Source organism: Grus americana, chromosome 17, assembly GCF_028858705.1.
Source record: "Grus americana isolate bGruAme1 chromosome 17, bGruAme1.mat, whole genome shotgun sequence".
Lineage (NCBI taxonomy): Eukaryota > Metazoa > Chordata > Aves > Gruiformes > Gruidae > Grus > Grus americana.
In genome coordinates this window covers 14,936,218-14,998,732 of record NC_072868.1, presented here as the reverse complement: position 1 = coordinate 14,998,732, position 62,515 = coordinate 14,936,218, and the positions used below count along the sequence as shown (strand labels likewise).

The window sequence follows — 62,515 nt, the reverse complement described above, 5'->3', positions numbered from 1 at the left end:
CATCAATCCAGGCTGCATGTAAATCCTGCTTTGTATGAGTCCTAATAAGTTTCAAGGGTTTTGTGCTCCTCATGAAGAATGGGAAAACCTTCTTACACCAGAGTATAACAGGTCCTTTCGTTCTCCTGCTGGTGTTGCTGGTTTAACACACCCACCCAAGGGAATAATATCACCTGGGGGAAAAAAAAAAAAGTGAATTTTCATCCCCAAGAAGTGTTCAAGAAAAGCCACTCCTATTCTAGTACCTCTTGGGCCAACATATCATGATTGGCTTGAAAAATCACCGTAAATAATCAAGGTTCACCAGACAGGATAACAGGACTTACCTGCTTTCTCTGGGAATGGGAGATGAAGCTGGACAGGAAAGGAGAGGAACACCCGGACTCGCGCCCGCATCCAGGTGAGATGATCTGACAGATCATTTGGATACGGTGCATATTAAACAGGGCTGTTCAGAGCATCCCTCAGGTGAAAAGGAATAGGAAGTACTATGTAAAAATTAAAAAAAAAATCTATTTGCTTGAATGGGCTACATTTTCAATATTCTATCTGGCTACTGGTTGATAGGAAACCTTCTAGGCAGGGAGCAGCTGTGGTACCCAGTGCTAACCAACCCGCTTGTTTTGTAAAGGAGGGGAGGCTTTCTCTGTGTCCATCTCTCTTTGTCCAAGACTGTAGCTTGGTTTGGGAGCACGGGTAAAGTTCAGGAATGTTTTTGCTAAGGCTGCAGGCCAAAGCTGGCGGTGCTGCAGGATCCAGGGGTTGTCATCTTCTCACCAAGGCTGCTGAGGATGGAGTTTCTGTGCTGCCCCGCTCTACCTGCTCCTAGCAGGGTGCAGTAATCCTTGCCCATGTGCAGATCTGCTAAGGATAGATCAACAAAAAAGCACTGCAATCTTTGGGCTGAGCTTTTAGGTAATTTTATTTTTTTCCCCAAAAAGCCTGAATGTGTGAAGCTCTGAACCTGACAATTTCCTCTATACCAGTATCTTACCACTGTTTCCGTAGCCAAAAGCTAATCGTGACCATGCAAGCTGCTTTGGGTTAAGGATATGAATTTAAAACAACCTATCTAGTCCTAAGTAGCCTGTGTATGATTCCTTACTACTATTAGTCTGAAGCAGGCTCAGAGTGGTCACCCACAGAAGTCCTCAGGAATGGGCAAATCTTTCCAGACACCTCTGTACGTGAGCAAAGAGCTGCAGCAGCTCTGCTTTTAACGATTACACGCATGCTCATAAGCTTCTCTTAGTTCTTTCATTTTTATTGTCTGCGTTTACCAAGGAATGATCATAAGGGGATTTGCTTAGAAAAATTTGAAGAAATATATACGGGATTTGGAGGAGGGAGGGAGGGAGAGTCCCCCAGCCGCAGTGTCAGGCTTCGTTGTACGAGCTGGTGACTCGGGTATCAATACAAGTGACAGGGCCACCACCCAGGCAGCGATAGCATCCTCCCTGCAAGGAACAGAGGGAGGTTCCCACCCCATGTCAGTTCGGCCGGTTCTTTGCTCCCTTTCTGGCTCATCGTTCACTTTTAAGTATATTTGGAGTGTTTATTTGCCAATCTGTGCGGATAAGTAGGGCACGGGGATGTTAATTTTTGTTGCTACTTGTCCTTCAGCCCTGGCCCGCGAGTTCTGGCGCAGGCTGATGCCTTGCTGGCAGCCCTCTAACCAGAGGCAGTTTGCACTCGGGTGCTTCTCTCTGTAGAAATACAAACACAGTATTTCATATGGTCACCCCTTAGGAAATACAGTAATTCACATTAGTTTAATTAACCCGGAGAAGCCAGTGTACTGAAATGTAGCTACCTGTAAGGGAGAGCAGGGCAAGCGCCAGGGTTAAATGGGAGAAAGGTCCCAACTTTAAACCAGAAGAGTAGGTGTAAATCTTCCCCTTAGAAGGGGGGGGATTAGGACACACAGGCCCAGCAGGGGCCCAGCTTATTGCATCTTCACATTTTAGCTGTATTTAAAAAAAAAAAAAAAAAATCCTGGAATATTTAATGTCCCATTTCTTCACGACTAGAGAGATTAATTGGGAAATGAAAGTAACTGGGGGGAGAGACCAGAACAGCACAGGGAGGTGCAGGTACGGCACAGGTACAGGTACAGGTACGGCACAGGCACAGGTACAGGCACCTGCCCTGCCCTGCCGCTTTGGGCAATGGAGAAGCCACCTTCAAAGGTGAGGGGTTTGCTCTTCTCCATCTGCCTTTCTCCTCCTCCTCCTCCCGTTTTAATAATTCCTGGGTGACTGATACTGACCTCGAGGTCAGGAGTCTCCAGTTAACAGCCAGGAAATGCCCTTCCCGTTGGTCATTATTGCCTAATTAACAACTCGCAGGATTTCCCAACCGATGGGCATGGGATGGGCACGTTGAGGGGTGGGGGCGCAGAGCACTTGGCAGCCTTTGCATGTGAAAGCCCGGGGGGAGACGGGCTGGGGGGCTCAGGAGGTGCCGCCAGGCTCACGTACACCGAGAAGAAAGTGTCGAGAAATGTCCGGGTTTAAGGGCAGGTATTTCCAACCGCTGCCACGGTGTCAGAAAGAGCTTATAAAAGCTGGGAATGATGAAAAGGGCTGGGAACAGCCCATTGCCCTCCTCCCCCCCCCCGTTACCCCTCTGGCCTCAGACAATGAATCCTTGGCTTGAATCAACACCGGGCAGGGGCTGAGAATGAGCAGGAGCAACTCCAGCCCTTCACCCACCCTCACCTGCCAGCCGGGACACTCTGCCACCAGCGATGTGCCCTCTACACCGAAATCTATACCTGTCTTCTGCGAGGGACGCTCCCCATCCGAGGGGTTTTACAGCGTTTGTGGCATGTTGAAAGGTTTGTTAAAAACCCTGAGTTTTAGAAACAGCCTCCCTCTCCATCTGAAGAGGGATGTAATGGGAGAGCGAAGTGCGTTTTAATGTCCTGGGTGGCTGGGATGGAAAAGCAATGCAGAAAGTGCTGCGGAGTAAAAGGGTTTGAAGGCTGGGGTTGGCTGCTGGGGTCAGGGCTCCGAGGGAGTCCTCCGTGGGCTGCTGTAAGTCACTGATCTGGCAGAAAATTCACCCAGCAGAGGCAATGCAGGGAGGGGTCCAACAAGTGCCAGGAGCTGGATCCTGCTGCTGGGAGCCCAAAAAAAGGAGAAGGAAGAGATGAAAGAGAAAGCCCCCCCCTCCTTTGGCACTGGTGCAGCTGCCCGCAGAAGAGCAGCCTGAGGCCACATTCGCTACCAGTGAATCCGGGCACTGCCGCAGCGTCCAGTATCACCCATCTGATGAGCATCAGGAGTGCAAGGACACGCTTATCTCTGCCGAGATGGAGCACATGGCATAGCACGTACAGCAGCACGATGCTTTGTCCTGCTCTAGTAAGCACTTCACCACTACCCCAGCCAATTCACTCCTTAAAAATTATAATAAAATAAAACCAACAAGGGAATTTGCTTCAATGTGGACATGGAATTGCTCGTCTGGCACCCAGATGCCTTCAGATTGGATTTGGCATCTTCTTGCAGCACAGCCTTACACTGAGAATTAATATGGAGCAGCTAACTTCATACCATTGTAATTTAACATTAACTTCCATCTGCAGGCACTGAGTGCGCTGTGGTGATGTATTGATAGCAGTATAAACGTATCTCACGTGCCTATAGAATGAATAAGTTTATACTGCTCCTGGTGATGCTATCGTGGAGGGCCCGGAGCAGATGAGCCTGGTGCGAGCGCTCGGTAACTGGCCTGTGCCTTTCAGGGCAGGATCACGAGGTGTGTAAATGTTCTCCCATGCCACACCACCAAATTAAAGATGTCAAGCCACACAGATACAGCTGAAAAAGGACTTACTACTATAAATGATACTGAAAATTAATATGGATGAAATACAGCTGAACCCTTTTTTAATGCATTTTGCTATTTACATTTGCTCACTGGGGGGATACGCGGGCTGCAACCAATGTCACTGTTTCCTTTGGAGAACCAGAGTCCTTTTATTTGTGTCAATCATCCACCTGCAATCAGAGAAAAAAATAATAGAAATAAAAGTAGCCTGCCACTGTAGCATGATTAAGGACAGGAAAAAGAGTGCAAAGTAACAGACGTTTTTCTGTAGAGAGCGTGCTTTTAAAGGGTCACGGGGCTGATCGGTGAGGAGCGTAACTGGGGCATCCCGACAGCCCTGTTCCTGCTCTATCCATCACAGTGACACCTAAACCCTGAATAAATCCCTGGGTATTCCTGGGTCATGTTTGCTTTTTCTCAGACTAGTTTTCCAGCTCATGCTTTCAGAAACAGGTTTGAAATTAAGATTTCCATATTTATGTTCCTATTAACATAGATGCATTAAAAAACTTAATGAGCTTATGTAACAAATTGCTACATGACATTGTTAACAATTCAAGAGAGGATCTGTACTTAGGTAGATAAGAATGGCATTTGCAATGGCACCAGCTCTGGTAAAATTACAAGGAGCATCAATTGCATGCTTCAGGTAGACTGTCCTGAGACTGGAGCCTAAAGGTCTCCACCACGGTCCAGTCCCGCCGGCGAAGGGTGTGCGTGGGGAGCCGTGTGCCATAACCCACTTGCAGAGCTTCAACAGGGTGATGCGGGCAGCAGCCTCCACCCAGGGACTTCCAGCGTCCGAGGGATGAGATGAGGTTGTGGTTGCAGCCCAGGTCTTGGCAGAGCTGGCATCACCTCTTTGCCATCACAGCCTTCCGGTGTTGAGCAAGACTCTTTGGGCATGTCTGCAGAGACCGGAGCTTTCTCTGTGCCTGCTCTGAACTGGCTCCGTGTGTCAGTGGGTTTGGGAAGCTGCCAGCCGCTGCTCTGCCGGAGCCAGTGTGCCTGCTCCAGTAGGGAATTGGAGTCTCAGGTGCTGCGAGGGCTCCTGGAGCTCCCAGATCACATCTGGCCAGCTTGGGGCAGGGGCAGGGCGAGCTGGAGGTGTTTGTAGCTTGTAGATATGCTTTACATTTCCATGTTTCCTGCTTCCCCACTATAAACAAGGAAATACCGTGTCCCCACACTTTTGGGACAGGAAGATGCATGTCGTGTACGTGCGTAGGTAGTGCAGAGCTGGCGAAGACTGACAGCGTCACAGACGTTCAGCCAGTCTGAGACTGCTGAAGATGTAAATTCTCCCTTGCTTGTGTGCAGACACGGTCCTGGCTACTGCCCAGGCTCGTGGGCACAACACGCTTTCCAGAGAAGCGGGGGCACAGCTTTAAGGAAGGCAGAGCTCAGTATTTCAAAAAGCAACTACCCCGACCCTTCCCCTCCCCAGTTAGTAAAAACCAGGTTTATACGGACAAGTCAATAGGCTGGGGCTCTCTTGCCCAGTCTCCCAGGAAGCCACCACTGGCCAACAGCTGTGGCACCAGAGGCACCAGCTCATCCCTCCCATTCATTGCAAAGCCTCCCTGTGACTATTTACATGCCACCATTATTAAGCAGGGCCAGGTTCGGGCTCCAGAAGGCACTCCAGGCTTGACGAGGTTTGGCTTGCTTTGCTGGAAGAAGCCACAGGCGTAAGCGGTAACGGGTGCCCTGGGCACAGACAGGAGCCCGGGCGCTCCCAGGGCACTGGGGGCTCTAGAAGACCCCGACCTCGTGGCCGTGTTTTGCTGGCCATGTGGTGGCTGCCGTGGCTTGGTATGATGGCTGAGGAAGAGCAGGCGATACCTGCCGCACCAGAACAACACTGTGCCTTGGAAACCTGGGAACTGGCGAGGAGATTTCTGCTGTTTGCGGTGGTGTTGCTCTGAGCAGCTCCTAACCACGCTACAACAGATTTACAGTCTCGGTGAAATGCAAGCGAGGATTCCTTTGGCAAAACTACGCTGGGATAAGCTATGCTGACAGAAAAGCACTTTAGCTGGTGTATTCTGTGTTTACACAAGAGGAGCGCTTTATCGGTCTAGCTATACTGGCAAATCTCCCCTCGGGCTAGTTAGTCTTCTCTGCAGCTTTGCTGTGTAGCTGTATGGGCAACGTCTCCAAGGAGAGATGAGTTTGGCACTCGGCGAGGGGACTTGCGAGAGAGCCTCGCCGTGCCTGCACGGGGCAGTTTGCCAGCCTTCCCCCTGGGGCAAGCATTGCCCGACAGCCTGGACCCAGCCCGGGGTTCAGGTCATTCTGGCAGCACACCAGCACACACCCTCGGTGTGGACACGGCGCGCTCTGGGGTAACCCGTAATTTGCATGGGTGCAGCTTGACCTGGTTTGAGCCCATGTCTGCCGCTGGATTTGCATCTGTTCAGCTGAGCTGGTTTTGTTTCGCTGCTGTGATTGTTTTCAATTCTAATGCAGCCCAGCACAAGGAAGTGGTGGCCTCGTTCCTCTCCTCCCAGCATCAGGGCTGGCTTTCAAAGGCAACCATCCGTCTTGCACCGATACAACTCTCAGTTGTAAAAACTGCCTTCCCTGCCCTCCACGTTCCCTTTCGTTCCTTGACAACCCTTGTCCCACGGCTCTCCAAAGCAAAACTTCCCAGTGGCCCAGAGGGAGGGGGCAGCCCTTCTCACATCCCCTCCTGGGCTCCCCTCAGCTGCTGTCCAAGGCTGTGCTCCCAGGGCCGTTAATCCCAGCTCTCTGGACCACCAAGGCATCTAACACTACAGATCTGACCTGACTCAGGTGTGGAGCCAGGGCTGCCTTTCTGCTGAGCTGGTCCAAGCACGTGGTTAGGGTCAGCTTCAGAATTTTTGTGAATTTGCTTTGGTGACAGGATGATGGACCAGGTCTGGCTGCAGTGGTGTGGGCAAATGACATCTTACACTGCATAAAACTGCTGCTACCAAGCAAATGTCAGCCTCTTTTTTAATGCACTTTTATACTGACTTAGTGCTTTCCAGTGACGGATTTTGGTACTGGTAGTAGGAGATTTAAAGCTGCTTGCATGGTGTTGCTCAGTGGTGTCTGGACTGTGGCTCCTAAATCCCATGGGATGGGAACTCTTGGCTCTTTCCTAAACCAAGTGCTATGTCAGAGGTTGGAAATCCAGCAAATACCTTTGTTACGGCACTTAAACTTCTCTGGGCTGATACGTACGGGGCACTTTTCACTACTCCAGCAGGTAGAAATATAGCACAGGTGAAGAAAGAGCTGGGGATCTGGCGTGGAGAGCCATAGCTGCCTGACCACGGGGGGGTTCTGGTGCAAAGCAACGACAGGAAATCTTGGCACATGGGTGCATGCGTGCAGGCAGAGGGGAAAAGAGGTGACAGAGGAAAAGCTGGAAGCCCAAAAATGAAGATGCCTGAACGGCTGCCTGAACTCAGATTTGAACTGAAGCACTCTGAGTTGTATTGCTTCCATGCTGTTACTGAATAGCGAAGAGTATGGGGTTTTAATACAACAAAAATCACCTGGACATCCCAAGTCTGCGTCCTTCTGCAATCATACCTGCATGCAATTAGCCAAACATAGATAAGTAGTTTCTAAGTGGTGTGAATTCTTTCACCTCAGAGTATCTCCTTTGTGCCTTTGCAGCAGTAGTGCTGCATGAAGTTTTGCAAATAATTTTGCCTAGAAAAAAAATAGATCTATTAAAAAAACCCAGACCCTGCATATATTTGCTACAGTAACCACGCAACATCATCCTGGACTCCTGCCTCTGCAGATACACCTGAAAAATCAAGTCCTTGAGAATGCAGCTTGGAGCAGGTTTGGAAGAATTTGGAGGTATTTGCTGGCACCTGATATTTTATGATGCTGACAGCCCTTCCCTGGTGCCTTATTAGCAGGCTTATAAATGACAGAGTGCATTAGGTGTAGAGTTTTGACTGATGTAATTTTTGCCAGCAGTTCAATTTTTTTTTTTTTTTTCCCCGCACAGCTCTGCTTCCTCTTGCCACGTAATGGAGTTGCAGCTCACGAGCGTACCAGCAATGGAGAAACACCACAAAGGAGAAAACGTGGTGTCGCCAAACCCTCTGTATTTTCCAATGCATCGCAATTAAACAAACCTTACCTGTGGTAATCTGTTAACGGGGACATGGAAGGGAAGAGAGTGTCCTTGTGCTCTGCTTTGCTGCTAAGTGATAAAAAGGCCAAAGAGTTCAGGAATTTTGTATTTGTCTCTAAATTTTTTGTCCTTCTGAGTTTCCCCCCCCCATATGTGATACTTAGCAGCTTTTGCCCAGCCGAGCTTTGATGGAGGTCTCTGGGGAAGACTGGCTACTCAGAGGGATTGGGAGTTTTCGAAAAACTGGAGTATGAAAGTAAGCGAGTAACTGAATTTTGGTTTCTTTACTTATTTAAATTGCCTACGGGGAAAATCTCGGCTTCAGCTCACATGCCCCATCTCCCTGTCACTGAGGTCAGTTTACTGATTTCATCGCCCCTTTAAGACACTGAAGAGTGAAAGGTAACTAAAAAAAAGGCATCAGACTGTTCTGTAAATTCCTTTCCTACTGTACAAGTACTGTCTGCATCTCTGCTGAATTCCTTTATATTGTGCTCAAAATCATTGTTGAAAGTATTCAGATTATTTATCTGTTAGGATTTTAAACCTGGCATGTCAGTGTATATGTATGTATGTACATGGAGAAGCGGATATTTTAAAAAACACACTTAACACACTTGATTGACTCCCTGAAGGTGCACAGGCTGTACGACCCCTCGAAGCTGGGGATGGAAAAGGCCTTTTGTACCTGGTGCTCATCTCTGTCATGGAGAAACCTTCCCCAGACCATCACCGTTGTGCCTCAGCAGTTTTCTTAAAACGTGGTGCATCATTTAAGGTATCATATAGGCTGTATATACCCTGGAAGCAGAGGAAAGGATAAAGAGAGCATCTCACGGCAGGTGTTTTTACAGTGCAATTATAGCTCAGTGACAGTGCCCGCTCCTTTGTCTGAAAGGGCAAAAGGAATGGAGGGCTCATATTGAAGGATTTGTATTATCTACAGCCTGAATTGGGCTGAGTAATTTTTTTTTCAGCTCATTTCTGTGTCTGTATTTGAAATATTTACTTTTCTGCTGCTTTAGCCTATGGGATTCTTTCTTTTTGTGGTAACAGTTTTTGTTTTGTTTTGTTTTTTTCTTATTGAGGTATAAGTAATTAGCTGTAGGAATGTGTGATCCACGAAGACTTTATTTTTTAAAGTATGAATTATGTATATTGTGCCAAGAGCCTGTTTATCTTTTTCTTTCAGAAAAGAGCCTAACTAAATACATGAGTCCTGATTTCACATTTAGCATGGTAGTGTTTTGACTGTTTGGTTTTTGGTTTTTTTGTCTTGTTTTGGGGGGTTTTTTGGGTTTGTTTTGGGTTTTTTGTTTGGGGTTTTTTTTTGCTTTTTATGTGGAGTCTGCTTCCTGCACTAACAAACTGAGTTCAATTACACACCGTCCAGCAACAACATCCTTTAGAGCAACACTCCCTGGCTAACAGCAATGAAATTCATGGCACTGCTGCTACTAAAGGACATAAAATGGAGGGAATAACAAAAAAAAAAAAAATCAGAGTATGTCTCCAGAATGGAGTGATCACACCACTGCAGGCAGAATGTCAGAGCCCCGAGGAGGCACCTCAGGATCATCGGGCAGAGGTGCAAGGGTCTTGGGGACCGTGGCTCCCACTTCTCATGAGGTGGTCCCACCTGATGGGAATCCAGCTCTCACCAGCACTGGGATCATTACCCTTGTTTTATGAATGAGGAGACCGAGGTAAATGCAGCTGCCATCACATTTGTGGTCATCCCTTGCCTCAAGGACAGCAACAGGCAGGGAATTTGGGTCTTCCTCTCCACTGTCCCATGCTGTGCCTACAGGCAGGCTCGTGTGAGCTCCCTCCCAGGTATCCGTCTTCTGCCACGAACCATCCAGCTTTACAAAACTTCTCGTGTACAAGAGCCAGAGAAACTCCTTGCAGGAGCCCGAGGCAGCTGCGCCTCGCTGCTGAACCTCTGCCACATGCCATGAAGCATCTAACCCAGGGCCCGAAAGTGCCTGGTGTCAAAGCCTGTCACTTCTGCCCGTGAATTGCTAAACACATCCTCTCTGCTGCAGGGTCACGGCACACTATGGCCGGGGGACTCTGCTCCTCCAGCTCCGTCGGGAAGGAGCAGGAAGAAAACGTAGCTGGAATCGTGTTTATTAAGCAAATTAATAGGTTGGGAAAATACTAGCCGCGGTGTGGGCACGCTTTCTTCTCGCCTCCTGCGGAAGCGGGGTTGGGAGCTGGGCGGGTGACGAGTGCTCGACGGCGTGTGGGCACACTCAGCCCCCGCCGGGGCTCCTGCTGCCCCACCACACCTCGGACACGGCTGTAATACCGGTGTGGTGCCCGGAGCCCTGCTGGAGTCCGGCGTTGCCAGCCCCTGGGGATGCGGAGGCAGCTCGGACCGCCGCCGGGGCCGTGCAACCGAGCCAGCGCCTCCCGAGCGGCCAATGCCCCCCCCGGGGGAGGAGGGAGGGGGGACCAGAGGGCGAGGAAGAGGTTCCCGTCGGTCAGGGATGCTCCCGGTGCGAGCAGCCACGGGGAAACACGCACAAACACACCCCCATCCCCCGGGGCGCCGTGAAGGGAGGAGAGACGACAGATCAGCGGCAAAAACCTCCTTAAAATGCCCCGGCTCGGCGGGATCCGTCCAGCAGCGGGAAACGACCGTGCGAGGCAGCCACCGAGAACAGAGCCCGGCGGGGGAAGCCCCGCGGCGGAGGGCCCGTCTTTTCGTCCCCGTCCCGGGGCAGGGGAGCCCGCGGGGCGATGGGCTGCCGGGACCAGGGTTTGGGAGAGGAGAGGAGAGGACAGCCTGGGGGGGGTGGGGGGGAATGAGGTGCGCAGGCGCGCTGCTCCGCACTGCTCCGCGCCCAGGTGTCCGCGGCTCCGCCACGGAGGCAGCAGCCGGCGCCGCGCCCCATGGCTCTGCTGGGGAGGATCGGCTGGCAAGGGCAAGCAGGTCTCTCTGCACTTGTCCTGGCACCCCCGGGAGCCCCCCACCCCGCCTGAGCAGGGACCCTCTGCAACCCAGCCGGGGCGGGGGGAGGTTCTGTCCCCCTCCGGCTTTTGGGGGGGGGAGGGTGTGTCCTGCCCATCCGGGCTGTGGCAGCCCGGGCGGGATCCGCTGCGTGGAGCGGGGGGAGGTGGAGGGACGACAACACCCCGCTTTCCGCCCCTCCCCGCGGACTCGGTGTGGAAGTTACGTGAAAAGTCTCCCGGGGCAGCAGCTCCCTTTGTAAAGCTCTGCAGGAGCCGAGGCGACAATCCGGACAGGTTGCTGCAGTCTCGTTAATGATACAGATATGTCTGTGTTTAAATATTTTTTTTAGAGGAAGAGGGATGTAACTAATTAGCATCCCCACGCTCTCTTTTAATTGCTGCCAAATAGGAAAACTACTGAATGTGACAGAGGCTTAGCAGTGGGCTCTGGCTCCCCTCCCGAGAGCGTGTTCACACCTGGGAGCACTTTATGGTCCCCCGTGGGAAACTGCATCCTCGTAAAAAGATAGACAGACGTGCAGGGGAACTGAGCGCCCAGGAAGCAAGAAACCACTTCTCCTTGGAAACGGGGGATGTCCCGAAGTAATGGCAACAATTTTTATTTTTTTCTTTTTTTAAATAAGTAAATAAAGCTGCCACCTGTCAGGAGCCACCTCCGTGGCTGCTCCTCGGTTCCTGCAGAGCTCTGACCCGTGTCTCAAAGGGAGTGCCCAGGGAGGTGCCGTGTCTGGCTGCCTGCGCCTTTCCTGTGCCCGGGAGTTCCCTGGAAAGGGAGAGTTTCGCCGGGCGTGGGAGGGCACAGTCGGGCGGTGGACGGGCGCTGCCGCCGCTGTACTTTGCAGTGGCCCCGGCCCGCCCGGCTGCAGCCCGCTTCTCCATCGGTTTGCGTATAAACGGAGAGGATTGCTCACGCTTCGGAGAGGGAGCGTCTCAAAAAGCGTTATTCCCCCCACCCCAGAAAAGGCCCGAGCCGCTGAGCTGCCCAGATGCTGCGCCGTTTAATTAATCAAAGCATCCCTCGACAGAAGCACCCGGGGCAGCAGCCTCGCTCGGCCCCGGGGCGGCATCACCTGCGCGGCGGCGGCGGCCGGGGCTCGGGGGACACCGCTCTCGGGCCGGACACCCCGCGGGAGGCGGCGGGCAGTGCCTGCCCTTGCCTTGCCCGGCTGTTTGCTCCCCGTGCCGGTCCCTGGCAGCTGCTGCGAGCAGAGACCGAGGAGCAAGTGGATGTACGGGAAAGTTTGTCTGAAACTTCCCCGTATTTAGCCTCTTCTCTGCTTTCTTGGTTTGTTTTCCAGGAAGCCAAGTGCTTATTCTGGCCGCCTTGTTTAGGTAATTTCTTATGAATCCGTCATCCTCTTCCACGCCTTTATCTAGAAATATTATTTATATATACACACCAAATAAGAAATTGAATTCATCTTCGTGATTTTGGCCACCAAAAGAAACAAAACGAAGGCGTTCAGACCTTGACAATTCCAAAGAATGAGAAAATCATGGTCGCCTCTCTGTGGCATTTCTGAGCAGAAAGACAATCCGGTTTTTTATGATAAAAATGACCAACTTTGCTACAATACAGGGTCTCTTTGGAAGGAAGAAGAGCTGATCCCAAACCTGGAAGCTCGACGGTTCCCTTCCTCGTTTCTTTCTAAATCCATCTTGTCCCTTTAATACAAATGAACTTTAAGCTCCCCCTGTCTTTTATTATTTAGATTCCTAGTCTTAATGACGCCAGGAGCAGCGCAAGCACACTGGCTAATAATCGTCGCGAACTGCATTTCAAAGAAACATCCCTGGAAGAAAAACACCGTCGTTTAAAAAAAATAAATAGAGACTCCACCAAAAATGATAATGCGGAGTCCCTGCTGATGATGGGCTTAATGCAACTGCTGCAAATCAGCACCTGCGTGCTAGATAAGGCAGATAACACCTCCAACAGTTACTTCCAGCACCCCCATCCTCCTCGGTTTTATTTTTAGATCATTCATGTAGTCGGATAGAGGGGTTTGTTGGTGTTTTGTTTTTTTTTTAATTATTATTCTCGTTATTTTTCTTCCCTGATCCTTAGGGAAAAAAGCGAGGGAAGTGTGAACTGCTTTAAATCTCGAGACGTGGGTCTATCCCGGGCCTTTAATAACAGCTCTTGGGCGGCTCGTCCCCGGGCATCGAGATCGCCGAGATGCCCGCAGCCAGCACTGTCCAGGGCCATCTTTTGTCCCTGCCACAATAAACAAACACTTGCTCCTCTCATGTAAATGAGCAGTGATCCGGATGCACCTTAAAACACTGGGAGAAGTCGTTGCTTTTGAAAACGATGTTCATTTTGTCTGACACACATAACTGCATAGATCAAATGGCTGCAGAAAGGTAGCAATTTGGCAGGGAAGTATTTTCTAAGCTTAGATGAAAGTGTGCTCACGGCGTCCGAAAATGCCTGTCTCACCTCCCACCTGCTTCCCCAGCCCCAAGTTTGTGCGAAAAGATGAGACAAGCGGCATTTTCGTTAAAAAAAAAAAAAAAAATGATGATGCGAGGAACCAGTGACACAATTCAGACAGCCTCGAATCGGGGGCGCTGAATCAGTGCTGCTTTACCTACGAGGGATTCAACACAACTGCAATAATCTTGTCGGATAATTAAGTAAATTATACCTTAAACATTGGTAGCTTACAAGTTGTAATCAGTAATTCAAACTCTTGACAATTATGCAAATTGAGCTCAGGCTGGCGCTCGGACTTTCTCGCTTTCGCAGCGAGGACTTTTTCCGAGTTTATTTCGCCCAGAAGCCGTCGGACCCGCCGAAGTGTTGGGGCACCGGCGCTGCGCCTCCCCACGCGGATTTTAGCAAAGCCTTTCCGTGTGTGGTGGGGGGGAACACCCCACACTGCTCTTCCCCCCCAAAAAATAAAACCCACCCACGGCGGGGGTATGTGTGTGTGTGTGCTTTTTGGGGCAACCTCAGTTGCACTGTAGGTGCGTGTGGGATGTCCACGCATGACCCCTTCCCCGCGGGACAGGGCTGCCCGCGCCCTGAGCACTCTGGGGGTGCGGGGGGGCTGTCCGGCTCTGCGCTGCTTCCCCACCCCTCCGCGGGCGCGGAGCGGCAGCGCGAAAGGAGTGGCTTGAGGCTGCGCGCTCCCTCCTGAGTGGCTGGCGGCCGCGGCGCCCAAGCCATCCCTGGGGAGGAGTTATGATAATCCTATTGCCATTAAGGGCGTCTGGGCAGGGAAAAAAACCCGAGTGACCATTAGCGCGGAGGTTTAGTCCGTCATCTGCCTTCATGCCAGCCAACTGAGCTCCGTCTGTGGGGGCAGCTCCTCTTCCCCAGCGCCGACGTGGATTTACCGCCCGTGGGGGGGGCCCTGAGCTCTCGTCTGTTTTCGGCACCGCACACCTGGTTTGGACGCTGGACGCCATGTTGTGGAAACTAGCAGATAATGTCAAGTATGAAGAGGACTGCGAGGTGAGAAGCGCGGGGAGGGGTCGGGAGTGGGGAAGGGGGGGTCCAGCGTGGGGCAGCGCGGAGCTCCGCCGCCCCCCCGAGCCGCGCTGCCCTCCCTCCCTGCTCGCTTCCCGCCGGCGCCCGGCTCTCCTGCCTCCCCGCCGGGCGGGGTCTGTCCCTTCCCGAAGACCGCCGGTTTGCTTTTTTTCTTGGTTTTTTTCTTCGGAGGTGCGAATTTTATTTATTTTTTTTTTCCCCCGAATCTTTTGAACTCTTAAATAAACCGGGTGAAAGCCGCGGCGGGAGAAAGGAGCCCGCGTCCCCCACCCGCCCGTGGAGCAGCGCCTTAGGGACCGGGGTGTCCCCCCGCGGAGTGGGCAGGAGAACCCACAGCCGGGCCGAAGGCAGAGGCGGGCAGCCCACAGCCCGCCGGGGGTGGCGGTGCCGAGTGCCCCAGCCTGCCGGGCCGGGCTGCGGGGCGCCGAGCGGCGCCGGCCCCGCTCCGGGTGCGAGCGGGCCGGGGCGTGCAGAGGATCCGGCCGACAGGTAGGAGCTGCTGCGGGGATGAGCTCGGCCGCCTTTCCCGGGCCACGTTCCCTCCGCTGCGGGAGCGTCTCCCACCCCCCGTGAGGTGCTCCCCGGTTTTGATGTCTCCGAAGGCGGCTGTGTCCCCCGTTCCCCCCCCCCCGGCTCCATTGGTCGCGGTCTGCCTGCTTGGCTCCCACAGATTAGCTGCAGTCCCCGCTTCACGCTCCATTGGGACCCCATTCACCTCTTATTAACTAGCCCTGTTATTTTAATGACCGTGAAGCCAGAAGCTGCTAAATCCCTGGATCAGCTCAATGTAGACATTGAAGCTTTGACTGCTGAGACTTGAAATCGGGGGAGAAGCAGAGATGGGAAGGCTGGAGGGAGAAACGCCGTCCTTCCCTGCCGCGCCAGCAGCCGTCGGGCGAGAGCTGGGCGTCCCGGACGGCCCCTGGGGCCGCGGGGGGGGGACGACACGAGGTGCCGGGGGCCTCCGGCCTGCTCTGCCCGGGGCCCTTTTCCCAAGGGCAGGGGTCCGCACCGCCCGGCCTCGGAGTCTGCTCCCCAGCCGGGGCAGAGCGGCGGAAGTCGGGCTGCGTCGCCAACTTGGATTGTTTTTCTCGTTTTAATGATTCGTCTAATGACTTGCACAAGCGTGAGGGTCTGCGCTACTGGTGATGAGGAGAGCAGTGAAAACTAGCTTGCAGTTTCTTCCGTGGGAGCGGGGCTGATTTCCTACGCGGAGTGCTTTAAACAGAGGAGACCCCCCGGGGCAGGACAAGGACAGGGCGGCTCTCTGCTCCTCTCTTCTCCCCCGTGGCACCGAGTGCCGCAGCCCCGAGCGGCCGCTGCCCGGCGCGTCCCCCGCAGTCTGGGCTGCCCCGCTGCCCGACACCCCCCGCTGACGGCCGCCTCCCTTCTCCCCCACCCCTCTGTGCTTTCCAGGACCGGCACGATGGGAGCAGCAACGGGAACCCGCGGCTCCCGCACCTCTCGGCGGTCAGCCAGCACCTGTACAGCCCGGCTCCGCCGCTCTCCCACTCGGGCGCCTCCGACTTCCAGCCCCCCTACTTCCCCCCCCCGTACCAGCCGCTGCCTTACTCCCAGTCCAGCGACCCCTACTCCCACCTCGGGGACCCCTTCTCCATCAACCCGCTCCACCAGCCGCCGCCGCCGCCCCCCAGCCAGCAGCAGAGCGCCTGGCCCAACCGGCAGAGCCAGGACCCGGCCGGCCTCGCCCCCCACGGCCGCCCCGGCCTCGTCCCCCACCTCTCGGCGCTGGAGAGCGGCTCCGCCGGCGGCCGCAGGGAAACGTACCGACGCTCCGAGCTCCTCCTGCCCCATGGGCACGGGCTGGACGCCTCCGCGCTGGCCGATAACCTGGGCCTGCATGACATGGCTCACCAGATGGAGGAGGTGCAGGTAAGCCCCCCCCTCCCCACCGGCCCCGGACCCCCACCGGCCCCCCGGGCCCCCCTGCGCGTCGTGGGAGGCGGGCGGGATGGACGCAGAGAGATGTCCGAGCGCTCCGCCGCGGAGCCAGGCACCGTCCCCGGCGGCATATCCCAGCTTGACGTGCCCCATCCCCGTCCGTGAAGCGAAACCCGCCGTTTCTCCCCTTCTGCCCTTAATATGGAACGCGCGGGGAGGGGGTGGGTTTCACAAAAGCCCCCCCGGCTCGTTCCCTCTCAGCTTTTCAAGGTGCGAAACTTTCTCCCCTTTCTCTTTCCAGAATGTGGAAGATCAACACTTATTAATGCATGACCAGACAGTCATTAGAAAAGGTCAGTAAGGTGGCACTGCAGTTTACTTTCCCTTGTCAATAGTTAAAAGTTTAATGACGCACCGGTGAATTGACGCCTTACTATCTTTTAAAAGACAGATCATTTCGGATCGGGCGGGCGGAGGGGTTTTATTACCCTCTCTCCGTCGCTGGATATTTCTAACGCCGTCCGAGGGGCAGTGGCGGCGGGGACAGACCCGGGGCTGCCCCGGTCCGGCGGCGGGTCCGGGTGCGGGACTCCTCCGGGGGACACTGGCTGTCCCCGCACGGACGAGTCCGGGGTCTTGTGCATGCTTTAATCGAAACCAGGACCTTGGACCGAATTTAAGAATACGTGTGTGTAAAGTGACACGGGGCGCTTTGTTGTTGGGTTTTTTGTTTATTTGTTGTTGCTGGCACTCGACAGTTTGGGGGGTTTTGGTTTTATATTTTTTTTTCCCCTTCCACTTCTTTACAAGACTTGGAAGGGAAGGAATGAGTTTGCTGGCATAAGCCTGCCCGGCTTTATCTTAACCGAAATGGTTTTGTAGCTGAGGTTTTAAGGAAGGAGAAAGACGTATTGACTCAATTTACAGTCATTTAGATCCCCCCCACCCCCGTTTTTGTTTTTAAACAAATTTGTGCTTAAAAAAAATCAGTGGAAGTTTCACTCTGAAGACTTCAAACAAATACCTAACTGAGGCAAAGCAGAAGTGTTTGTCAGAGTGCTGATTGCCGCGTTTAGCTCATGGGAGAATAATTTCGCTGTCAGATGCACCACTGAAAAATCTTTTCCCCCTCCGGGGAGCGGGGCCGACCTCGGCTCTTTAACCCTTTCCGATCGGTGCTGCGAGCCAGCAGCAGAGCACTGGGGGTTAACTGGGTGGATTTGCACGGGGATGGAAAAGCTGCATCTGTGGTTTGCTCCTTGCAAAGCCTTTGTTGTCCCTGTTCACCCAAAGGCTGAAGCCATTGACGAGCAGTGGTTTACTTTCAGTTCTCTTCTGGGCTGCATCCCCCTCTCTGTGCTGTCTGTTATGAATTTGTTGGGATTAAATTCCGAAGGCGGTTTCTCATATCTGCGTGTGCGAGGTGGAAGATGAACCTGGCAGGAGCTGGGAGGTTTCTCCCTGCCCCGGCTCAGGAAGAGTTTTTGGCAGTAGCTGAAGGATGCTAATTTGGAGTCTTGTAGTTGTATCGGGTTTTCTATAAGCGTGGATTTGCTAACTTGCAGCGTGCTGCTTCAGAGATGTGGGGTTTGTGTGTTTTAAAAAGTATTCTTAGTTGTGTTCGGCAGCTCATTGAAATTTAGCGTGGCAAAATCTAGCTGTGCAGGAGTAGTTGGGACCTTTAGGTTGCAGCCGAGCCTTGTGCTGCAGAGAGATGCTGGGGACGGGGTCAGTAGTGTGAGCATTTAAAGCAAAACGAAATCCTGTCTCCTGGTCTTTTTTTTGTAGAAAGGAAATTTCTTGCCACTTCCTATTAATTTTTCCCTTTTATAAAATACTTGCTTTCCCTCCTCCTCCCGCAGGTCCCATTTCCTTAACGAAAAACAGTGCTCTGAGTCTCCCCTGCCAAAAAGATGGATTAATTGGAGTGGTCATAAACCCCAATGAAGTTTTCTGTTCAGTTCCGGGGAGACTTTCCCTCCTGAGCTCCACGTCGAAATACAAAGTGACAGTAGCAGAGGTTCAGAGGCGGCTCTCGCCCCCCGAGTGTCTCAATGCCTCTTTGCTAGGAGGAGTACTCAGAAGGTAGGCTGGACTCCCCCTACAACCATCCCGTCGTGTCTATTGTTTGTGATTTTTCTTTTTTTCCCCCCTGTGCCTGTGTGTGTGAGCAGCCAGGTTAGCACAACAAAGTGCTAAGAAAGCCTTTTAGCAAACTTCTGATTTTTAAGAAGCCCAACAACACTGAATCCTAATAGGCTTTAGAAATAAAACTTCTTTGCACTTCTGCTACTTCTCCAGAAGTGCTATTAACAGCTCTGACAGCAATTCTCATTCTCTGTTTAAAGTCGCATTTTTGTTCATGGAGGTTTCTTATTCCTGTGGCAAATTTGTCTCCCCATAGAATGATTTTTTTTTTTATTAAATCTCTTGGCCTTGATTAATGATTACAAGGACACTTTATATGTCCTTTTTTGCATACACTTAATTTGGCTTGCGATAGTTCCACAGCTGTTGGTTTCGCTCGTGCAGTTTGAAACATTTTGATTTTGACCTCTGCTGTGTTTCGTCCCGGCTGGTTTGTAGTAGAGCATTTAAAAACTAGGTCACTCGAAAAGAGCCTGGTTTTTATCTTCCCCTTAGTAGAACCCTATTGAATGTCAGTAACTGGAATTTCTCATCTTTAAAAAAAAAAAAGACGTGTTCCCTAAAGATAAATAAAGCCATTTCTTTTTCACTTTAATTGCAGAGCCAAATCTAAAAATGGTGGCAGATCATTAAGGGAAAAACTGGATAAAATTGGCTTGAATCTTCCCGCTGGTAGAAGGAAAGCTGCAAATGTGACGCTATTGACATCTTTGGTGGAAGGTCAGTATTGAATGTGTCTTAAAAATAAACTCTCTTTTTCCCCTGAGTATAGCTTTTATCCTCTAGGCAAAGCATGGAAAGGCTAGAAAGTCGATGAACGTTTTATTAACGAGTTTTTTTGTTTATTCTAAAGTGAGTGTGATGGGGATGTTGCAGCAACTAACAGCTCTGTTGCCTCTGAGGGGCTCCTCTCTCCTTCTCTCTTCCAATCTGGCCATTAAGCCCTCAGCCTCGGAGCTCTGCCCGCACAAACCCAGCTAATACTCCTCTTCCTCACGGCTGCAGGGATGCTGGCAGGGATGCAGTAACTCCTGCGTGCCGAGATGTTCAAAACACATGTTTGTCTGCTGTGTTTCCTGAGGGGGGTGGGTTGTTTTGGGTTTGGTAAGGGTGTGTGCAGGGACAGGCAGGGATGGCAGAAGGGTGAAACTCATCACCTCAGTGGGTTTGGTTCCTTACTGGGAAACTTTGAAAGTCTGGGGCAGCTGACTCCAGTGCCTGGCCCTACCTCAGCGGTATCCTCAGAAGCTTTTCTAATAAACAAGCATATAAAGTGAGATTTATAGCTTTTTGACTTCCTGATAGGAAACTGGAGCCCCTTTAATCTGCAACAGGTTATGTGGGCCCTCTATCAGTTAAGCTGACTTGAAGGCTGTGTGTCTATGCACTTGTGTGGTGATGTTTTGTGTTTCTGTTTAAAGCAGGTCCTGGTAGTGGTACGATTTAATAGGAATAGAGGCAGCCATTGGAAAGTGAAAAATGATTTAACAATATTACCTTACTGCTATTTCACTTCTACATCAGCTCAAATAATACAACCACTTCCATTTAAAACCTTCCTTTGGAAGTTGGGTTTCAGAGCGCTTATGCATGCGCACATGCACGCATCTACATTACAGTAACGCACTGATCATGCCAATCCATTTTTTTTAAAAGTCTGATGAAATAGCCTTAGTGAAAAAATAAAGTGGGCTAGTTAAATAAAATTAACCTTTACAATTTTATTTTCTATATGAAAATGCTTATGAGAAAGTATTTGGAAAAATATACTAAACTGATAAACCCTTTATTATATAAGTGGAATTTAGTTGCCAGGTTTTTTTTAACTATCAGTGGACAATTTGATCTAGACTGAATTCTAGTCTTTGCTGCACAGTTAATCTGGATAGAGAGCTTTTCTTTTCCAGCATAAAGGCAAGAGAATTATTTTTTTGTAGCAGTCACCACGTAGGTCGTATGTTTGTTTCGTTTCTTGATGCAAACTTACAAAGAAACTGTTCTCTTAATTAGAAAATGGTAATAACTCGTATGGTGATAAAATAGCAGTGTCCCTTTCTACTAAAATAGGAATACACTTCAAAAATTCACAGTACTTTGCTTAATTTCCCTGATCTCCTTACAGTAAATGGATGTAACTACATTTAATAAGCATTCCCTTTTACCCACGCCAGGTGAAGCTGTACATCTTGCTCGTGACTTTGGTTATGTATGTGAGACAGAGTTTCCTTCCAAAGCAGTAGCCGAATATTTAACTAGACCACACATGGGCCGCAACGAAATGGCAAACAGGAAGAATATGCTTCTTGCTGCAAAGTAAGTTTTGGGCTTGGATTTTTTTTTTTTTCCTCTTTTAAAAGATGCTTTTGTCTGACCATGAATATCTGTGACTGGGGACAGTTTGGTACATTTTCATGTGTAATTTTAATCAGGGAGATGAAGCAATTCTTTTTATCTGGTTTTGGTTTGAGTTCAACTATGTCAGCAGTTATTTTAGTATGGACCAATACTAATCATAACAACCACCCTGTCTGGTCCAAACTGCTTTAGGGTTATCAGTTCTGTTCTTTTTTCTTTTAACTGTAGTAAAAACTTCAGAAAAAGCCCTGTACTGGGACAGCTGTGTATCTAAGACATCCCTGCATCTGCCCGGGTTGAGGACCTGGAGAGCAGGTGTGGGCTGGCAACGTGAACCAGTGCTGGGCCTGGGAGCAGGAGATGGGTCAGCCACCTCTGCGTACGTGCAGCCCAGAGGGGCATCTGCAAGGAGTTATGGGTGGGCGTGCTGGGTGCAGGGAACCTCCGCTGCGCTGCCCTGTCCTACCTCTGGGTGCAGGGAACCTCCGCTGCCCTGCCCTGTCCTACCTGCTTTTGGCAATAGCAGCACCCAGGTCCCCCCCTCGCCCTGGGACGCTAGGAGTCAAGAACGGAGGATGGTCCCTTTTCACAGTTATGGCTGAAGATTTTTATAGCTCAGTGAAAGCCAGCCGTTGGTAGATGTGAAAAGTCCCTGTACTTGACTGAATTCCTATTGCAAAGCTTGATGAGGAGGGGGAGGAAGGGTAAAGGAGAAGCTTTGTTACGGCTGTTCTGCGGATGCTTGTACCTGTAGACAAACCAGGTACTGAGCAGGTCTCTGGCAGGAAATACCTGTGTCCAGTTACACTTATCTTAAGGTGGCTGGAGTGCTCGCTGTCCCCTCCCCCAGCCTTCCCAGGCTGAGGTTTAACAAAGCCTGCAGTTCCTGAGCCGTTCTGGTCTGGGACGTTTTCTGGTTCGGGGTTGGGGCAGTTCTCTGCTTTCAAGGCACCCTCGCTCTGCAGAGGATCTGAGAAAAGCCTGCTTGAACTGCTGAGAAGAGTTGCCCTGCCTTTGGGCTTGGATCAGGCATGCAAAACACGCTCCTGTTGCTGAATTAATCCGGCCTTCCTGAAAGAGAGACTTTCTTGTACAAGAATGTATCTCTCGGAGATTTAGAAATATAGACTCTCTTTTGCCTATAGCTTGAACCTTACGCTTTTTAACAAGCGCTACTCCTTCTGCTCGTCAGTAGTGCCAATAACAATACCAATAAAGGTAATAATAATCTTTTGGAAGATGTTTGCGATGGAGAAACGATTCCGTTAAGATTGCTCAGCTCCTGTGAAATCCCATCGAGGGGACAGATTTCCAAGCAGCAAACAACATATGCTTGAGCATTATTAACCATTCATGTTTTGCCAGGCATATGTGTTAGTGTTTGCAGGATCAGGGCCTGGGTCTCTGTTAAAGAGAACATATACATATAATATGCACAACTAAATTAAATCTCCTGTTCAGCTGCTTTAGTCTTTCTAAATCACGTAACTGCAGCTGGGGAAGTTCTCATGGAAACTGGCCCCGCGTTCCCACTCCCCCCCTTAAAATCTATGGAGTAAATGATGCAGAGCCAGCCAGGCACCAGAGGTGGAGAGATCGTTTTGCAGAGCACGTGTGTGGTTTTGTGACGTAGATGTAACAGAAGGTTCATCAGAAACTGGGGTTAATAAATAGGCTTTAAATTTAGGCACTGCTGCTGATGGAGTAACGAATTTCTGAGAATTCCCACGTAACCGCCAAATGTTTGATATGGACTTTCTCTGTCATTTTTATTTATTTATTTGCTTTTGCATAAATTCCCACCGTGGTGTAAAGTGTGATCGCTTTGTGTCTTGCAGGCAGATTTGTAAGGAATTCACAGACCTCCTCACTCAGGACAGAACTCCTCTGGGAAACACGAGACCGAGTCCCATCTTGGACCCTGGCATCCAGGGCTGTTTGACTCATTTTAGCCTGATCACACATGGCTTTGGGAGCGCTGCCATCTGCGCTGCCATGACATCCGTCCAGAACTACCTAAATGAAGCATTAAAAATAGCAGACAAAACATACATGAACGCTGGCGACCAGAGCCCTGCAGAAACCAACAAAACCATTGATAAAATGGATAAGCACAGGAAGTAAAAGGAGAGAAAAGAGAAACCAGACTTGAAACTCTTCCTCCTAAATACAGACTGGGATCTTCTTGCCGGGGGGAACATAGAGATTTGGGGGTTTTTTTTTTGTTGTTTTTTTTTTTTTTTTTTTAAAGAAAGGAGGGGAAAAAAGGAAAAAAAAATCCTCTTATTCAGGATCTTCACTCCCCTGGATCCATGAGACGAATCTTTCTAAGAGCTGCAGTATCCCTTCTCTGTGGAAGCAATTACCAGAAGATAAGTACTCGGTACAAGCGTGTTGAAATCCTTTGCTGTAAAAGTGGTGCTATAAAGGGGGTTTGATGGAAATATACAGAGATATATTTAGATTTCTTTTCCACATCTACGTATCTAGTGGTGACCAGCTTCGTGTATAGTTTTTAAGGTACAGATTTTAGATGGAAGCCTGTTTGTTATCTGATACAATTTCAGGGTTTTATTCTCTCTAAATGCAACAGTAACAATAAAGCAGTATTAAACAATGGTATATAGATTTATGTACATTAAAATTTTTTATAAACACCTGAAAATAGTAAGATTATTCTGTGGGTTGGTTTTTCGTTTTTGTTTTTTGGTTGTGTTGGGTTTTTCCCCCCCCCTCTTCATTTTCAGATTACCATAGGAGAGTATTAAAATCCTGCTAGACTTAAAAGTTACCTGATGGCATTTGACATGCTTATTTTTATGGAAATATTCAGGCTTTTAAAAACTGCAGCAATGTTGGCCGCAGTGGATATTATCTTGATATTTTTTTAAAAAGGAATAGTTCAAAATGAAAATGCTTTTAGAAAAATTCACTTTCTGTGTCTATGGATATTGCAGCTTTATTCACATATTTATATTGTCTTGTTTTTAAATTGGGGGGGAAACTTGAAAGAATAGGCACATAACTTTTTTTTTTTTGCCTATTAAGGCCAAAAAATATTTCCAGGGAGGCTTTATGTGTATTAAGGGAAGCAGTGTGTTGAATGTAAATATTTATTTATGTGTAATTTAATCGGATTTGTAAATAATGGTGAACTTTTTAATACTTTTTTTTTATAAATGGGTTTCAAATTTTAATTTTGGTAAGTATTTCAAAGGTAATGGGTAAGGTAAACATATCTTTAGGTTTATGCACAGGTATGTTATACAGGGTATTTAAGACTTTTTTTTTAAATATCTCAATTCTTGCCACTGAAGATTAAATCTAATCTGAGGTGTATGTTCACAAAGCAATAATTTTGTGCATCATTCACCTGATAACTGACTAGACATGCAAAAACGAGTGTGTGAGTTAGTGTGTATGTGAATAATGGAGGTTCTGAACTATCTTTACATATTTGTAAATGTTCCCAATATAATTCTGATGTACATGATAACCATATAATAAAAGTATTCTGGATAGAAGCATGGAATGGTTTGTTAACTGAAAACAGTTTTGTTTTCTTTCTGTACTTTGGGAATGTGGGGCGAGTAGCACTAGAGGACATTGTGTATTGAGTCATAATTGCAGCACTTTGTTCGGATTAACAGAACAGAAATATGAAGCTGTTTGCCAGTAAAACTAATGGTTTCAATTAAACACGTTATGTATCTCCAAGAATCTTTTTTTTTTTTTTTCCCCCCCTTCCTAAGATGTCATTAGCATGCTAGCTGCCTATTTGAACAGGCAGCTTAAACACAAACTGCAAGGCTTCCTCTAAATAAAAACCGATCCTACCAGCTTTGTCTTCTGGTGCATCTGACTTTATTAGACGAATAGTTCCAAAATCCTGCCGTGTGAAATGTGATAGGTCTCCCATCTGGTTTCCGCTCAGTGTTACTGATTTGGGGAAGTTTACAGCATTTTGCAGAAAGTCCCCAAAGTACTCTGCGGTAGTATGCAAAATAGCCAAACAAACCTTCCTGAAAAGAAACTTCTTTTTTCAGTGCTTGCTGAAAAAGGAACACCACGAGCCTGGGCTTCAGCCCGTCCTTGGCGTTTCAACACCTGATCAGCCCAGGGCAAACGTGATGAGTGGTGACACCGGCCATGACTGCGAGTGAGAATTTGCTTCACATCGTGGCAGCGTGTTTCCTTCACGTGCATGGACAAAAGGCAATACGTACAATTACTGAATACTTTGTTTATAAATTCTTTTTATGTTCCCCCCTTTTTTTTTTTTTCCTTTAAGGGATACAGGCAAACTACTGAAGGTGTGCAGGGAGAAGAAAGGAAAGGGAAGCTCAAAGAAATGTATCAATAGCTCAGTGGTGAGCTGGGAGAAAGCTGGTTTTTGGGTTGCAATCCCATCCCCTTCTCTCCCAGAGAGGTGTGAAATTCCAGTCTTTGCGTTTCTCAGACTCATCGTAGCATTGAAGAAATGAGCACTTTGGCCCTTCTGTAGACACAAGCACAGCCGGGGCATGTGATGACTAACAGAACTTCCAAAATACGCAAACAATATACTGTTCCGATACATTCTTATTGATTATATATATACACAGACACACAGATATGGGAGGTATGGGAAGGGCTTGTGTAGAGAACGTGATGCTAGAGTTATGGGGGTTTTCTTCTGTTTCTGCAGCTGGACTGCTTATACAGCATATATAGTAAGATATTTTAGCTACCCGACAATGGAATCTTGCTTTTTATTAATTCACAAAACCAGGCTCTGAAATAATTGCCCCTTGGGATAGGAAATAAGGATGTTTCCATTTATTCCTGCGTGCATTCAAGCAAAGCCAGTCAATTGTCTAATGTACTGACTTGGGTTCTATTTATACGTTTGGAACATTAGAAATGTTGAGTTTCCATTACCTTAATGCTTTTCCTCTACTGTGTGTTTTAGATGGTACATTATTTTAGGCTGAACTACCTTATAAGCTGTGCCAGTAATACGAAACAAGAACAATGTCTTCTGCTCCATTCACTGAAGAGAACAGTTATACTCTGACCTGAACTTGTCTGTCAGCTGAAATTGTGAATCTTAAGAGAAAATATTCATAGGTTAGTAACTTGGGAAATCTAAAAAAACCACAGAGTTATCTGAACACATAGGAAGATATTTGTTTGCTTTTTCCTGATCCTCAAAATTTCATGCTTTTTATATGGGCTATTCCCAGGCTGGCTAAAAGAAAAAGTTCTAATGTAAGACTCCTCTGAAGTTCTACTTTTCATTTCCTTTGAAAATGGAATACCCAAATGTCTCTGTCCATTCTTATCTCTTGCCCTTCTCCCAGAAAAAGAATGGGTTTGTTGGTTGGGGTTTTTTTAGTGGAAAATGACTTTATTAGGATTTAAAAGTAAAAATTCTGAAGTTGATATGGACCGTTTTAAGTACTGCCCTTCTGCAAAAATGTTGTTTGACGCATGCCCACAAAATAGTTGAATTCATGTTACTCAGTATAAAAACATTTTTTGGAAAAAGAAAATATTTCGACCATCTCTCACTTGGCCCTGTTGCTGGGGTCTTCGCAGGCAGCTTCCTGCTTCCCTCCCGCTGCGGCAGCTGAGGGCATGGTGTCTGCAACCCTGCCGCCTGACGGGCAACCTGACCCATCATACATAAGAAACGGAAAAAGAATGAACTTCTGTCCTAATTTAGTAGCCGATTTCAGTTAACTTCATTTTTGACTCGGTTTTTGCTCTACTCTCCACTTGTCTCGCTGTTACTTACAAACAGTTCATCGCGCCCTGTCTCTTCTGGCTGCAGCCCTGCTGCTGTCTGTTCCTCTGCTCCCTCAGACTTTTGCAATACGAGGAAACCCAGCAATGCATCTTGAAATGGGTCTAACTTGTGGCGATAGCCTGCTGTGCTTATTTGTTGTAGCCCTTTTTTCTCTGTTTTTTCCCACGTGTGATGTTTATGTGCATCCTTGTAGTTATTTTGGCCTAATAGTGTGCAGCTTTGGTCCTGGTAGTGGGTTTGGGCTGCCTTCTGGGACACATTCTGCAATAAGAACTTGATTTTTAAAAAAATATTTTATTTTTATATATATATATTTAAAAGGAAAATAATAGAGCGCTGTTAAGATTTTGTCCCAAAACTATTATTTCGCTAAAAGAACGTTATGAGGTTAGGGACAAAGATGCTTCCCTCTCACTGAAAGAAATCTCCAAAGTATAACGTGTTTCTGCTCATTGACGTTTGCAGTTTTTTGTACGGGGAACCTGGAGCCAGTTTTGCCGAGCGCTCCGGGGTCCCTTGGGATTGTGACCCCAGGCCTGGTGGTGAGCCACAGGAAATGCATATGGACCCGTGCAAATACGAATTTCTTCCTAAAGCCCGGCCATAGCCAGATCCACCGTGTCTTTGCAAAAATCTCTGCGTTATCCAAAGCAGTTATGGTCTGTCACAACATTTCTCTGGTGCCTGGCTGTTGCTGCTGCCTGTTGCCTGACGTGACGGTACCCACGGAGCTGCACGCGTCGCCGTCTCTGTGGAAATTACACGGGGCCCGCGCTGGAACCGTATTTTTAACAAATTGTTAAATCCTGTTCTGTATCATTTGCTGCCTTCCCCGTCTTTCGTTTTCACTTTCATAGGGTCATATAAATAAGCTTTCTCCCCGTTTCAGATGCCATTTTGCATTCATTGGGTGTTCTTGCATGTCTTACAAGGATGTTCCAGCTGGTTTCCATGGGCCGTTGTTGTGTAAGGGCTGGCCACAAATATTCCATTTTTCCTCTCTTTTGGTTAAACAGCCCTTTTTAACTGGTTCTTGTGAAGGCTACTACTATTCCATGACACATTCTCTGAATATTCCGTTTGATCTACGGTTTTACCCATAATTTAAAATGAAAACCACGTAATCATACAGACACTTGCTCTCTCTCCCACAGAACTCAAACACTTGTTCATGAATATAGCAGAAAGTTCAGAGATCTGCAATGATCAAAATAGCAGAAGTCATCTTTTAGGTGAGCTTTAGAGCTTATATTTCCAGGTCATTTGGCGTAAAACTGAGGGAAAAGTAACAGTTTAAACTGAGAGGACCTGAAAGGTAGTGTTCTTCAGCTGATCACTGCAATAAAAAAGTGTTTTCTTGTTAATTGAAAGAGTTCCTTGATAACAACAGGAAGCGGTCTAAAATGATGCTAGGTCCCTTGTTCCAGACAGGGATGCAAAAGAGAGAAGCGAAAATGTTTGCCTGCGGTCCTCTGGCAGGACAGCGTCTACCTGGGAGCAGCAAACCACTTCTGCCGGGTCCTCATCCTGTCCTTCCTCCTTTGCATCACATCAACTCCAAAGGGAAACCAAAAAACCCAAACCACGTGAACAGTGCAGGTTTTGAGGCATATTTAGTGAAATGCGTTATTTTGCCTTCGTAGGGCAGTAAGATGCCCTTTATCTTGTGTCAGGCTGTTGTGTTTCTGCTTGTTGCTGGAAGACCACAGCCCTGAAAAAGGCACAAGGGGTGAAAGAAAAGAAGGAAAAGCCCCGCGGCCATGAGCCCTGCAGCTGCGGGGTCGTCCTGCGCCATGTCTGCCGGGGGGCAGAGGCAGAGCACAGCCCGAGCCGTGGTGCAGCCCGGCGGCTGGATGATGCGATGATGCTGGAGCTGAGCTGGGTGCTGGACACTGAGCTGGAGCAGCTGGGATGGAGGCGCACGTGGGTTTGGCTGTGCGAGAGAAACAGTAATTAACCTCCAACGGAGGGGTAGGGCAGGTACCTGGGATCAGTAATTTTCTCCAACTCTTGCAGCAAAATTAACCTGAGCTCATTAGTCAAACTTTGAATCCTTAAATCTATAACTCTAATTAATTAAGAATCTCTAATTACCCCCAAACGGTGCTATATATTTAAGGCTAAGGTGTGGTGAAATCCAGAGAAAACATGAGAGAAGCTGGAGGATGTTCAGAGCTGGAGATGCCGGGAGACGGTGCGTTTTCAGGTGCAAAGGAAGCCAGATGTGTGTCAGACCCAGGGCAGGTCCTAAACTGCCACAAGCCACTGTCCAGTGTTCGAACATATCTCCTTGGGAGTCCTAAGAAAGCAATGACCACCAAACCTCTCAGCAGGGCGTTCTTACATTGGAGACCCAAAGCCAAGTAGCCTTGGGGATTTAAGCCCAAATCTGGGTATTTTCTATACCAGAAGCACACAGGATGAGGCTCTGGTTCTTTACTGCCTTGAACAAGAAACCCCAGTGGGGATATTATTGAAAACATCGGTGCAGACGGGTTCAGGCCCTGTCCTTGTAAGAGGAAAAAGCCCTTTCACAGTGGAGGTCTCATATTAAGTTAAAAACGCATGGCTTTTAACTAGGCTGTAAGCAGTTAATGTGACTCAGGCAAAGATGCAATGTGGACGGAGGCATTACTTAGAGCTACCGTTTTTGCCTTACTGCAGAGGTTACTGTTTTCTAGACCTCACACACAAGTCCCTAGAAGCCCAGGTGAAGGCACAGGTAGGAATTAGGCTATGAGGTCATCTGACTAAGTGAGGGGCATCAGCTGGGCTTTTGGGCTGATTGACTTCAGCCGTGCAGCAGACATGAACACTTCTCTCTGAGCTTCCCTGGGACTTGCCAGCACCATCCCCTCTGCAAAGGTAAGGAAGGCTTCTCCTTGTCTGCTGGGGACAGCGTGGGGTGGCTGGAGACAGGGTACATCTGCATGTGTATGAGGTCGTTGTGAAGACGTTAAAGGAGGAGAAAAATTATGCATGCTTCTAGGTAAAGGGTAGGGTCTCCCCTTCAGAGCCTCAAGTACTGTTTTCTAGCTCCAATAGTAGGAAATCTTTGTATTGTCTGGCAAGTAAATGCCTGTGCTTAGTGGCTTTGTCTGGTGGCAGATAAAAGTTGATAAGATCCTGGTAAGGCTGTTGTGAGGCACTCCTGTTAATTCCCCTGCAGAGTGTTTCCAGGGATTCACTCCAGAAAAACTGCTAGACTGGGGGAAGGATTCGGAGTGATCGTTGTTAACGCTTGAAGTAAAAATGATCTCTGCCTGGTATTCTTCAGGACTCGTGTGACTGTGGGGTTAAAAAGCAACATAAGCGTAGCTAAAATCAATCATTACTTTTTTTTTTCCCCATATTTGCTGGCAAGGTAATTGTGAATTGCATCAGAAAGGTAAAGATGGGAATGAGTTGTTGGGTGCTAGCTAAAAAGGTGAGAGAAACGTGTTAAATCAATTATGGGATTTCCTTTCCATTCATTTTTCTCGTGTACCTCAAGAGGTGAGAAGGGGGGGAAAAAAAAAAACCAAACCATGATCAGCTGTTTGGATCGCTTCGAACTGCATGTTTGCCTGGGTTGGTCAGGACACGGCGAATGTTCTCCCTGCAAACCTGGAGGTTCCACCTGGGAAGCGCTTTTCCCTGGGTGCTGCGACGGCAGGCGGTGCTGGCGCAGGGATGCTCTGAGGGTCCTGTGCGTGGGGACCCGGCCGTGCCCCCCACCCGTGGGTGCCGCTGCGGGTGGGTGGTGCTCGGGCACCCGTGGGTGCTGACTCACCGCGGCGGGGGCCACCTACTGAATCGCTGCCCGGCTCCCGCAGCACCTGGCTCGCTCCGGAGGTCTCGCAGCCAGCACCCAGCAGGCCCCAGCCTGTTCGGGCTGGGAGATCTAACGAGATCACAGCCGGGGCCAGGGGTGATATGGCCGCAGGCCATCATCTTACATAAAACCCATACATTTGCATAATGTGTTTTACAAGATTAAAACTGAGGAAACTTTTTTTTTTCCTTTTTGCATAAAAGGGAAGAAGTAGGTGAAAGAGCTTTCTGAAAATGGGCTATCAGAAACCTGTGGTTTCCAAAATGACAGTAATGGGGTTTGAAACGATTTCAAGGGTGACTGTCGGATTTGGAAATCTGTCATAGCGTACTTGGGGGGGGAACCACAACCCAGAGGTAAGACCATAAACAGAAAGTGAATATTGGACCAGTGACGGAAAATCTGTCCCTTCTGAAGGAGCTGTTTCTCCAAGCCTGTCGGATGCCGCACGTAGGAGAAAACCCTCCTTCTGCAGCCGGGCTGTGGCGTGGAGAGGGTTGCCAAAGCTTGTCGAGTCACAAAACCAAGGCGTTATTACTTTGCTTAATTACAGCGGGTGACTCGGATGCTAATGCAGAGGTCAGTAAATGGCCTGTGATCTCCCGAAATGCACCTCACTCGCAGACCCGGCCAGTGCTGGCTCGCTGGGAGCGAGTGGTTTCCGTGCAAAGGCCATCGCCTGGATCCAGCTGCTGCTGACTCGTTGCTCAGCTGTAGGTGCCTCCTGCGCTGGGCTGACCGCTTCCATACAGGCTAATCCCACATAAGTTCTTTAGCAGGAAAATACATGGAGGTGAGGGGAAAAAGTTCCAGGAAATTGCAAAGCTTGGACGTTGTCTCTGCTGCGATGTGTTAGGAAATGCTGGCCGGCATTGTGAAAATCTGGTATCTGTGGCCATGGACCTCATTAGCTACAGCTGTTGCATCAAAAAAAAAAAAAAAGAGCAGAGAAATTCATCACTTTGGGGCCAGCAGAAGGCAAAAAAATGTCCCTGCTGGCTGGATGTAAATGTGGGCTTGGGAATTCAGTCACCTGCTCCCCTAAAAGTGTGGAACTTGGGGGTACGTGGGGCTCCTGGGCTGCGGTAGGGCAGGTGCCCAGCACCCTCTGGGAATGGGGTGGCCAGGCTGGGCAGCAGAGCTGGCTGGAAGTTATTTTCAGCTGTTGCTTAAGGAACTGGCTACGATTTTAATAGCTGGTTTAACTGAACCAACCAAACTGCTTCCAGCACAGCCCTGTACTTGTAGGTGATGAAGAGACTTGAATGAGAGGCAGTATTGGATTTCCTGAGAGGCTTTGTTTTAGCAGGGTTTGGCTTACTAATCCCTCGTTCCACCACTCCCTGCAGGACTCCCAAAGTTGTGGTCTTCAGCTTTTCCCCAGGACTTGGCGGCGGTGTCCACGGCTGTGTAGGTGGCTGTAGCCATCCGCTTGTGCGGGGGGGAGAGGCAGCGGCAGCTGCTTGCTCTGGATGCGGGAGATGTAAATTTGTGTCTCGTTACAGTGAGCTATATCTCAAAATCTGTGGTCAGACCAGGTATATACTTGGAGCTCCTAACTGTTACTGAAATAAATAGCAGTGAAATACCAACGACCTTTGCGGATCAAGAAGACGGGTCTAAAAAGGCAAATAGCTTCTTGCCACAGGAGAGCTGTGAGGAGTGTGAACGGAGCTGCACCGTGGTCCTGGGGTGAAAACTGCTGTGGGCAGGAAATCTATACTGTCAGCATGGCCAACGTAAAGCGGTCGTACAAGGAGCTCAATTTGTATCCTGTGAAAAAGCTTAACTATTTTTTTAATTTTTATTATGCGTCTTCTCCTCCTCCCTCCCCTTTCACATCTCTTATGAAATAAGCCTCATAAAATTACTAGTCGGGGAGGGGGAAATCTCATGCCTTGTACCAGGGTGCAAACTTAAAAACAGGAGGGGGGAAAAAACAAAAGAAAGAAATACACAAACATGTTGAAAGAGAGGATTGCGTGGAGGAATAGCTCCGTGTCTGTGCTAATATGGCTCGTTTAACTTGCAGCACTCTGTATCTCTATGTTTTTCTTCTTCTTTCCTCCCGTTCTTCCCTGGAGTTTATATCCCTGCCTTTTAAATGTGTCCCCGTGCGGATCCGGGGCGGGCTGTGTGACGGTACTGCTGTTACCAGGATGACGTGAGGAAAGCCGACTCGGCTCATGGTTCCTCCATGCAGTTCCCTGCACCCCACGTGTGGCCTGGATCAGTGTGTGTCTAGGGGCATCAACACACCTTCCACTCAGCAAGGTGGAAATGGTTATTATGTGATGCGCTGGAGCTGGGATGTTGTGGAATATCCTCTCTTGGGAGTTTAATGAGCCACATTACAATAACGAGTCAAGCAAACCAGTCTGTGCTGCTGCTGTTGGGTGTGCGAGCTGATTCCTGGAGCTGGTGATTTGATGTCTGGCTGCTGAAAATCTCTTTAGTTCACTCTTGTGTCCTGTACTTATTTCTGAGGCTTGACAGACTGTCATACGCAGGCAACTTTGGGACCGTGCCCCAAGTACTTCATAAACAACAAAAGTTGTGGTTCCCAGTTTATCCAAAAGAGCGGTTTGAAGGAAAGAAGGTTCTTGTGTCTGGGGGGGGGGAAAAAAAACCTGAAAACTTATGAAGCCTGAACTGGGCAAATAGTGGAAAGAACTAAACTTCTTTTTTCTCCTTTTTTTTTTTTTTTCCTGTTTTTAATCAATGTGAGATTGTTCCTTCTGGCATGCCTTAGCTGACCTTTACAATACAAGAGAAAGGTGTCAAAGAATGTACACCCTCCTCAAAAATATACACCTAAAAATCCCCTGAGGCCCAGACTCTTTCCTCCATCGGGGTTAAAATCCAGAGTCACCGGGGGGGGCAGGTAGGAAATTGCCTCCCTGGGGAGGGAAGAGGCTGAGGGTAAAACGCAGAACTGCTCTTCCGGGCTGTGCTGACTGCAGCGGGGCTGTTGCAGGACTTGCCGAGGGGAGGCTTCCACAGGGTTTTCCAGCACGAGGAGCATGTGAGTGTTTATGGTGAGTCACTGCTGGGCTAAAGCACTGCCTAGCGATGCTGCTGGGCTGAACCGTTTCTAAGCCTCTGTTGTACAGAGGTTATTCTTCCTATTATTTCTCCTGGCAGCACTAACTTGTTGGGACAGTGATGTTGCCGGCTGCTGCTATTTATGCAGCCTTCTCGGAGATGCAAAAACCCTGCTGTATCTGGGGCGAGATGCGCAGTCAGATGAATCCCTGCTCTGTAGTTAGCTGTTCTGAGTCACGTCAAAATGTGATAGCGCTTGAGTGCAAGGGTTACAAACTGGGGAGGGATGTGACCGGGAGCCCCTTTTCCATCGCGTTCCAGCGCTGGACCACATCACCTTATCAGACAAGAGGGCCACTTGTCTTGGTACACCTCCGATTTTTCCATGCGGTCATGCATTTCTGATCCATGCTTCAACTTCCTGCCTCATCAATGCAGCCCTTATCCGCCCTTAGCATCTCTGCCGATTTACCAACGCGCAGCTGCGCATCCTCAGAGATGTCTCAGGGTAAAATGCTGGCTCTTTTGGGGTGCTTTGTGTTAAGGGGTGGAAGGAACCAGCCAGAAGCTCGTGCCTTATTCTTGCTCTCCCAGTGATGGTGGAACTGGGGCACTGTGCTCTCTGAACCACGCCGCTCCGCGTTCTGTCCTCGGCTGAATTTCATTCCCTGCCTTTGTTGGGAGAAAGTGGCCATATGTGCAGCAGGCAGGTGTCCTGCCTCCTCTCCTCGAAGCACCGGCAGAGTTTCTCATGTGCCACGACTGGGAGCTCATTAACGATGGCCCCGCATGAGGTCTGTGGACGAGGGGTGCGGGCTGCCTCGCACAGATTGCTCCGCATATGATTATTTCCTCACGCTCCCCATGAAAACAGCCGCTCTTCCCGCATGTTCCCTGTGCCCTCCGTGCCGCTCGCGGCGGTGGGTGGGAGGTAGAGGAGTTGGGAATGAAGGAGTGGAGGTTGAGCCTGGGAAGAAGGGGGGTGTGAGGTGGTGTTCCAAGTCTTTGTTTCTCACCATCCAAATCTACTTGAATTAGCAATACATTAAACTAGTATTGTCCAAATCAAGTCTGTTTTGCTTGTGATGGGAATTGGTAAGGGATCTTTCTGGTTTTTTATCTTGACCCATGAGCTTTTTGATTCTATTTCCTCTCCTGTCGAGGAGGGGGGGTGAGAGAGCGGCTGGGAGGGTGGCTCAGGCCAAGGCCAGCCCACCACACTCGCACAACACCGATTTCACCCAGTACTTATACTATATCCTTGATTCTTTTTATCTCAAACTTTCCATCTTTCTGTGTTGTAAACCTGACCTGCACAAAGCTCTAATTCAGCAGGAACCCACCAGACCAATTCCTTAGTGGGGAGGATGGCAGCTGAAATGGGCCAAGTTCTGGGCTCTGGATCCCCTGAGCTGTGAGGACTGCAAAGGCTTGTTGTAATCTTCTGCAGCCTTACTACAGATCTTCCTGAAAATTGGGAGCAGCGTACTTAGCTATTGTTAAAATGTCTAAAATTCTGTGCTTAAAACCATTAATGTTGAACTCGGACTTGTGTGTGTGCTTACGATGGCTCCATATGCAACCGCAAAAACCTGCGACGAAAGCACGCTGCACCCCCCGCTCTGCGTGCGCAGGGCTGAATACTCGATTCATTCTTAAGATGTGCACAAACCTCCTTCCCCTTCGCTTGGTTTTACTGCGACTGACAAAGCTGCCTGACTCAAGCAGTTCTGAGAAGCATTTCAGAAATCTAATGCTTAAGATTTCACTGTGGATTTTTGGCTTCAAAGTGATTTTGTTATGTCCCCAGAGCCTGGTTAAATCCTTAGTTATAATGATTGCACACTGAAGGGTGCTGTTACATAGAAATGCTGTCCCATAATGGCTTCGTTGCTGTGGAAAATCCGATGTTATTTGGTCATTCGCTACGAGTTCCCTAAGCCATCAAGACATTTGCCTCAAGGCTACAAACACAAAGCTACAGGCAAAACCCTCTGGACATAATGAGTGGGCATTTATGCAGAACTAAAAACTGGAACAGCTGAGCAGTATATCTATGAATAGCAAGCATGCCTCTAAGCACAAAAGACATCATTCTGGAATAAAGGGGTTTATAATGGTTCTGACATCTTGTATGTCAAGATCATGCTACGTTGTTGTAACTTTTTTTTTTTTTGTTTGTTTGTTTGAACTACGTTCCTTAAGTAAGGTTTGAGTAATTAAAGGGTGTGAAGGAAGCCCTATAGCTTTGGTAAGAAGAAAAATTGGGCAACTGACGCTTTTGGCAAGATCCATCATTTTGATCATGCTTGCTAGGGAACAAGCTTATTGCTCCTGCGCTGTCAGTATCCCCGGTTCCACCCTTCAGGATTTCTTAGGGGTTTTTCTTCTATGAGCAGCTCTCAAAGACTTGAATCTAATGTTAGCTGAGAAGCGTCTTCTGATGGAAATGCGAGGGTCGGACTAACCATAAACTACAGGGTCAGGGAGTCGGGCAATACAAAGGAGGGCAATAAAATTCAGAGTAATTTGGATCAACAGGGAGCTGGAGGAGGTTAATGTTGAGAAATGTGCTGCAGCGAGGTCGCAAGCTTTTGCAAATCATCTATAGGCACTTCTAACTACCTGGCAGGAACAAGGTGTAAAGGGATGTGTGGCTCTTACCCCAGGAGCATAAAGAGAACCCAAACAGAGCAGAAATTAGAGCCAAAGTTAGAATGTAGAAATACGCTTGAGGACAGGGGAAAGGAAATGTGAAAATACACAGGGATGATAAATTCGCGTTCTAGATGTCTGCATCTGCATGTATCTGATCAGTTCTTGGTTTGCAAGGTGGTGTGGGGGTTTTGGGGGTTGTTTGTTTTTTTTTTTCCAGCCCTTGTGCCAATGTGCTGTGGGACTAGGGGAGGGTCTGAGCAACCCTTTGTGACTGGGAAAATGTACAAGTTCAAACATGTTTTGCAATCCTTGCAAAGTAGTTTGGGCCTTGCAAAACCATCGGCAGTAGAGATGAGCAAAGCCCTAGTACTGTGAAGTTCCTACAGGGAAACATGGCAAAGGGATTAGGCATTAATCCCTGTCCTGAGAAGATGTGATGAATGTCTACGCTGCGGACTGTAATGCAGCACAGAGATACCTGAGCTGGTTGTGACTAGCTAACTTGGCAGAACCTCCTAGCTGTGCGCTTTGGGGTATCGAAGCAAAATTCCCTTCCAGCAGCAGAGTAAGTCAACCCATGCAGAGATCAATGCTAGAGAGTCCAGAAAGTAACTTGGCAGAAAACTTTAGCCTGTGATACAACTGTGCACCTCATTTCCTCACGTCCAAATGTCTTGCATGGCCACAAGCAAATTATTTCTCCTCTTGGCAGGTACCCTTATCATCACTGAAAACAAGGCATCGTGCCTATTTTGCATGCTCACCGTGAAGAGAGGTAGAAGCTGAACTGCAAGATGCTCAGATGTGGAAGGATGTTACTTAGGTTGTTTCAGCAAAGGGATTAATTTCATTATCGGTCCATCTTCTTCCTCATAGCTATTAGTGACTCTTTTCCTGCCAGGGCTCCTGAGGCCCCGTCGGCAGGATGACAGCTCTGCGTGGTAAGTGACGGCTCTGTAGCTGCTCTTGAGAGACTAATTGACAGAGCAGGGATGGAACTGTTCCCTTTATAAAATGCTAAGTTAAACCCAAGGATTTCTCCTTGGTCAGAGTGATATTAGTTGCAGTTCTATGAAGGCAAGACTCTGCGTTGGAAATGTGTCCCCGGTGTGTATCGCGGTGAATGGTCCTGCCACCCCAGCTATGGCAGTCTGGTCATGGAGTCAGATTTTGTTTTGCTGTGTGTGCGCCAATTGTATTTCAAGCAAAGATTTTCTCCTCCCCCCCCCCAAGCATCTTCTACTGTTGCATATTTTAGTAGCATCTCTTTCTCCGTCTGTCACCGAGTGTTTGGCAGAAAAGAGGTGATTTGGCAAAGAGGAATCTTGGCTGATGGGAGACTGAAACCTACTTCAGTTATTTGGATGTTCAGTCTTTTGTTTGTTTGACTGGAGATCTGTATTTCTGGCTGTTAAACACATATCCAGTTATACAGTGAAAATAGGTCATCAAAATACCTGTATTTTTGCATACCAGCAAAGGAAGGCTAAAACATGAGATGTATAGTGATAGCAAAACCAGAAAGACTGAGACTTGCGCGTGCCAGGGGGTCCTCCTTCCTCCACCGGTGGTCTCCTAGCATGCAGAAGAGAGATGAAGAGGCTGGTAGTCACCTCCTGCTGCAGGTGTCTCGTCCATCACTAGAGGCCTGTCAAAAGAAACTGAAGAAAATGTGGTGTGAGAGTAAATCCCTTCAGGTCTGTGAATAGAAAGACTGTAGCCTGGTCTCTGATCCCCGGTCTACACCAGGTTTCTCTTGACTTCCTGAGACCCGACTCTGCTTTTACCCCTTCCAGCAGGTTTATGCGTAAGTGCCCCTAGAAGCTGCTATCTCCATTGCTTGGAAGGGTACGAGAGTTACAGCTTTCTCATGTAATGAAACTCTTCCAAGTAGTCAAAGATTTCTCTTGTTCACAAAACATCCCCCTTATCAACTCTCTTGCGTACAAACTGCATAACAACAATGTAGCTTGAACAGCACTGCAAGCTTATTTGCTTTGTGATTTGTGGTCGGATCATTGCATTTCAGTGCTTACCGATGAAAGGAAATTACTAACAAGACACTGGTATTTACATTAATTGTGGCTTTGGGGAGATAGTCCAAAGAAAATTATGTTAAAGCCAGTTATTATGTGTCTCCCTAACAATTAGAATGAAACCCAAAGTTTATAAAACAAAAGCTGATCTCAAACAGATTTTAGCTGCTGCTTGATATTTTCCCTTTCTAGAGGTTGAGAGGGGGGAAAAGAGAGTTGGGTTTTTTCTTTTTTTTCCTCTTCGTCTTCCCCCTTTCTTTCATCCATCTTCTAAAACCAGCGTGAAGAAGGTGGCTTGAGAGATAGCATGTGTGCTACTGCAAGAGAAACCCCTTATTTACACTGAGCTGGAGCTCAGCTTCCACGGAGGCCTTGTGGAGCGGGTCAGTTTTCACACACGGCACGTACAAAATGGCAGGGTTTCCTCAGTTAAAGTCATTGATTTTCACGGTTTTGTTTCACTTCAGTGCAGCCTTGTGCAGCTCTGTAGGTTAAACAGAGGTTTGGCTCCAAAATCTTCAAAGTACTCCAAGCCCGCTTCATGTATGTCCCACTAGATAGTCTTGTGAGTGTCCTAAGACCATACTTCTACTTCAGTTTGAACTATTTCTGAACACTAATTCAATGCTTTTTATAATGTTTGATGTATAATGAAAAGTAATTTAAGGTTTCTTGGGATGACTCACTTGCCAGCATAGTAGATCCAAGAAACAAACACAGATGTGAGATTTAAATTCTCCTTTGGCATAAAACACTGCCAGGACTCTTCATGCTATAAACCGCAAACTATGCCCAATGGAGACTAGTAACGCTATTCTTTTTTTAGCTTCAACTCAGGTAGCTTCTGACTTCAAGGTGAGCAGGGCTTCGTACACCTTGTTCTTTCACTAGATGTCGGTGCTGTTTGCTCGCCCCCACTAACGGTGGGATTTATCTCGTCAAACTCTAGATGTCCGACCCGAGCTTCTTGTGGAGGCTCCATTCGTAGTGAGGAAATACAGGCACTTCTGCAGGATGATTCATCTGACCTGCCGTCAACATCTATTTTAGGAGCATGCCTAGAGTAAGGTGAAACTAAGTCCTTCTACAAAAATTCTTCTGTAAGAAGGGGGGTTTTGGCTGCTGTGGGAGGCAGCCTGGGCTCCCTTTCCTTGGATGACCCCGTTACCAGACTTTACCCTTACATCGCTCCACAAGTCCTCAGCAGATCCGGGCACGGGAATGTGTGTTCTGGCACACACTGGCGTGGGGCGGGCACGTAGACACGCTTCTGCTGACCTTGCTTTGGGGTTATTCTGTTCAGCCCTCCGCTCAACAGAGCCAAAGTGGACAGCACTGTTTGCTACGTGTCTGGCCACCAAGAGGCTGCAGACTAAAAGTATAACTGGTTTTAATTATTAAGGCATAATTTAGGTTTTCATGTTTATAGGATAATTGTTTCTTTTTTAATATAATTTAAACTTTGCAATACAAGAAACAGGCCCGAACCTGTGGATGGAGTGCTGGAAACTGTCTAAGAAGATTAAGGTCTCTTAATTGATTTCACATAAACAGGTGTGACTGAATTCATCAGAAGAAGGTTAAGGCTGAATGTATTCTGCTAATTATGTAAAAATTGCCACAGTGCGTGCTCAGTTGAGCAATTGCCTTCCCTTTGCAAGTGGGATCCCTCCTCAGCTCTATGTCAAATGGGGAAAATTGACGTTTCCTAAGCAAATGAACCAACCTGTCATACGCCGTGTTTCATTTTGAACATCTTCTGCTTGTAGATACGTCGGCAGCGGTGGATTTGGCAACAGGACATGGGAATGTCCTTGTGTGCTGTAGTGTGGGAGGACAGGTGTCAAAGCAGGGCTGTGTCATTTTTTTTAAACTTCAGGAATCTGCATTGATGAAAATTCCTGTCTTGGAGAACTGAAGGAGTAACTCTGTTTAAAGCACTTGCTGTTAATGTTTATGCGACCTCTAAAGTTTAGTGTTTTCTTGTTTAAACTTAACTGTAGGCTTTGGAGATGCATAGCATGGACGATGCCGCGGTACACAGGACAGCCTTTGTCTTGGGTTTCATAACAGTCTGTAAGTGGAGTATACAACTCCTCGTGCAGCTGACAGACATGCTTATTTCTTCTGGTTACTCTGCACTCTTTACCATGTCTCTTCCTAATCTTACATCTCGAGTGAACAAGAAAGAACTGACAATGCTGACCATAGTTGTAGAAAGGCCAAAAGTTCTGCTTTTGAGACGTCCATCTCAAAGACCACCTAGGAGTGGTAGTAAATTGCGTGACAAGATACAAGTATCACAGCGCAGCATCGTGAAGGCCCTGCAATTACTCAGTGGTGCTCCTAACAAAACCATTTGCTGACGAAATAGTTCTTTGAGTCTCCAAATTGAAGGATGACTAGTATTTAAGGTGTGCTTTCAGAGGCAAATTTGCACATAGATGGTGATCTAAAATTAGTTTAGTTGCTTAAATCGCTGTTTTGTAATAGCAAAGATATTGTTTGTAACAATGAAAATTAATCTAGAAAATCATATCCCACTTGTTTTTCCTTTGTTTAAATTTGAGACCCAAATGCAGACTTAAATCAACGAGCACTGACTGATGACTTAGTAACACTCTGACCATGTGCTTCATGCAAGTTGAAGCGAGCAACTACCAGGTCATAAGGAACAAAATGTTAGTAGCTACGTGTTACATCTAAAACTCCCGTAACTGCATCTCTACAGAACACTTGGAAACCATCTTCTACGTGCAGATGCACAGGTTTATGTTTACTAATAAAGATACTCACCACCCATTATGATTTTCAGCTCAGTCTTGGGGGACAAAGCTCTCTGAAGTACAAGTCTCACTCTTAGGGGATCCCAGCGGGAAAACCTATCTGTGTGTTGAAGAAGGGATGCAGTGGCTGTGCCTGCACCCGCTGACTGTGAATTGGCGTTACGCTGTTACCAAAAGGAAAAAGTTAAACTTTATAAACGGACTAAACCATGCAGAGGAGTTCAGAGGTAATCTTCCACTCTTCTTGGTGCTGGTAAAGCATTAGTAGGAAGACTATAGCCAGATTTAGGCACTGCGCTTTGGGAAGGATACAGACCAGATGAAGAGTGTCTAGACATGAAGGAAAAAAGATAGGAAATTTGGGAAAAAGAGTTTGCTAAAAAGCTTGAACTTGGAGTTGCTTTTCTTGCCGGTGAGGCAGGAAGGCATACCGAGCCTCCAGAAAGAAGGAAGAGAATTTGTTCTCTATATCCATTCACCCACAAGAAGCAATTTCTTAACCATAAAGCTAGACATCATAAAAACATTTTTAGCAGTAGGAGGATATCTGTAATAGATTGTGAGTTTCAGCTGAGGAAAAAAATTAGACAAACATCAGTCTGGAGTGAGAAAGGGAATAGCTGGAAGACTGCTTGAGATCCCTTCCAGCCCTGTTCTTTTGATTTGATTATTATTACTTTTTTTAATACCTGCTCTAAGCACTCTTGCACCATGCATTAGAATAAGTAATTTTAAAAGGTTGTAACTTCAGTTATAGAAAAATCATTCCTTATTTCAAGCAAGCCTGTCAGCTCGACTTTCCTGTCCCGGATCACAAGCTTTTCTTCTACAGAAGCGTCTTCCTTTAAATGAAACATGGCAGGGAACTGCCAAAGAATTTCTTGACCAACTTCTCCAGAAAACCACCCATTGGTGAAACAAAACACATTTAGCAGAACTTACTGTCCTGAAGGAGAGAAGAAAAAAATTAAATCTTGAATTATGCTGATATAGAAAATAATCATATTGTCTGCCTCTCGCTCGAACTTGACTTTATTTTGCAAATTAAAAAAACCCTGTTTCTGGCCATCTCTGTTTCAAACATCTCCTTGAGGCTGACTTTTGGCTGTTCTTCATAGAAACTCTCTTTTTTTTTTTTTCTGTCCATCTAGGTTTCATTTGATTTCTGAAGGATACAAATGCCCCAATTCCTTTCCTTCTCTGAAAACCCGAGCAGTCTGTTAATCAAGACAGTCAAGATGTTGCTGAAAAGGCATTGGAATTGCTGGGATTTAAGCACATGCCTTAAAATATTTAGCTAAATTAGGCACTTAGTATTTATCTGCTGCCTAACACGAAACTCATTCGATTTTATCGAAACGAGATCGTTTAGGCTCCCACCTCCCTGCTTTTGTGCTGACAATTAATCAGACTCTAAAATTAGAAACTGCTACACGCTAAGGTTAAGCAGAAAGCAGTTGCACGAAGGTAACTTGGAGCGGTAGGCGTCCTTTGTCAAACTGAAGCATGCTGCTGCATGGTAGCGTATGCAAAAGGGCTACGTGCTTACTCATTTGAATGTAAACCAGTTGCAGGCAAAACATCTTCAGGGCATGGCTAGAAAGGGGGAAATGATTGATTGAAATAGGTTTCCAAGTGATTTATCTAATCCGAAGTTATTTTCCACATCCTCTTCAATTGATGAGAAAAACAACCCGATACACTGAAAGCATTTTGCTCCCCGAGGTGTGAGGTTATACGGGAATTACTGGTACTTTTTGGGGGTTGGAAGCACTTAGCTCTTGGCCCCCTGCCTCATGATACAGCCCCGGCTGGTACAAGCAGTTCTGCAAAACATATAATTTTACTTCACCTGTTTTAATGATCAGGAAACATATACTTTTAAACTGATCTTAACTGTGCAATTACATGTGTTTTGATGGAAATACTTTTTTTTTCTTTTTAATTAGTTTCGTTCCCATAATGACGCTAGCTAGACTGTTCTATTAGTAAGCAAAAGCATTGCGTTCTTTCGTCAGGCTTGCTTAGCTTTCCAATCCAATTTTGTTTCTATTAGGAAACCTGATCAGAAGTGCTTATTTTAAAAAAAAACAAAAAACAAAAAACACCTTCCTCAAATTTTGAGAATTTAGACCTATAGCCGAGCTCTGTTTTCAGGTCAGTTACAATTTGTGATAAATACGTACAAACGTTTCTGTTTAAAACAAAACAAAAAGATGTCTGAATCCTGAGTCTGCGGCTTCTTATTTATTTTCTTGTGCTGGTGTGGTAATGGCAAATGCAACAAAAATCTCTTTTTCCACGTCTGTGGCAGATAAGACTAGAAATAATACGTTAAAATTGTAGGTGAGACAGGATAGTCATGCTACTTAATAACCTGATTTGTTTAAAGTAGCCTGTGAAAGAATAGGCTAAATCAGGCTGGATTTTTGAAACTTTAGGGTCATAAAAGTTATCACAGACTGTTTTGCCCTTTGTTGCAAGGAACATGAAAACTGTTGAGGTTTTGGGGGAGCTGGCTGTAAAATTGCAGGAATTCAGAGGTGGGGTGCGTGTTAGCCGTTCCGTGGGAATGTCGCTGGCTGTCTCTGGGACTGCAGATTGAGATATTATTGTGTAAATGAAACATCAGGTATTCATTTTCCACATACGAGATTCAGTAATTACTGCACTCACACAGGAGATGACAGCTGTTATCATTCTGATGAAAAAAGCCCTAAATTAAAAGCCTGTTCCTTTGCATAGATCCCTGTCAGAAACAAACGTTAATTTTCTTGGTTGGTCAGCCCCGTTCCTTGAGTCCTCTGACAGGTACAAATAAGGACGAGATCTTTGTTTCTCCTTTCCTTGGTGTTCCCTGGCACGCCGATGGTTTTGCAGCTGAGGATAAACCCAAGATTAATTCTTACTAGGTTTGCGCGTACACCCGGCAATCAGGCTTCAGCTAATACTGGGGCATTCTAAAAACTACCCAGATCTTTGTTTGTTTGCTCTGTAAAGCGTGCATTTGCAGGAAGAGAAGGCGGTTAAACAAACAGGCTACGCTCCTAGCACGGATGGATGGATAGATAGAGCAGGGTCTGCCTCAGCAGCAAAGTTTGCCCTGCTTTCCGACCGCAGAACCGAGCGGCTCCTGCGGATTAACTGGGTGACATCTGTTTGGGCAACACACGGTCAAGATGGGGAGGTGCTGTTTGTACCCCCTCTGTTTTCTTTGGAAACCTTTCCCAATTATAGGACACCAGAACCTTTAATGTGTCGTTATTCCAGGCTGGATGTCAACTGCCAAGCACCACCACGCTCTTTGGGTAACGAGTCCAAACCAGGAGCTCGCGGAAAAGGCGCGTTTGACGTGTGGAATAACTGCTGCCCGCTGCCTCCTTATGCAGGAGGGTTTGAGGCGTGTGGGAAAGCCCTGACGTGCCCACGCTGCCAAGGGACGTGGGAGCTGAGGGCTTCTCTGTGCTGGTGTAACCATCGATACGCAGACGTCCCGCTGCTGTTAGAGACCCCAAAATGCCACGTGATGCGTACAGTAAATGCGTCCAATGCTACCCAGCAGTCATGCTGATTGCTGCTGCAATTAATAACCTGGTGGTGTGACTTACAGCAGAAGAAATCTGTCTCTCGTACATTTACTTGGAATGACCTCTGGTTTACAAGAACAAAAATCAAGGCTCCAAGAACACTATTCTGTGTCTTTTTTTTTGGTCTTTCTCCCCCCCACAAACCCCACAGTTTATTGTAGTTGTTGCTGAATTCCTTCCAAAGGTGCAGAATAAAAAGAACTTTGATGGGGAAGGATAGATGCAGGGTGAAGCTCTGGATTACATGTGGATTTTGAGGGCCCTTGTTCTGTGCAAATTAAGTAGGACACAGCTTGAAGGGCAGAAGAGAGAATTGAAACACTCAAAAGTCCTGGGGCTTGTTGGGGAAAATTTGGATCTGCTTTGGGTTCCTAACTTCATTCCCATACTGGAAATTGTCCACAAAGCAAATGAAAATCACTGAATTGTCCCCCAGAAACAAAGCAATCAGATCAATTTAAGAATAATAACAAAGATTCTTTATTTTTTGAAGGCAATGATAAATCATCCCTTTAGAAAAATGCAGTACATGTCCCAAAGCAGACCAGCAACAATAAAAGCTCTCTTGAGCAAATATTGCAAAAGAAACTTTAAATGTAGTCAAGCCCTTTATCTGCTTAAGATGGTTTGCTGCAAACTGTAACTTTTCAGCAATATTAGAGTGGCCCAGTAATAACTGAACCAAGACTTCTGATTTTCTGAGGCAGAGAAATGTCTCCGTAGGATTTTATAGATGAGAATGTTTTGGCACTTAACAGCATTATGATTTTTGTGTGTGTGTGTGTTGGGTTTTTTCCCCTTCTGTCTAAAACTGCGAGGATAGTGTGAATATTGCCTGTGGATGTCATTATTTCATTGCCTGTACCATTCGCACGCACAAAGTCTTTGGAGTTGCCATGTTGTATAGATTCTCTTTGACTACCTGGCTGAGAAGGGAAATGTGAGGTTAATAGTTTTTGTACTTTTAAAAGGTGGCTGGGCCAGGCTGGAGATAAATGTCTTGGCTCTGAGGACCTGCAGCTTGTGAGAATGTCACGCATCTGGAGACACGATGGCGTGTTGGTGCCTTTTAACTCAAACGCCGGGCCGAAGCTAACGTGGGTTTCTGAGACTGAAAATTGCCAGGAGCCTTTTTTTGTTGCTGTTGTTCTCCTTTGGGCACATGAAACAAGTCAGGGCTCTCTCCAAACAGACATGCGTGCAACTTTCCTTAATCAGGCAGCCGCCTTTATTTTATTTAGTTTCTCTTCACGGCCGAGTAGTTTGCACGCTTTTTGAGATGGGTGGTGGGGAGAGAGGAGGCCAGCGCTCGCCCCAGGAATCGCCCGTTGCCGTCGCCGGCCTCGCCGCCGCGGGGGGATCTCGTGGAGCACTGCTTCTCCTCCGTGCTGGGCCGTGCCTCGGGCCCTTCCGCAAGCGCTTACCATTTTGGTTCTTGTGAATCTTCTAACTCCGCGATTTCCTGCATGCTTCTGCCATTTATTTATTCCTGCCTTTTGTTTATATTAATAGAAGCGCGCGCAGACACAGAACTGAGGCTTAAAAAAAAGTTCAAGCCAATACTTGCAATTTTTTTCCTGAGATATTTTCGCAGCTCTAATATTCAAACGCTGCTTTTACTAATTAAGTTTTCTTAATTATATGATTTGCAAGATTAAAAGGCCACTGCCAATATAAACCGCATATTGCCCCTAAACTGTTAGATTATTAAATTGAATTTTTAAATTAATTTTTACTTGCCATGATTTGTATTCTGTTTGTTCTGTGCTATTTTAAGCTTGGATAATAAATATCATGTCAGTCTCATTCGTTTGTGGACAATTCCAAGTTTTCGGTGCTACAGGGTAAGGGTTTGAAAGGCAACAGCACAATTTTTTTGTTTTGTTTTAAAGAATTGTTTTCTTAATTCTATCCGCCTTACGCTGTACAGAAGCCTTATTTTTAAACAAAATAGAAAACTGGGCTAAATATAAGTTGACAGCATCTCTTGAAATGATATTCTTGTTTGTGACAGTGTAGAGGAGAGGCACAAAAAGTCAGAGGTCGTGTTTTATATGCAGTAGATTCTCATATGCAAGAATGTCTGGATGTGTAAAGTGTCTGTACGAGACTGAGTCATCTCTTCCTCTCTGATGGGATTTCTCAGGGCTATTGCTGTAAAAACTGCTTGTGATAAGAACATCTCCCTGTAACGTGTTTTGCAACCCTGGCGCGTCCTGTTCGTACCACCCAGCTCCGTGGCGATGGCCGCAGCTCGCCACGGGCTGCCAGTGGGTGCCCCGATGGAGCGAGGAAGATCGCGGGGCAGCCGCAGGAGCAAAGCCACCGCCGTGGGTTAGCAGGGGAGCTGCGTGCAGGCTCATGCTGATTAGATGGAGATGGCAGAATTGTCCCAGCGTAGGAGAAACACCCGCGTGGCTCAGCCTGCCGCTGGTGAGCCACCGTGCCGGGCAGAGGGCACGGCTGGGTGGAATTGGTGGGAGGAATGAGGTTATAGCCACGCCGCAGGAATCTGGCGGAGCAAAAGGCAGTTTGGGAGTTGTGGCTCGTTGAGCTGGCCCCTGAGTCAGTTGTGCCCGTTCCTGCTGGAAATAAACCCCTTCTTCCAGTGACAGAGCTCGAATACGCAGTTGTGCTTGGGGATCCGTTCTTGGGGGTAATTGGCTCTATAGGTGAGAGGCGCAGGGGTAAAGTAAGCGTTATCTTCTGCTGTGCAGCAGTTTCACACCTGATACAACATCCGTGTTGAAAGCAGCAGTGGCCAGCGCAGGGAGCGCAGCCTTTCGGTCAAGAGCACGAGGTATTAATAGAACTTCGGTCTTGGCTCCCGCGTGCTTGCTGTCTTAGGCAAACTGAAAGCAGCGCACGCTTCATGGTGAGCAGAAACTTGCATAACAGCTAATTGTTAGGTGGTTGTGTAATGGAGGAAGGCTGAAACTCCTCGGCAAAATTGCTTATTATACTTTTTTTTTTTTTCCCTAAATTTCAAATGCTGTGGGCCAACACTATGAAGTGCTATAAAGAGCTATACCAGATGATATCAGTTTAACCACTTGATAATAAACTCTGCTGCTTTTACGCTACAGAATTCTCTTCCTGCCGGCGAGGGCAATAACAAAATGTTGGTTGCGTGATCTAATAAATAGCTTATGTGATTATTAATTGCATATACTTTTTCTGATCCATAAAATGTAGACCTCGTCCTGCATCCAGGTTAGAACAGGCGGCCCTTAACGCCCGCTGACTTTGGTAGATACTCGCCCAGGTGGGAAGGACTACTTACACAAGTCAATGGTAGGACTAAGGCATAGATATGCTCCTCGTTTGAAATGCAGATGCCTTTTGAGGAGAGCTGAAATCTGTTTAAACAGTGATAGTAGCGCTGAAGAATTAAAAAATGGGAAATAGGGACAGTAACTCCTAACACCAGTTGTTTGGTTTGTTGGGTTTTTTTTTTGGTGGGGGGGTAGGCATGTAAATAACTTGAATTCACAATTTGTGGGGGAAAACTAAGATTCTGGAAACTTATTGTTGAAGATGAATTTTTAAGATAATATAAGGTTATTGATTATTTGTGTCCTATATAAGGTAAAACCGAATGTTTCAAAGAAAATATGTTGAGCACATGCACATAGTCTTAGTGGGGAAGGAAGGTTTTTCCTTGAAAGAAAACGGTCAATATTTTTGGCATCTGACAGAAACAAGATGTATTTGACAAAGCTTGAAACGATGGGATTGGGAGGCATAGAGAGCAGCTTTCCCCCCGCTAGTTCATGACTTCCTGAAAAATCACATTGCAAAACCCCAGCCCATGTGTGAGCACACGCAGAGGGATGACGGTGCAGACATGCCATCGGCTTTAGACACTGTCTTGATAAGGACTTCTCTCAGAGCCAAGACCGAGTCCCTTTCAGAAAGCTGCCTCTGTTATGCTGCTGTCCCAGTTTATGATTTTTTTTTTTCCACTGCAAAAGATCTTGGATTGAGGGATTGTCCTGATGATCTGTTCAGTGTTCCAAAGGGGCTGATTAATCTGAAAAACCCAACAAGACAGCTGAAACCACTGCCAAAAACTGTCATCCGTTCTGCTTTCTCAACTGCCAGCTTTCTATGCTTTTGCTGCAGAGACAGGTCCGTTCTTAAAGATGCAGCTTGACATTTCCTAATACAGCAGCAACAGGGTAAATGATGGGGGAGTCATTTAGGGGTCTACGAGTTTTCCGTTTATTCTGTCACCTCTAAGTAGTGGTATTTAGCTCCTGAGGTAGCACAAAGCTCAGTGATGTTATTAATTCTTGTCTGTTGAATGCAATTAATCCAGTGGCAGAGAGAATGGAAATCTTCTGGAGGGGAAGGTGGCCCTCAAAGGTCAACGTGGTGGAGTTTGTGCAGACTCTTGTCTGTGCATCTCGTAGCATTGCTGGTTCGTGGCAGGAAGAAAGCTGAATTACTCCTGAACTGGATTTCCTATATGCTCACTTACAGTGTGATTGCTGATGCAAAGCAAAGAGAAAAGGAGGCTCCTTGGTCTTTGAAGGGAGAGATGTTGGAACTCTGGGAGGAGGAGGGTGGCCAAGCTATCCCTCTCCTGACCCACGTACGTGCTCGTGTGAGGCAGGGTGAGCCTCTGTCCCCCTCTTGTGGCTAGTGCACTCCGGGACTGATGGCCAGAGAGCTGATGGCCGGAGGTCTCTGGGCCTACAACGGGGCTGGCACCTCTGCACCAAGGTCCTGGGCTCAGGGCTTTTCAGACACCGGACCTGGGTGCCTTGCTGTGACTCCCTAAGGATACTCTTCAGCTGGGGAAGCATAAGTCAAAAGGAAAAAAAAACCCAAAAAACTGGATAACTGCAATCGAAAGCTTGAGGGAGTGTTTAATGGGGCCATTAATAAATGACTCAGGCAGCCAAGGGGACATAGCCTTTGGTCTCATGCCTTGCAATACTCCAGAGGCACACTGTAATGAACCCATAAAACGTGCCCCATCAAGCCGTAGCGCTTTAGCACAAAACACTCCTGAATTTAACGTATGGTGGATGGCAAAGTGGTGCCTCTAGTACACAGCTAGGACAGCCGGTGCTGAGAGAACCTTATTAGGGGATGGATTTTTTTAAGAGGGAAATCTTCAACTATTTTCAGACTACCAAAGTGTTCTGGGTAAAGGAGAGGAACAACCTTCTGAACTTTAACTTGCCAGGAAACCTCTGTGGTAACCCCCACCACGTATGCAAATGGTGAAAGCTGTAAATGTCTCCAAGACTCTCTTGCTGTGTTAGCAATACGTTTTGATCCTGGATACAGCTACGGAAAACAGCACATTGTAATAGCAATCATTACTGGTCTAGATCCTCAGATAGTATAGTGCAGGGTGCTACAGAAGCCCCTAACTAAAGATTAAATTTGATTAAATACACTCCCAGCAAACTGGTGCGGTTGTGCCAATTAGCTTGGAAATGCGGCAATGTTTTACTGCTTTAGGAATGAATGGTACTTATTGGCTTCTTATATAACAGTTTGACTTCCTCATCCAGTCAGAAAATCGAGCATCTGTCAGGCCATCAACCCATAAATGTCTTCATTAGATCTGATAAACAGACCATGGCAAGCCAGAAAGTTGGAAGGTACCACCCTTCTGCCTGGGGGGCTGGACTCACTTAACAGGCTTAAAAGGAGGGAGCTATGTAAAACAGGGAGAAACGCTCTGGGTGAGCGATACAGAAGAGCTGCTCGGAGAGGTGCCCAGGTGCAGCACTGAAATAACTGCTCTGAGGGCCATAAGGGACTCTTCCCCATCCCTGTTACCAAACAAACAAAACCTTGGCAAGTGACCGGTTCAGAAAGCTGTCCCCAGACAAATTGTTGGGTGTGATCCCAATACGGTTGGGCTTCAGCCTACTGACAGCTGAGATCCCTCTGGAAAGCACAGGTTGTTGTTAATTTGAAGGAGCTCGGTGACCCAAAGACTGGGTTTTGTACCCGATGGAGCGGTGCTCTCGTGCTGAGCCCTCCTGTTGCCTTGCCTCCAAGCGCTCTGCTCCTGCACGGCAAGCCAGCAGCATCACCCACAAAACGTTGCTTCTCCTGGCTGAGTTTCGAGACCATCGGAGCAGCCACTCGCCTTGAGTGGTTGTACAGCCCTTCCGCCTGACCTCAGCGCAATAAAGACTGTGGCACTGGCAACAGAGTTGTTGACAATATTATAGCAGAAGATAGAAGTCTTTAATCACACATGGATGCACAGACGTTTTATTATTTCCACTACAAGCGCTAACGAGAATGGAGAAGACGCAAGCAGATGAGCTTTTAAATGCTGTACCAGTGAGTCTTCCTTCAAAGTGAGACATTTTTCATCTTCCACAAACTCCTACCTTACTCTGTGCTCTGATAAATCTTTCCCTTTAAATAAAGCTGCTGCTGTTGCACAATCTCTGGTCTTGCAAAACGCAAAGCCATCTGTTACAACCTCAATTACAGGTTAGAGGAGCCAGAAACTTATTTGATGGACTGCAACAGCAGGATTTACCTTCAGTGTATGTCCGAGCGAAGAGAGCCAACCTTTATGACAGAGGACAGGCCAAGAACGAAGGGTTTTGTCCATCAAAGTAAATTGAAGAGGGAGAAAACCCTAAAAGACAGCTTTTTAGTTCATACCTAACTTTGAACTGAAGTCAGAACTGATATGTATAGCTAGAAGCGTCTGTGCACGTAGTGGTACATACAAGCGGGTTTTTTTCCCCCACAAAGTTTGCAAATATTACTTAAGTGCTGCTCTGCGTTTTGAGAATCCATACCCTTGTGAAGGAAAACTTCGAAGCAGTGATAGCCACTTGAATTGCTACGTATATGTTGCCCCTGAGACAAAATAATTTAGTTTCCGTTGAGTTCATTCTTTGCAAATTCAACCTAAGCAAAATAAACTTGGTGCTATATGAGATAAAATCAGTAGCCTGTCAACTGGTCTGATTTTTACCAGGAGAATGATATTGTGTAGGTTTTCTTTTTTGTAAAGCAGTAATTGCGTTATTATCTTATATAAACTCTTTTGAATTAAAACTTTTTTTTTAAAATGTCGTAGTTGCAGGAAAAAAATCAAACTAAGTGTATGGAAAAAGTCTATAAGAAATGCTAAAATGTAGCTTAAAAATACATCTTCTTTGTTTTCACTTCCCTGTGGGTAATTCATGGGATCATCAGAATGCATAACCAAGGTTTATTTTTGATGCTTGGGGTTGTCGTTAATGAAGCAGTCACCCTGCCAATTAAACCAAAGCTGTTTAAGCAAACAGCTGATTTTTATTTTTTTTTTTCCCCCCTTACCCCATTGCAGTTCCCTTGGGAATAGGAAGCCCAGGTGCCTGTACTGGCTGTTCTTTGGGTGAGTACTTGGCTCCAAGGCCTCCTGCTCGCAGGGAGCATGTTGGCTAGGCTCTGCCTCACCTGGGAAACCTTGGACAGTGTGTCCTAACTGGAGTAACGCAGCCGTGGTTGGGATGCTCCTCCTGTTAAACCCAAGTTCTGATCACTGGTAGAGGTTCCCTTCCCTCGTCCTGTCCAGCAGACTCATACACGTTTGATTTCTCTCTGCCCAAGTCTGTTAGAGGAGAGGGAGGTTATTCTTTGTGTGGGGAAAGAATTTGCAACAAATCTGAATGTGCTCAGGTTCTTTTTTTTTTTTTTTTTTAAAAAAAAGGACAAGGCGCAAGCAGTAAATATGGTAACTATGCCAGTCTCTCCCAGTCTGCTTTTCTGCTACATTCTTGTGATACAATAGTAAGAGCTATTGCAGTGAGCGCTGTTGAAAGATGGGGGATTTAAGAGAGCGCTGTGATGGTTGTGTTGGATTGCTGCCTATATTTGGACTGTATTTATTATTCTACTTCTATTAAGGTGCTTAAGTTATTCAGAGTTGGGTTTAGACAAGAAATAAATATCTGAGCAGCTGTGACTACATGTCTGTTTGTGATTAGTCATCACTACAACTCTTAAGAGGTGGATTTACCAGCAAGTGGTTAGAATTCCCACAAATGCATAGTGGAAAAAAGTTGAGTTTTATTTTGTTGTGTTTGACTGGAAATTTAACCTGAAGCTATCCAACAGGCCGAGAGAAGAGAGGTGCTGACCTGGTATATGAGAATGAGCTATTTCGGGTTTTCCTTCCTTGCAGGTGCTATTTCCTGCAGCTCACCTCTCAGGGTCGGGGGGGAAATGCCCAGAGAGGACGATGTATCAGTGGTACTCGTTAGTGAGAGTAAAGGGAATTGCTAAAGTCTTGGGATGGGGGAGCCTGATTCCACCTGCACCGCAGTGACTGGAGCCCCTAAGTGTTCAGCACGTTTCGGTTTGGAGCAGCAAGGAACGATTGAATGCTGTCTGATTTCAACAGGTACTGCAAAGGAGAGTTCTGCATCTACTGATTGATTTTTTTTCTGAAAATATTAAGAAAAAGGATCTCAGTATATCCTGTTTCTGACTGATGCAATATATCACAGTGCAACTGTGACTTCTGTAATTCTCCTTGGTTTTGCTTTTAAAAGCATAAAACATCACCACTTTTGCCCTCTTCTAAAACCAAAGGAAGGATGCTCACAGTTACAGAAGAAAAAATGCTAGCTTTTTCTTGTCCAAAACCCGAGAAGTTTCAGTTGAAAGCAAAAAGAGGACTTTTAACATCTTTCCTGCTCACCCTTGTTGAAGGGAGAGAAGAGGATTATTTTTCTGCGCAAACAAATCCCACAGCAAGTTTTTTTGCTGTAGTTCAGGACAGCATTGCTCACTGGGTGGGGGAGGAGGGAAGAAAACACTGCAGTGAAGTGTGGTTCTTGAAATCCATGCCCGCTCAGCAGGTAAGAGCGTTCCCCACAAACAGTTTGGCGAGGGAAGGTCCATCCAGCAAGGAAGATGCTAATCGGGAGCGTGGGGAACTGGGGATTTGGTTTCCTGCCCTGGAAGGTGGGTAACCTGGGGCATTTTGCTTGCAGGTGGGGCTGTCCGTGTCGTGTCCCCTAGGTATCTAGGTTAAGTGCCGAAATCGTGTTCCTGGGAAGCCACGCTGCTCCAGCTGGTGCCCCGATCTGGCTGAAGTGAGATGCTGACGAGAACAGCTCTTCCTCTTGCCCTTCCTCCTCCTTAGCTTCCCCTGTGCTCGTGCAGAGGTGTTTAAGTACATCACACGGACAACACCAACAGGGATGACAGACGTCCTTAAAACCAATATGGGCCACGTACAGGCGTTCGTGTGACTGGCGTGCAGTGCCCAGTTAGAAGAATGCTGATTTGAGAGGATCTGTCCTCGTTAGAAATACAGGTCCCGTTACCGAGAGGGTTGGTAATGGGGCAGCAGCTAACAGGCGTTGGGAGCAGTAAATTCTCGGGTCATGGGAAACGAAGCTTTGACTGAATCATGTTGTCTGCCATCACTAATGAACCAGTGAGATGAAAACTCTGATTACCTTTTGCATGGTTCTGGGTATCATGAAAATCATCTGGATATAATTCTTCAGAGCGCTGCAGCCAGATGGAGTGAAGGGGTGCGAAGTTTTGTGCCGTTGACTAGGGCAGCCTAATTTGATCCTGAAATGGGTAAACTCAGTCATCCTGCGTAACGGTTGTCGATGCCTTTGTAATTTTTGGATGGGGTGGTGGTACCAAATAATTTAGACTATTTAATGTTAGGAATAATCTTGACTTCCAAGTTTCATTTCCAGCCTAGTCTCATCACCCACCAGAACTCGTCAAATGGATGTAGTGTGAAAGATTGCTGGTAAAGCCCCACAATTTTCAGTGTCAGATCAGTGCAAATAAGTCACATATTAATAGATAAATTTGTGATACCTGGTTTGTCTATTAGGGAGACGTGTTTGTAAGACACATGTTTCTTGGTCCAGTTGATCGGCTGTTTCTGATGACACTGTGTGAAGGTTAGGAAACGATTTCTGTCCAAAAATTCCATGGCTCATAATTTTGGCAGGCTTGAACCATGGGGACGGATTTTCCCATACCAAGTATCTCCCCTTCTTGTTTAACCCAGAAGTGTTTCTGGCTGCCTCTTCTGAGGTCTTGACTTCCCATTTGTGGATTATTGTGTAGCCATGGCTCTGAGTGAAGCCTGGGGAATTGCTCGCTGGATATATTATTATATGCCATAAAAATACTGAATGCTCTTTTAAGTAAATTAGGCTTTGGCGTTTCCAGAAGGACATCCGGAAGTAGATAATCCTTGAGAATTTTAGTCTTTTTTTCTTTGTATTCCAGCTACTAGAGAAAAAAAAAGAAACACCAAAAAGACCCCAGAACAAACAAATAAACAAAAATCCCAAGAAAAAACTAAAATCCCTAAAAGATCCAAAAAGCAGCTCATCTTATCAAAGTTGTAGTAAAGATTTGTTGCTTTGTTTTGCCAATTTTTTTTTTTTTTTTTTTTTTGGATGACAGGTGGTAAATAAGGCTTGGGGCATCCCAGGTATGGAGAAGGTTCCTGTTCCACAAGCACCGTCTGCCCTATGTGCTAAACACTGAGGTCCCATGGCGACAAAATAACGCTATTTAAGAGGTGGTGGGCTGAGTTTTTTCACTCAAGCTTCTTAAAATTCAAAAATGTGTTAATCCAAGCATCTCCAAGCTTCTGGATTCCTGATTATGCAACCATAGAACATGATTTTTTTTTTTTTTCTCCTCCTTTCTTCTTTCAGTAGATAACTAAATATTTGCACTGTGGTAGTACTGAGGAGGCACAAGCTGCGTTCCAAACGCAAAGCAAGGTGTAGTTCCTGCCCTGACTTGTTGGTGTTTTTCTGATGAAATCCTTTGCTAATGATAAGACTTCTGCTTTCACTTCATTATTTTTGTTCTTCTGATCCCTCTTAATAGAATTACTTTTTTTTTTTTTTTTAAATTATAATATCTGTGAACCTCTGCAACAGAGTGCTTCAGCGGCCCAGGGAAAGGAACCCCCCCGTGTTGCCAGGACCCTGTGAGGGGCACCAGGCAGGGACGCGGGTGAACTGACTGCACCCGGCAGCAGTCCAACCTGGCCCTTCTGCAGGGAAAAACGTCGACTGTATTTGAACTGTTTAGACTCACCGGAGCTGGTATGTCGGTATGTAGTACTGAGCTAATGTGTCTCGAGTGATTGACTTCTCCAAAGGCAGAAAATGCTACTCGAGTTTGAAATATCATCTGCTAAACACCTCGTGATTCTTTAGGAATTGCTCCATCGGTCAAAACACGCTCCTCCAACTTGCATAATGTGATGTCCCGGGTTGGTTTGTTTTTCCTTGCTGCCACACTGGAAGCTAGATGCGTGCAGTTGTGAGTGGGGTGTGGATAAATGCCACAACCCCATGATATCACTCGATCACTCGCAGTTTAGCAGATACTGGCAAGGCAGGACCACGCACAGCTTCCCTGCGTCTTGATGAGTTCTCCCAAACTAAGCAACGTAGCACCGTAAACTTGTGCAATCCTTCTCCTAATCCACGTGTGAAGACATCCTTGGTGTTTACATAACATTTGCTGTGCAGCATGGGACAGGCATGGTTCAGGTCATGCCATCATACAGAGGAGTCACCTTCAGGTGATAGCCCGCTCGATGCGTGTTTTGATGCCAGAGGAGAAGACTCGATGCAGGAGATCTCCGTTATCAATTGCCTCTCCAAGGCGCTGTTCCTCCTCCTCTATCCCAACCTAAACTGAATTTGATAGGAAAAACCATGAGCAAAGGTCGTTTGGGCTACGAAACGTGCTTCTTTCAACTCTGCAGACCTGAGAACAAGCTGAGGATTCAGCTGACTGCTTTAATGGTGATTCTTTCCATTAACCCTTGCAGGGAGCTGAAATGAGGTCTGGCCGTAGTTATGCTGCCTTGGTTTTTGTTTTTTCCTTCTCCTGGTTGAGATTCATAGTGGTTGCAGCTTCCTGGGAGGTCTGGGAGAGTGAATAAAGGGGCTACAGAAGTCTAAAGGTGACTGCTTTTCTTGAAGCTAAAATTCTCATCTTCCTTTTAACAAGATATCCAGCATCCTTTCGTAACTAATGGAAAATAACACAGGAGATGGAGGGTTGGTGCTGTTGGATTTATCTTCTCATTTTCCCTTTATATAAAATTAATCATAACTAAACAAGTATTAAAAGTTACAATTAAATTGGTTGAGTTACCATGGGTCCAAATATGACATAGAGCATTTTTTGTACCATGAAAAAAACCCCAAACCACCAGCTCTGAGCTCTCAAGTGCACAGCATTTAAGGCCTAGCTTCTTTCATGTATTTTGGTAGAGCAAGATCTTTCTCGCTTCTCTGAAGAAAGGTTTACTCTGCAGTATGATGTGATGGCTGGAAAAATACTTAGAAATTAACGCTTAGCAAACCCTTGAAACGGAACCCTCAGCGCAGACGGGGAGGTGCATCCCAGCACAGTGGGCATGACGGGAACGGTAAATGCACAGGTAGTCCAGGGAAGGAACTGGATCTCCATTGAACTATCTTTGCTCTTCTACTACTGTGCTTGGCATGTTGATTTTTCTAGTAAGGATATATTTGGGGGGGTTTTAGCTAGTCTGCATTTTAATTCCTGAGCAGATTCCCAGATCTGAAGAGCCACATTCCATGTTTTCATTGAGTTAGATAAATCTCTGAATATTTTAAAACTCTCTTGCTTAAAACTGTTTGAAATAATTTCCTGACAACACGGTACAGAAATGAATGAGCAGGAAAGTGCCCGTTGACAAGATGTTCCAATACACGTGTGTCACTTCTGTCTCTGTTACTTTTTGGTTTGTATCATTTTATGACAATCTGGCATAAAGAATTTAAGCAAGCTCATCAGTCATTTGGGTACCTACCAGTTTCTGGCTCTGCAGGTATTTACTAATGGACACGACCTTTGGATTTGCCTTACCGGGTTCACAAGGCTGTTGAAGTCGGCAGTGAAGACAGGAGCTGGCTCTGTTAAAAGCACACGAAAGAAACCTTGTAAGATCATAAAGAAAACTTTTTTGCTAACCAGAGGATCACAAATATGCTTTAATCCCGATCTCTGCAATGGTTCTCTGGGTAATGTAAGAGTTCACATTTGTTACATTAAAAATTAACGAAAAAAGGGAACCTCCCCCTAACAAGCAGTTGGTTTTGTGGAAGAATGTAAATCTTTCTCCTCCAGGGCAGAAGTAAAACTTTCCTTTCTGCTCCAGGGTAGGAGTGAAACTTTACTGAACTGATGAATGACAGTGATTTTCTTTTTTTCTCCCCCGCCCCTTGTTGTGGAGAAGTGATTCTGTAGCTAAGTACTACGAGGTGTCTTTCTGTGTGTGGCCAGAGTTGGGCTGTGTGGGTGTTGGGGCACAGGACCATTGTGATCCGCCGCTGAGCTGGTCCAGCAATTCCTGTATTGGCCAAACTTTGACGTGAATTTGCTGAACACTGCAAAAGGAGAATTCCAAGTCTGATTCCCCCCCACCCTCCAGTCTTGCCCATTAAACATGGGGTTTGGTAGTGCATGAGCAGTTTTTTGCCCTAGATCTGACTTTTAAAATTATTTTTTAATTTTTTATTTTAACCCCCCCCTCTGAATTTAAGAGAACCACCTTTCTTGTAAGTCTAGCGATCAAAAATATTTTTATGGCATCCTCTACAAAGCAAATGAACTTTCACAAGATTGCATGACTTTAGGCTATGCAGAAGGTATATGTACAACCCTGGGAAAGGAATTTGTGAACATGGTTGTGAGCAGATGAAAAGCCTGGTAGACATTGGGCATCGTGTAAGATTGTGGCAAAGCAACGGCAGGGTGGTTGGGTTTGACAACTAACAACATCGTAAAGCTTTGACAGAATAAGGACTTACATGCGGTGTCAATCATCCTCCGCATGCCACTTCCAATTTGTCTTGCTGTAAGAGGACATCCGTCCCCATTGGCATCTGAAATACAGCTGTCAATGTCACTGCGCCAAGGACGGAGCTGCAGGAGCAGAGCATGGGCTGGTGCACGCGCTGGTGTTGCCTATGAAAAGTGCGAGGCTGGAATGGAGGGACACATGGCTCCGAGGTGTGTCCTCCACTCTGAAGAATAATCTTCAGAAAAGTGGACTAAAGGGAGAGCAGTAGGTGGGCGAGTGGCCGAAGCCGTGGCTCGGTCGCTCTTTAAAGTGAGCGAAGAACGAGGGTTTGCTCGCAGCATGGAGGTTGGGACACTCGCAATGGGCTCGAGTTCCTATCAGTGTTGCACGGCTGCTGACTGGGCTTTTATGTACTGCTTCTAGCTTAACTATAAGGGGATGAGTATTTCCTCCTTAAGGCAGTGAAAATTTAATTAAAATTAAGAACAGGATAAATTCTTCTACTACGTGTGTTTTAAGCTGTAGAGGGTGCAGCATGGAGGCTCAGTGTTTTCCTGCTTCACCCTTCATGTGTTTTCCTGTAAATCAGTCCTGGAGCCAGACAGAACCTTGGGGGGTGGGGGTTGTGTTTTGGGTTGGGCTTTTTTTGAGGGTTTTTGTTGTGTTTTGTTTTGAAAAACAAAAGTACCTCCATGACACTAACAAAGCTTGGCTCCACAGGGGTCCTGTGGCTGATGAGCTTTGGTGCTGGAGAAAGTGAAAGGTCTAGCTGATGCTCTTTGGTGGCCGAACGTTCATCAGGTGTCCCTCTTTCTGCTGATTTTCTGGTACCTTTTAAAGTGTGAGATCACACTTTGTTTTCCTGACTTAGTTTAACTTGGTCAATAGATTCGACTGACGCTGAGGCAGCAAGGGGAGCTCACGCGTACACCCTGCGTATTCACAGACCTGGTTTCTACGTGAAATCGGACTAAAAGCGAGGCAGACGTACCGTTCAGGGGTGGGCTGGCTGGTGCTCTCTCCTCCTGACCTGCCCTCGCCCACACAGACGTGGGAAAGAAGGGTCTCGATGAGGAACAATGTTTTCAGTGTTCCACTGGACACAATTTTCAATGCTAAAAAGGTAGAGAAGAAATGTATTATTGGTTTTGAAGTTAAAAGGCAGATTCCCATTTCAGTTTGTTTTCAATCTTCTTTTGCCATTTTCTGTCACTAGAAGGCTTAATTTTTAAAAAACTTTCCATGCATTATCCTTTTATTTTAGCTTCTTGTCTGTTTTTCTTAAAAGAAACAAAGCAAGCAGGAGGGGTTTTCCCCCCTTTTAAAAAGAAACTATTCCAAAATCCTAACTTGACATTTTCAAGGAAGTTTTAAGTCAGAGAACCACTCGACACTTTGACCAAAACTGAAGTATATATGATTTGTCAACCAGCCTATCCTGCATGCTTGAAATGAGAAAACTTTAAACAGAGAGATGCTGAGAAATATGGGAAGAAAGGAGTGAATTAGCTTGAAAAAATTTTTCTCCTAAATGTGCTACCTAGTTCTGGGAGAGCTTCCTCCATCGGCTGACCGTGCTACAGCATAAATGCGCTCCTGCCGCAATCTCCTCCTTGGAGAAAAATGAGGATATCTTCGTTTGGTTCCTTCCTGCATTGGAAAGTTACAGATTTCTCTTTTCTTTCTGCAAGTCTTCATTAAATGGAGTTTTATATCAAAGCAAACTTTAGAAATGGATTAAGGAAATGATTTAGAGCAGAAATCATTTGAAAGGTGATGGGATGACCAAAATCCTTTGCTGACACATCTCCATGATAGCTGCTAAACAGAAAATCCAAGGGCCCTTTTAGAATACAGTGGTTATTCTGAAATACTGATGTTTTTGTTGTTGTTGTTGAGTCACGCTAGACTAATTAACAGATTGTGAGCAAGTTGGTAGCTCGGAGTACACCTGCACAGAGGCTGGCAGGGAGCTGCTTGGGGCTGCTCAGGCACCTGCAGTGCTGCTGCTGCTGGAGGAAGCAGCGTGGTGTTGCCCAAACCTACTTGAGACCCAGCAAAACTTCCCCATCCGCGGCTGCCGTGAGCGTGTCCCCTCCAGCTGCGGCGACTCGATGCCCTCGCTTGTTTGCACATCTGTCTTCAGTGCATGCAAAGTCCTGTCTAGCAAAGCTAACTGCGTACGGTAGCGTCAGTAATGGAGTTTGAGAGTTGAGTGCCTGTGCTGTTTGCACGTATATGCTCTTAGCAGCGTTTTGATTAAAAAGTTGCACGTGGTAGGGAAGGAAGGCTATTTTTGCAAGTCTGCCTGTGCTACAGATGTATTTCATCTCTGTTTTAATCTCCTGAGAAGCATATGTACCAACCCCTGAATGCCGGTGCCATCCAGACTAGTTCTCCATCCTCTTGTTTCGCTCCACCAAGCGCTGCTGTGGGCGTTGTGTTTATCCTGTTTGTACTGGGGGGTACGCGAGTCGTTCTGTGTCTGCGCTGGCTGCTAGGAGTAAGATACGGTGCCCTGGGGCAGTGTCTGAGTGCGTGTGGTAGTGACAACTCCGAGTGGAAAGAACGACTCGGTGCACGTGGGGCCGGCACGCCACGACGCAGGGGGCTGTGCTTCTGCATGGCTCTCACCAGCGCAGCAAGCGATCGGAGAAACGAGGGAGGGATCTACAGGTCAGAATTGTAAATCAATTCCATGTGGTTTTGGATTGCTCTGAGAAAGAAGCCTTGACAGCCGCTCATGCTCTTCCACCTCTTTTAAAATGTTCTATTACAAACTTACTGCTTATTTACAATCCTGTTCTGGTGAGAGAAATAGGTAAGGCCATATAAAACTGTGCCTTTTGACGTGATCTTAATGTACTTGAGAGGAAGGTGGGTGTAACAGTGTGAGACTACTCCAAAACGCGTGTCTCAGTGCATCCTCATAGTACCTACTTGCCACTTTACCCTCAGTCATGTGCACAGCAGTAGTAAAAACATGCGGAAGCTGTGTCATCTTCGTGTGTGGATGAGCACAACTGCCAATTCATAGCTGTGAAAATTTACTGTTTTGATTCTTTTTGCTTTGTTTTGAATACTTAGTGATGCAACCAGAATCCTACTGTTGCACAGGCAAAGCTCCAAAGAATGATCGGCTCGCCTCCTATTTTTATTCGGAGTTTTACAAAGTGTAATAAAAGAGCACCCAGACAACGCTCTGGGCGCTGCGGATGATCTTATTTAAAAAATACACCGGTAAACAAATGGCTCCATCAACCACCTCAGATCAGATCAAATAAAACTTGCTACGTTTATGCTGTTGCTAAGTTGAGAGCCATCTGTTGCTATCTATTAACAGATTATTTACGTCTATACAGATCCAAAATACTCTGGAAACAGGAACTGTCGTTTCTGTCGGAATCCCGCAGTGTTTAGCAGCTCTTTCCACCTCCCAGATCCTCCTAGGGAAAGGTGGAAAGAGGCTCTTTGGCGAGCTAGGAGGGCTAAACCCCCGGTCTGCGCTGACTCGGTGGGCAGATACCCCAGGGGCTGGGGGCTCCGGGGAGTTTGGTATGAAAGCGTGGTGAGCAGGGAGAGAACCCTGTGCTGGGCTGGAATAGACTGCGTTAAACCTCTGAATCTCACAAATTGCTTTTCTGTCTTGTTTATGGAACAATAGAGTGAAAAGACGTATGAATTCTAGTAAGAATAGGCACAAAAGCTGTATTTGTTGTTCTAAGATTGCTGAAGAAACTCGAGCTGCCTAAGAAACTGCATTCGACCAAAATGTTTAACCTGATCATCCAGAAACACAACCCCCCTAACGTGCGGGGCGTGCTCGTGAGGATTGCCTTTCTCTGGTGGTGCCTGCTGTTGGGAGGTGCGTTGTCTCACGTCTGGGGTCTGCATCTTACACGGAGAGTTTCTGGAAGGCTCTTAATTTTTCTGCCTGGGAAATGCTAGAATAAAATAAAGTAAAAGAGAAGTCAGAAGTGACGCGCGGTCCGTGTCTGTTATGCGCACTGCTAACAATTGTCAGACATCCATTTTGCAGTGGTTCAATAGCGCTGGGGAAACTAAATACTCTCAGTTACAAGCTAAAATCAGGAACCAAAAGCCATCTCGGTGGA

At 46.8% G+C, this 62,515-nt stretch overlaps 1 protein-coding gene across 1 annotated transcript; it reads left to right on the top strand.

Moving 5' to 3' along the window:
- Positions 1-14,258: 14,258 nt before the first annotated feature.
- Positions 14,259-24,287, top strand: TFAP2C (transcription factor AP-2 gamma). The gene is made up of 7 exons (XM_054845440.1): positions 14,259-14,411; positions 15,864-16,340; positions 16,651-16,702; positions 18,212-18,434; positions 19,099-19,217; positions 20,669-20,810; positions 22,691-24,287. Exons 1-7 carry the CDS (start codon positions 14,364-14,366, stop codon positions 22,974-22,976), a joined length of 1,347 nt encoding a protein of 448 aa, XP_054701415.1. The 5' UTR covers positions 14,259-14,363; the 3' UTR covers positions 22,977-24,287.
- Positions 24,288-62,515: the final 38,228 nt, after the last annotated feature.

Excerpts from the sequence above, each read along its gene's own strand:
- TFAP2C (XM_054845440.1), top strand. The coding sequence starts at position 14,364 with ATGTTGTGGAAACTAGCAGATAATGTCAAGTATGAAGAGGACTGCGAG. Across the intron at positions 14,412-15,863 it reads AGTATGAAGAGGACTGCGAG|GACCGGCACGATGGGAGCAG; the intron begins GTGAGAAGCGCG and ends TGTGCTTTCCAG. Across the intron at positions 18,435-19,098 it reads CTAGGAGGAGTACTCAGAAG|AGCCAAATCTAAAAATGGTG; the intron begins GTAGGCTGGACT and ends CTTTAATTGCAG.